Here is a 60,948-nt window from a genome sequence, read left to right on the forward strand (position 1 = left end):
CGCTCCAAGAGTCCTCTCTCCACCTTCCTATGTTTGGCCACGTCGCTCGTCGCTCGCCATTTTCAGACCTACCCCAGCTGCAGTACGGAACCGGGCCCTTTCATTGCCAGGTGTGCAGTCCGTCAGCGTTATTTCATCAGGGCCCCGGTCGCAGCAACCCCCTCAGCATGAACGTCTTCAGACTTACTGGAGATCTGTCTCACCTGGCGGCTATTATCATCCTTCTGCTCAAAATATGGAAGACCCGGTCTTGCGCAGGTAAGAGGGGCCAGCAGGTGCAGACAGTATTACTTCGCAGATCCATAGGACCTTCCCAACCTGCAGTGCCTGACAGTTCCAGGGAACTCCAGCGCTGCAGGATATTCCCTTCCAGGAACCTCATTACTCTACACTCCCTGCAGCATCCAGGAAATCTCCAACACTTAACAGTTTTGTGCAGCCCCAGACTGCACTGCCTGCTACGAAAAGTATAACCATGTCTTTTTCGTAGGGCATTTGGATGCCCCAGCCTGTTTTTTTCTGCTAAATTAAGGACACAGCAACTTGCTTTACCTGCCAGATACCTGAGCCACCCAGTCAGTGTCCGTTGTGTGCAAAATGTCTTGCCAACTTGGATTAAGAAGTAAGACACTATCTTTCAGACTGCTTGACTGTATGCCAAATACCATCTGGAGATTCCCACCAGTGCCTGTCAGGTTCTTAGATTCGATCCATCACTGCACAGCATCTTTTTGTTTCAGCGTAACCACCCGAGACGTGGGTGTGTTAAAATTCTGAGATCCCCCTTGCCTGTAGACTTCCAGGAATGTGTATCATGACCTACAACTTACATCACCTTAACTACCTTTTTTATTACACCCTGCTTTTACTCTACGTAGTCTGTCTGGTACTCCTGCCTCTCCCATTGCGGAAGTTTCCTACTTGTGACCGGTATCCAAAAGATTGCCTCTCTCTTGGAAATAATTGTGAGATTCAGAATGTACAAGATGAACTGATTCCTTTTGTGTGCATGCATCCGGCTCAGGCAGGATTGGGGTCACGCCTGGTTGAAGTGGGAACCACACCTATTTTAAGATGTCAGAGCCACTCCTATGCTGATTGTAGTGCTCCTGTTGTGTTAAGATATTGTGTGACTCCCGTTATTTAATCAGAACACAATAGCTGACCCTAGACAGTTCTGCGGGGCGCTGTTTAAAATTTCAAGTTTCCAGTTCTATGCAGGGGTTGCGCATTCATTCTATTTTTGCTTTGCATTCTGGGACTTGTAGTGCAAGTTTTACCATTGTGATCAACAAGACTAGAAGTCCCAGGATGTAAAGTAAAACCCTGAACTGTATGAATTACCTTTTTAATACTTCCCAAAGTGTGACACAGCACTCACCCTCAACCCCTCACCCTCACTCACCCTCACTCACCCTCAACCCCTCACCCTCAACCCCTCACCCTCAACCCCTCACCCTCACTCACCCTCACTCACCCTCAACCCCTCACCCTCACTCACCCTCACTCACCCTCACTCACCCTCACTCTCACTCATCCTCACTCACCCTCAACCCCCCACCCTCACCCTCACTCACCCTCAACCCCTCACCCTAACTCACCCTCACCCTCACTCACCCTCAACCCCTCACTCACCCTCACTCACCCTCACCCTCACTCACCCTCAACCCCTCACTCACCCTCACTCACCCTCACTCACCCTCACTCACCCTCAACCCCTCACTCACCCTCACTCACCCTCACCCTCACTCACCCTCACCCTCACTCACCCTCACTCACCCTCACCCTCACTCACCCTCACCCTCACTCACTCACCCTCACCCTCACTCACCCTCACCCACCCTCACCCTCACTCACCCTCACTCACCCTCAACCCCTCACCCTCACACAGTGCAATAGGTCTCGGAGCATTTGAGTTAGAGCTTTTAGAAATGTTTATGGCTTTTTTTTTAAATTCTTTAGCATTGGCTACAGGAAACAAAAATGCTAAAGATTTACAAAAAAACCCATAAACAATTCTAAAAGCACTAACTCTATTGCTGCGAGACCTATTGCATTTCCAATGCTTGTTTTAGTATGGGGAGGATTATAGCAGTCTTAAAAGGGGCAGGGACGAAGCCATGCGGGAGGCAATCATTAAGGAGGGTAAGGACAGGGGATGGGCATTCGAAAAAGATCTGACGGAGAATGCGTGCCGGACAGATGTCAGCTGGAGAGCCCGACTTGACACGACTAAGTAAGGGGGGCAGGGATTCTCTAGTAAGTGCGGGAATGGAGGTAAGGGACAAATTATTGCCAGGAGGTTGGGGGTGGGAGAAAGTGAGCGAGGGGGGGAATGTTGGCTTTAATGCAAGCTATTTTATCAATGAAAAATTTGTCAAGCGAGTCGCATAGGGCCTGAGAGGGGGGATCTTGGGCAGAGTTCTTTCCGAAGATGCCAGCTCGTGGACAGTGGCAAAGATCTCACGCGGCTGGCTTTCTGCAGCTAGAATACGCTCCGAGAAATATTCTGTCTTAGCTGCCAGGATGGCTTGTTTGTATTCGCTAAGAGTAGTAGTATAGTATTGTTTCCGGGTCGGGCAATATGCTCTTCTCGAAGCTCGTTCAGCCTGCCGTAACTCCAGTTTCTTGGCTTTGAGGCCAGGGCTGAACCACTTGTTGGCATTGTGGGTGCGGTTGATGGTAATCCGCTTCAGGGGGGCCACTGGGTCGCAGGCTTTGGTAAGCCAGCCATCTAGGATGGTAGCCTGGGAGTGTGGGGTCAGGCCCGATAGATCCGGGCATGTGGCAGCTAACGAGTTGCACAAAGATGGAATGTCGACTCGATTAAAATTCCTTGCCCGGGTGTTTTTAGGGCAGGAAGGTGTTGTTTGTTGGCTCAAATCCAAGGAAAAAGCGAGCATGGAGTGATCAGACCATGGACAGGGCGAAATAGTTGGAACGGAAGTCGGGATGTTTAATGTCCATATCTGATCAAGGATGTGGCCCCGGATATGGGTAGAAGAAGTGCTGCAGGCGTCCAGGAGAAGAGTGCCCGTATTGATCCAAGGGTGGATCGGAGATCTGAAGAACCTGAAAGCAGAGGGGACAGAGTCTGGGTCTCTAGCCAGTGACCAGGATGGTGACAAGAAGATGCCAGACGATGTCGGGTGCTTTAAGGTGAAGTAGGTGAAGCTTGACTCTTCAGCCACGTGGTCCAGGAGGCGTCGACGACAACCAGGAGCTGAATTCGAGCTGTCCCACGTCGGATGTCGAGTGCTGCAGTGTCGGTATCGGGATTGGACCCAACAACCCTTGGCAACAGCAACCCACGCAAGATGACAAGATTGGCTTTGGTGCAGACCAGTAAGGTCTGAGGGACTTACCCTTTGGAGGGGAGTCAGGGCAAGTCTGGAGCAACCAGGTAAGCCCTAGAAACAAAGTAGATTCCTTTGTGGGGACCTACTAGCCAACAGACTAGGGATCGCGAAGGCGCCTCGAGCAGAAATGCTGAAAGCCGGACCAACCAACACTCATGGAGTGTAGGCCCACAATCTTCGATGCAAAAGGTTCTCAGGGCTTGGACTACAAGTAGCCCATTGCACAACTTCGGGAAAGTTCGGGAAGTCGATGCACTAGCAAATGTGCAGGATGTCCAGGAGTTCTGGTCCCACGTCTCTCGTGATAGCTACAGGTCTCAGCTTCGCTGGGGACTCGTGTCAGCCTCAGAGATGTGTGGAGGTCTGTATCCTGGGTCACAGATTCTTCGGGATCCGGCGGGAGCCTCGTAAATGCAGACTGGCAAGATGCTTCTTTGGTGCCTGTTTAAACAGGGGAGTCACTCCTTGACCACAAGGCCTTAATTACATCCCGGCTTGACTACGGGAACATCTTGTACCTGGGGGCAAATAAGGCAGTTATAAAAAGATTACAGCTGGTACAAAATACGGCTGCCCGACTTCTCTGCCATATACCAAAAAACACCAGCGTGTCCCCCTATCTACGTGAACTGCATTGGTTGAAGGTAGAAAATCGCATTAGATTCAAGGCCTTAAACTACATGTTTAAAATCAAATCAGGTACTGCTCCTAAATATCTTCAGACACTAGCACACCCCTATATCCCTACAAGAAACCTACGGTCCCAATCAGCTGGAAAGTTCTGTATACCTAGATTCAAGCTCTCCAGGATGGTAGGAAGATCTTTTTCCCACCTTGGTCCCACTATATGGAATTTACTACCACTTCACATACGAAAGGAGGGAAGTCTCCCCAGGTTCCGTAAAGAGATAAAGACCTGGTTGTTCGATCAGTAACCGTGAACGACCCCTGCTATATTCTTCCATTTTGTGATGCTGTGTTCTTAGGCGCCGGGAAACCCTTCTTGGGTAGCTGTTTGCGCCATATAAGTTTAAAAATAAAATAAATAAAATAAGGGAGATTTTTTCTGTCTTCCAGTCGATATGGAATGTCAAAGGTCCAAGATTTCTGTTTCAGAGTTTTGTCCAGGGTAATCTAAAGTCCTAGTAACTGGGTTCCTATACTTATACCAAGTTTAGGGGTTGGACTAACTCTAGGGACCCACCTATGGGAGGAACTGGGAAGGGGGTGGTTGCACCCCTTCCCCTTTGTCCAGTTTCGCACCAGAGCTGGGGCTGAGTGCCCCAGCAACCGGTTTGAACTGGGAAATGCATGGGACACCTTGTGTGCCACATGCAGTGTCTGAAAAGCATTCACTGAATGCAACGCACCCTGTCCCAATACACTAAAACCTGTCTGGGGAGGTGCTGGCACCTCCCTGTACAGGAAACCTATTGTCCAGGCTTCCCCTGCCGGAGTTTCGTCCAGCAGCAGGAGGTCAGACTCGTGTATGTGGCAGCAGCATTCATTTTGTGAGGCTGAGGCTCTTTTTAACATTTACCGGCTAAGTAAGTGTGTACATGTCTTCTCCTTCTAGAAGGGTGGAATGCTACCCCTGCTGCCAGAACTGGCGGGGGTAGTATTCCAAAGTGTTTGACACCAAACACGACATGTTTTGATAAAGTAATTCCAAAGTTAGCATTAACCGCGAGGATTATAATGCACTTAAGAGTATATGGTATGGCTATATCATAGAACAGCTATAAGGAAGGGATTCCGAAAGCTGCGGAGGGGCTCAGCGCGTGCTAGGGCACCCTCTCACACAAAACCAAGCACTCTGCCTTCAGGATATCAAGGCCTGCCATTGGAGTGACTTATAGGTTAATATGTGTCTGTCTATATATATATATATATATATATATATATATATATATATATATATATATATTACCTACTGGCTATCGCCAGTAGGTATATATAGTTAGGATTAATTCCCTATGGGATTTTTGAAAATTCTATGTCTAATAACTTTGGCGTTTGTGGACGGAATCGGCTGAAATTTTCAGGAAAATGGCACATTTTGTTTCTGAGCAGCCCCTGAAAATTTGGTGGGGTTTCGTCAAGGGGGGACTGAGAAAAAAGGGGGGTCCCAAAACGCGTTTTTTACATTGAGTTTTCCATAGGGCGGTTGGACTCACTTTTAGCTCGAACGGCTGAATGGATTTGCACGAAACTTGGCAAAATTGTAGGGACTGTTAGCCCGATGTGCCTTTGCTAGGTCTCAATATATGTGCTTCAGTGGATTTTGAGAAATTAACGTTTAAATCAAGATATATATCTGTAACAGCGCTCCGGGCAGCGATCCGGTCCGCTTACTTTTCGCATTTCGGAACTTTGCGCGCAGAAAGCTGATTGGCTCTCCGGTGTCTGTCAACATTCTAAACAGTCCGGAGCGGCCGCCATCTTGTCTCTCGGTAGGATCGAGAGAGAAGAAGAGGTGAAAAACGAAGGGGGAATTTAATGAAAGGGGGCAAGGTATCCCCCTCTTGACCCCCTAGGAATGTTGTTGGGGTTATTAAAGGGTCCCGTGGGGAAAAGAAAAAAAAATGATTTTTCACGGTAGAAGCGCTTCACGGGCCGCGAACTGGGCCGCAAACTGGTAGCGAAACGGGAATTCGCCATTTTGTGCTTCGTTAATTAAATTACTAGGTATAAGGGGGTGCGGGAGACGTATCCTAATCCCCTATGTTTCCTGAGGGTGGCTGAGGAGGCTGATATATGTTGATACATCTCTTCCAGCGGCTGTGCGTGAGCTTTTTTTTTTTTTGCTGCGTGACAGTCCGGAGCGGCCGCCATCTTGTCTCTCGGTAGGATCGAGAGAGAAGAAGAGGTGAAAAACGAAGGGGGAATTTAATGAAAGGGGGCAAGGTATCCCCCTCTTGACCCCCTAGGAATGTTGTTGGGGTTATTAAAGGGTCCCGTGGGGAAAAGAAAAAAAAATGATTTTTCACGGTAGAAGCGCTTCACGGGCCGCGAACTGGGCCGCAAACTGGTAGCGAAACGGGAATTCGCCATTTTGTGCTTCGTTAATTAAATTACTAGGTATAAGGGGGTGCGGGAGACGTATCCTAATCCCCTATGTTTCCTGAGGGTGGCTGAGGAGGCTGATATATGTTGATACATCTCTTCCAGCGGCTGCGCCATCTTGCCTTTTTTCCAATGCCACAATTTTGTCGTGCACGGCAGCCATTTTAGATGCCAGGCTGGTCCCAGGCTATCACCTACCCCTGCGGATGTAGTTTATGGCCCCAGCTGTAGAGAATTCAGACATGCCAACCCTCCCGATTCAGGCGTGTGACTACTGATTTCAGTGCTAGTCTCCCGCCTCCCGATTTCTGCAAGCAAAAACCCGGGGGCATATTACGAACAACTAGCGATAATTTTTGTCTCTAACTTGTTTAGAGACAAAAATTATCGCCGCACATCGGCGATTTTTATCGCAGATAAACCTTGCTATTATCGCAGAAAAGTCAGCGATATTCATGTATTATCGAGCAAATGCTCTTAGCCATGTTATCCACCTCCCATTGGATAACATGGCTAAGAACTGCTCAGGGCAGGTGTTAGATTTTGGAGATATTCGCGCTTAGCGCGAATATCTCCAAAAGTTGGTAATAGGAGAAAGCGATGTTAGGGACTGTTTCCAGTCGCTAACATCTTGGCACGCCACTTTGCATGTTATTAGTGATAAGTATCACTGACATGCAAAGCGGGGCCCAAGATGGTCGCTATCTCCTTTTAGCTGTCACTAACTGGTGTTAGCGACAGCTTGGTAATAGGGAGATAATTTTATCTCCGCTTTCATGGCTTTTAAAGCCAAAAAAGCGGAGATAAACCCCCTTGATAATATGCCCCACGATTCCTTGGGGGTTTCAGCTGACAGGGCTTGGTATTGTGTTACATGGTAATTTTTCCAGGAAACGTCAGAGGGTCGATGCAGGGGTTCTAGAAGAGGTGATAAACCATTTAAGCCTCATGAACAAGCGCATGGTCTTTTAAAGATTTGTGAAGTACTCGGGGCGGCGGTGTGTGTGTGCCCTCTTTCAGGAGCGGGCGGGGGGGCACTGCCAGCAACTTGCCAGGCCAGGCAGTGTTCAACACGTGCATCACCCTTTCTCTGCCTGCTATTGCGCTCCATGCTTCGGAAAGGTAAGAAAAAGAACGTGCATTTGAGTTTGAAATGTCCGATCCTGCAGCAGCACACTTGCAAAGCCCACACATGACAATAACCCGATTCAAGGCCCTATTCACCCGTTTTTAAAAAAATAGATAACACTCCAACAAAGTAAGATTATAAAACTTTATTAACTTTTAACTATAATGAACGGAACAAAAACTAAAAACATTTAAACATTTTTCAACTCAAAAAGCAACAATGGTTAGAAGCTGTCTTTTGTGCGAATAGTCCCAAGGCAGCACAACGTGCAGAGTTCTGGACGGCACCCAGGTGATGTCGCCTGGGTGCCGCACTGGTTTTGGGATCCTACAATGCAGCACAGAAAAACAGCGTGGGGCGTCCCGGGTGGTGCGGGGGGAGGCCTCGTCAGTAGCGGTCTGTTGTGCGAATAGTCCCAAGGCAGCAGAACGCGTTGAGATGTTGATGGGACTGTGTCCAGTGTCCCATGGCTGACACAACATGTACGACAGGCACCCAGGTGATGTCCAGTAAACTGCCGCACTGGTTTTGGTATCCTACAATGCTGCTCCGAAAATTGGCGTGCGGCGGCCCGGGGGGGGGGGGGGGGCGTGGGGGAGGCGGCGTGAACGGGCCTCCCCAGGTGGCGGCCATCTAGCTGAGTTGCGCCCGCTCTTGCGGCTACAGCGTCTCGCTCACCATGTTGTTGAGTTGCTCCCACTCTTGCAGTGCAGCGATAGGCGGCTGCCACATGGCTCTTAAAATGGCGGACGGCTCCTCGGTTTTGGGCCTGGTCCACTGAAATGGCCCTGGGACACCTAGGAACTCGGACGCTTGCCTGTTAGGGCTTGGGCTCCATTCTCGAAAAGCGTCCCCTCAGCCGTGAAGATTCTACAAAAGTCTTGGGGGCCCCCGACTCCCGCAGGCTTCCGGCGGGGAGCGGCTGCCATGATTGCTCGCGGAATGACCACGACGGAGCCACGAGATGGTGGTGCTCTCATGCTGACGCCAGCTTCAGTCTGAATGATCCAGAAACAAGGTGGGGCTTTCATCGTTTGGGAAAAAAAAATGTTCTAAACCAATGAAAAGTGTTATTTTTAGGTCATATGACCAAGACTTCCATCTTTAGGAAACCAAAAGTAAAATGAACCAATGAAAAGTTTTATAAACAAGTCACATGACCTGTTATGCGGCATAGGGCTACAAAAAGCGTAGAAAATCCGTTGGCACGTGAGGCGGCGTCAGTAGCGGACCGATGTGCGAATAGGCCGAAGGCAGCACAACGCGCCGAGATCCGGATGGCACCGAGGTGGTGTCCAGCAAATTGCCGCACTGGTGTGGCCATCCTACAATGCTGCGCCGAAAGACGGCGTGTCCAGCTGAGTTGCGGTCACTGTTGCGGTACAGTGACTCGAACGCGCCGAGATCCGGATGGCACCGAGGTGGTGTCCAGCAAATTGCCGCACTGGTGTGGCCATCCTACAATGCTGCGCCGAAAGACGGCGTGTCCAGCTGAGTTGCGGTCACTGTTGCGGTACAGTGACTCGAACGCGCCGAGATCCGGATGGCACCGAGGTGGTGTCCAGCAAATTGCCGCACTGGTGTGGCCATCCTACAATGCTGCGCCGAAAGATGGCGTGTCCAGCTGAGTTGCGGTCACTCTTGCGGTACAGTGAGTCGAACGCGCCGAGATCTGGATGGCCCCGATGTTGTGTCCAGCAAGTTGCCGCACTGGTGTGGCCATCCTACAATGCTGCGCCGAAAGTCGGCGTGGGGTGCCCCGTTGGCTTATGAGGTGATGTCAGTAGTGGACCGATGTGTGAATAGGTCGGAACCAGCACAAGGCGCCAAGATCCGAATGGCAAGTCCTGGATGTTGAGTGCCTCCGTTGAGAGTTCTGAGCAGTGCTTGTAAGACTGTCTGAAGCTTATTTGCACCTGCTGCAGCTTCACTATTGCCCTGGTGTGGCCAAAGGTCGCACATGACATAGGCGGCCGGCTCCCGAGGTCCGGCGGAACTTTTTTCCTTTTCCTTTCTGCTTCTTTTCCTACAATCCGTTTCATCTGAAGACACGACCAGGTCCCTGAATGTGTGCAGGGGGACGCTATTGATTGAATGAAAATGGCGGCTTGACACAAAGCTGACTCAAGCGTTACTGTTGATGCTATACAGACAAAAATTGGTTTTCAGTTTGTACATTCTTCAGGTTTTTTTTTTCCATCCAAGTCTGATTGAGAGTTTGTAGAAAAATGGCTTCAGATTTTCCACATACTACTCTTCAACATTCTTCCTAAATGTAACAATGTGAAACTCACTAGGAGAACGGCTGTTTCTGTTTCCTTTCAAAATGCTGCCAACAATATTTTCTGAATGGAAGACACCATCTTGTAGCATAAAGGGCCGAAAGGGGTTCTGGTCTGGCCGATGGTTGGTGGAGACATTTTGACTATATCTTGGACCTGCCCGGCCTCGCCCAAAATGGCGCCGGTATAAATGGGACTCGTAACTCCTTGCCCGCAAATGTATATCTAGAAAATGTTATTGTAAGTGGCCCTGTCGTATTTTAATTACAAAATGTACGTCCACCGATTCCGCAACTGTTAGACACCTTTGTTCTTGCAACCTAATGGCCCGCTCGTTACGTTCTTCTACAGTGTAAATGTCTCCTCATCATATACGATTTCAGTTTGCTCCGTGGCCGGCCCACGTGGTTATAGGCCCGTATTTGTATACTGACATTTTCACAATAAAGGTTTTTAAAACAAAACACGGTAGTAGTATTTACATTGGTAAAGTTTTTACTTTTAGTCACTGTTTTCGAATCAGTAAAAGGCAAGTGAAATAAAGCAGTCCAATTACATGACGGATAAAAGGTATAATATGTAGGAACGCAGTAAAGATAAATGGTCAAGGGCAGTTGTGTTTTTCATGTCTGCAACATAAAGTGATCGATAAGAATCTGATAATCAGGCGTATCGGCGACTAAGACAGCAGGCCGAATCTCTTTTACTCAACGGCTCCGTCATGGAAGGAAGAAACGCCCTTTTTCTCGAAAAAGAAATATATTTTACTTGCAAGACAGTTGTAAATTTTCCGGGAAAGTACATTAGCCTGGAATATTATAACATATGTTTGAAAAAAAAATATTGTTCGAAAACAATAAAAAGCGTAATTTTTAGGTCATATGATCAAGCTTTTCATCATTAAATTAACAAAAGTAAAATGAACCAATGAAAAGTTTTATTAACAAGTCACATGACCTGTTATGCTTACGTTACGCGCTGCGCGCCGCGCCTCGGATCACTTCCGGGTGCGCTAACGCGGCGTGTCATATAACGCATTACGCGACAACGTAGGTCAAGAATATAGTCAAAATGTCTCCACCAACCAGCGTTCGGAACACAACCCCTTTCAGCAGTCCAAAAAGTTCTGTTAAATGACAACAGAGGGGACAGGCAACAAGAACCATCAGTCAAAGAGGGGAGGGCAAGTTCTTCTCTTCCGGGTCATGTTGGGGCGCTACCGGAACTGATCGAATTGGTAGTCTACAGTGTTTCTGGATGTTTCAGACTAAAGCTGGCGTCAGCATGAGACCACTACCATCTCGTAGCTCCGTCGTGGCCATTCCACGAGCAATCATGGCAGCCGCTCCCCACCAGAAGCCTGCGGGAGTCGGAGGCCCCCAAGACTTTTGTAGAATCTTCACGGCTGAGGGGACGCTTTTCGAGAATGGGACCCAAGCCCTATCAGGGAAGCGTCCGAGTTCAAAGGTGTCCCAGGGCCATTTTAGTGGACCAGGCCCAAAACCGAAGAGCCGGCCGCCATTTTGAGAGTCCTGTGGCAGCCGCCTATCGCTGCACCGCAAGAGCGGGAGCAACTCAACTACATGATGAGCGAGACGCTGTAGTCGCAAGAGCGGGCGGTAAACAGCTGAATGGCGGAAGAGGCACAGTGTAGCAAAAGCGGGCGGAATGGCAACTGAAACGGTAAAGGGGCGCCCCACTACAGCGTGTCTTCAGGTCAAACGGATTGTGGGACAAGGTTCAGAATTGAAGAGTCATCAAAAGGCAAAAAGTTCTGCCGGACCCCGGGAGCCGGCCGCCTATGTCGGGGGCGATCTCAGGCTACACCAGTGCTATAAGACTTGGGGAGGGTGTCGGAGCCAAGCGTCTTCTCCGAGTCCATGGCCATCACACCGCCCCTCAGGGGCCTCCGTCAAGCTGTTTAGGAAGGTAACATATCACATTGTTTTCTAATGCAGTCAGGTCCACAAACGACACTCACTTACTTTGAGAATAGTGAAGCTGCAGTAGGTGGAAATAAGCTTCAGACAGTGTTACAAGCACTGCTCAGAACTCTTAACTTTGGCACCCAACATCCAGAACTTATGCCATTTGAGAATGGCAGTGACATCGAAGCAACTCAGGGACCAAAACCATTAACGTACTTTCACGTATGAAAATCTTACTTGGGGAGGGGGCAGGAGCGAAGCGCCCCCTCCCAGTCAGCGCCACCACACCGTATGTTGAAAATTTGAAGCCATCGTTCTACAAAGTCAACCAAACTTGGATTGAAAAATCTAGAAAAATGTACAAACTGAAAACCAGTTTTGGTCTGCATAGCATCAGTAGCAACGCTTGAGTCAGCTTTGTGTCAAGCCGCCATTTTGATTCAACAAAGCACAGGCATTGAAAAAGGCTCAAACTCAGAACTCTGAACTATGGCACCCAACATCCAGGAGGTTGCCATCCGGATCTTGGAGCCTTGTGCTGCTTTCGACCTATTCACACATCGGTCCACTACTGACATCATCTTATAAACCAACGTTATGTAAATAGTTTTTTAATAAAATGTTTTACCCTGTTTCTTTGCTGGTGTGTTGTCTATATTTTTAATATTTGCATAGGGTTTGTCGTTATTTTGTGCGGGATGGGTGATGGAGCCGAGCTGTCTTGCAGCCCTCATGGTGTGGAGCTCAGTTCATCTCACTATTTTCGTATTTCTCATGAAGGGTTGTTCCTAATATTTCTATTTTAGCGAGGTCAAAAAGAGATCCAATTAGTGGCCTACTGATTTTGCTCGATTACTTTTATTTTTTTACACGATTTTTCACTATCTGCAAAGACTAAACAGAGTATTGCGACTTTGTGCTTGTTTGTAAATAGAGAATGATCCAAAGAGAACCAATTCTAAAACAGTAAATGCTTGGACAACAATCAATCAAATGGAGAGACAAGCAGGCACGACGGATTACAACGGGGGTAAAGGCCTGCGTTAACTACCCTTCAGTATCTGCAAAGAGAGAGTACTACTAAGACAAAAGAGGGAAGGGGGGGGGGGGTGCAGCGTTCAAAGCACATCAGCGTGCATAAATACGAAAATGTTTTTATCTATCACGTACTTGACATTTTAAAGCTTTTCATATTTGCTATTAAAAAACCAATGAAATTCACAGAAAAAAACATAGGTTATAGTGGATATATAGTTAGGAATTTGCATTTACAAAACCTTGAAAATTCAATGAAAAAACCATTGGTTTTAGGCCATATATAGTTAGGGATTTGCATTTACAAAACCTTATTTTACTCGCATAAAACCATTGAAATTCCATATATAGTTATAAGCGCTAACTATATATCGCGCACCCGCAATCCACTGCTGATGATGTCACATATTACATCATTCATGACATGGTTAGTGACATCACTGATGACATCACTGATGACATCTCAAATGACATCACTGATGACATCACTGAAAACATCTCATTTGACATGACTGATAACATCACTGATGATATCATTCATGTGATAATACGATGAACCTCTTCAGACTCTAATATAACCTTAGATACAATCAGTGTAAACAGACACTCACAGACTGTCACTCATCCATGGAGTTACTCACACACCTAGTCAGTCATGCAAAGAATCAATCACACCTCCATTTCCTCAACTATACAGTTATACAAACTTTACTTATTCAAACATATACTAACACATATTTACTCTATTATACAATCCCTGATACAAGTTCACAATGATCCATACAGCCACTCACACATTCACTGGCTCTTATGCACAGTTATTTATATATGTCAACTCTCACATGTACTGTGTTTTACATATGTACTTACTTTGACATGTAGCACTGAGATATCCATTCACTCACCAATACACTCATGCACACAGTCAACCGCCCATACAGCTGTTTCCACATGCACTTTTGAAACCATACATCTAGTGAATCAACTGCTCACACATCTATGCACAGAGTCACACACCTCCCAGCCACCCACACACACACTCAGTATCCCATACAAATACTTGGGCAACCAATCAATAACCCATATAGTTACTCATATAGCTACTTATCAACACATGCAACAGTTTACAGAACAACAGACATAATGATGCACAAATTAAGACAGTTTAGTCACTAACCCATGCACTCAGTGAGACACATTTAATCACTCACTCATACAGTCAGTCATGCACCTACTAAATCCTTCATCCAGACACTTATATATCCACTCATTCTTCAATATGTAAGAGATATTTTAACTTTACAGAAACATACAGTCACTGGATGTTGTCATCAGTGATGTCATCAGTGATGTCATTTGAGATGTCATCAGTGATGTCATCAGTGATGTCACTAACCATGTCATGAATGATGTAATATGTGACATCATCAGCAGTGGATTGCGGGTGCGCGATATATAGTTAGCGCTTATAACTATATATGGAATTTCAATGGTTTTATGCGAGTAAAATAAGGTTTTGTAAATGCAAATCCCTAACTATATATGGCCTAAAACTAATGGTTTTTTCATTGAATATATATATATATATCAAAGCTCAATAATCCTTTCTGTTAACGAAAAGAAGACTCAAGCACTCCGGGTAAGGCAGCAAGATATATTCACGCCTGCAGCAACAGTGAATAGACAAACGCGTTTCAGACAAAGTCCTTCCTCAGTGTCTGGTATACTATATCTAAGTAAGGAGTGCTTACACCACCTTAACCAGGCTGCAAGTGCAGACTTGTGGTGCAATTTTGGAAGGCTTTCCAGGGGTGGCATAATACATGCTTCAGCCCCTGGTAGGCCTCTGGGGTACCCATGCCCTTGGTACCTAAGGTACCATATACTAGGGAGTCACAAGGGTAACCCAGTAACCAACCTGGAGTGCACCTAATGTACAGGTAACCAATTTAGAGAGAGAACAGCTAGGCTGTGGTCCTGATTAGCAGGGTCACAGCTAGACTAAAGTCGATAAACCAGTGAAACACAGCAAAAAGTGGGGGTAACCATAGGAAGCAGATCCTACTCTCTTACAGCCATTACCTCAGCGAGGCGCTTGGGTGAACTGGGGGCTTTGTCCTGTAAGTATACCTTCTGCAAGGTCTTTTCGGACCAAGTGGCTTTGGTGCTGGTGCCTTCCTTTGTTCCCAGAATCAATTTGGCATTTCATCTCAGTCAGGAGGTGATTTTGCCGGAATTTTGTCCTATTCCTTCCTCGACTGAGGAGTCTCGGTTGCACTGTCTGGATGTCCTTAGGGCTTTGCTGTGGCACCTGCAGGATGTGGAGCCTTTCCGGAAGGGGACGCTTTGTCTGTTAACTTTGGTCTCGCTAAAAAGGGTGTGAAGCCTTCCACAGCTATGTTGAGTCATTGGATTCGGTCCACGGTCTTGCTGGCATACAAGCTTAGAGGGGTGGATCCTCTGGTTGGGGTGCAGGGGCGGTCTACTCGTAGTATGGCTGATAAGGTGGGTGAGTTGCAGGGTGCCTCTGTGGTGATTTGTAGGGCTATGACCTGGTCTTCCCCTTCTACGTTTGTCCGGCACTATCGGATTGCTGGCCTGGAACGTTTTGGTAATGTTCTAGGCCACAGGGTCTTGTCCTCTATGAGGGATAGGGATGTTGATCTGCTGTGGTTTGGGCATGTTATTAAAATTGGTGTTCTTTATCACTCAGTTGTCCGTCTCTGTTTTCTTATGCTTTTCTTATCCTCATTTGTGACGAAGGAAAGCGAGGGAGGGACGGGAGTTAATGCGTCCATTACTATTGATAATGGCATTACTCCTAGTCCTACTCCCTCGCCTTCCTTCTAGGACCCTGCCTCCCTCCCGGTGCGGTACATCCGAGTGCTAGCTCAGCTTGTTTACGTACAGATGGAGGTAGAGCAAGCAGAGTTTTTGAAGGCTGGGGGTGGGTCTAGAAGGAGGCGGGGGCCTCACTTGTCACAAAGGAGGCGAGGGAGTAGGACTAGGAGTAATGCCATTATCCATAGTAATGGACGCATTACTCCACACCCTGGGGAAAAAAACTCCCAGCGGGTCAGGTCCTTAGAAATTCGTTTTTAAAAAACAAACTCCCAGCGGGTCAGGTCATTAGAAATTCGTTTTTAAAAAACAAACTTCCACTTTGGGAGTTTGTTTCCAAAAAAACAAAGTTTGGCAAACAGCCTCCTGAAACAAGGGAGTTGCTCTCCAAACGTTAAGTGCCTTCACAGGAGCCAATAGACACACACAGATGCATATGGAGGGCAGCTGACTTAATGTACTTCGCCGCCCTAGCGGACGAATGGCCGGCCAACCAGCTAATCTTTGAATAAGACCCAAAGGATGTAAAGTAACAAGAGAGATCTGTTCTATTGGATTCCAGGCTGATATCCACGTGCCCTGGGGGATAGCACTGCTCCTGGAAGCTCAAAGCCAGGGCTGCACGTTTGGGAACCAGGGACTGGGGAACCAGGTCCAAGTCTCTGCGTCGGCTCAGCATCCTGTTATTCTGGGCAAATCACTTAATGGCCCTGTGCCAGCAAAATGTTGTGTAATGTAACTGGTGATATATACAGCGCTCCAATACCTGCAGGTGGAGCTCCCGCGCTATAGATTTCTGCTGCGCTTTTGCCCTTCTCTTCACGCGCCCCCTCCGTTTCTCAAGTCTTCTCTATCGCCTCTTTCCTATGCCTGAGCCATCAATTCAACACTCCCTGGCCCCTTCACCCCTCAGCTCTCTCCCATTCCTCCCTCCCACTACTTTCACATCCCTCTGCCTTTTTTCCTCCGACCTGTTTCCCTTCCTCCACTCCGACGCTCTCCCTCCGTCTCCCCTTCCCTCGCTCTACCGCACACCCTCCCTCCGCGCCTTCTCTCTCCTCCCCTCTATTCGCATTGCAGGGCTGTGATGGGAAAATCAATATTGCATTACTGGCAGCGTGACAGCAGCAGGGGCGGGGGAGCCGAGAGAGTCCAATGAACGCGGGGTAGGCCCAAGAACAGGAGGGGTCCTCTACACAGCCAGTGTGACCTCAATCATGAACTGCAGCCCCTACATGGGCCCGCGCGCGCGCGCGCGCGCCTCTTTCGTGGTGTCCGACCGTCTGCAATGCCCCTCCCCCAGCCACTCCAGTATTTGAAAACAGCTCCAGTACGGCACCATGCCATGGAGCCCGCGCGCCCTCTATTTGCGCATCTGTTCTTCCGGTGTTCAGACTCACGTGTACAGTGCACCATAACATAACCCTGTCATCTTCAAATCTTGACAACCCAACAATTCTAGCACTCGACACACACACAACCCTGTTAATGCCCACCAATCCCGACTCTCAGTGCTGGGAGCCACGCCGTTGTTTTTAAAAGTATTGGGCCTCATTTATTCAAAAAGTATCCCGTCGCAGGTGAATGACCCTGAACTTGATGAAAGGCGGCGTGGTGGAGGACGAGCTCGCGCTGCAGCAGGTGCAAATAGCCATATCCATCATCTGCACAATCTGCATGGGTCACAATTCTTTGATCATTTGAACTCAGATATGAAAACATCCGCTTTTCGTTCCTTCTTCAAAAATTACATTCACTTGCAGACAAGATAGCAAGTTAACAGACACCACTGACATCTAATGTGATGTGCAGGTCAAGAAATGGAATCCATGCCAGGCCAATTTAGTTATCCAACCTTCCCAGGCAGGTAAAATGATACACTAAATTGGTTGATTGTATCATCTGTTATTCACAGCGCTTCAAAATGGCAGAAGTGTTGCACAAAACGCTACAGGGTAACAGAATATTATAACAGTATGGATCAGTGCTGGATTAAACCCCCTTGAGGCCCCCTGGGCAGTCGCAATCCCGCTCCCTCCGACCCGCAAATTATCTCCTCATACCCAATGCAGCGTTTTTTTTTTAACAAACTGACAGTTGCCAGAAGATGAGCTTTTAAGAGACAACCCGTTATGTGAATCTGATGTCCCTGGTTTATGTACTTTTAGTTGATAATGGGTACATTGCATTAATATAGTATTTTCTCTATTGAGTTTTAAATGGACCGTTTTCGTTTCATTGAGTTGATTCGTTTTTTCTATCTTTTGGAAACAATATTTAAGAAACCTTAATTGTAATTTTCTTTCAAGATCAATTCAATATTATTTTGACCCGTTGTCACAGGCCCCTAAAAGGATTGGGGTCATAGGCCGGTGGCTACTTTGCCTATTTGGTAATCCGGAACTGGCTTGAATGCCCATTGCAGAGATATGATTCCAGTACAAGGCCAAATTTTTCTTTACAGAATGCACCACTCACAATTCTTTTCCGATTCCCAGCAGGAATTCCAATAAACAAGTGTGTATAAGACATATCGTAATACTCACATCACTTGTTTCACCAATGCTATACACTTGACAAAATATAGAGACATTTTAATTAATGCAAAGTTGCTTGCATTTTATTTAATTTGTGTTTTGTAACTAATTACTTCAGCACTTTACATGGGCAAGGGATTGTGTTTATGTTTTAGTGCTTTAAGGATTTACCGTTATTTAGTTTTATTGGCATTAAAAACAACGTTAAAGTGACTCATATTATGGATATGGCTGAAACAATAAACATACTGGACATGTCTCGTGAGCTGCACTTGGAGCTCAGCTTGTATCCCCATCAGAATATGCCTTGGGGCAGTTCTATTTACAGTGTCTCATGTATCAACTTCTAAAGAAAAATAACAGGTGTGTAATTTCGCAAGGTGGCATGGGAAACGAGTGACTACAAAAATATCGAAAAGCAACAATATTGACTGCACAAGATGATCAATGCAAGAATACACAGGGACGTATAGGTTTACTATTCTAACTTAACAGCATTGATGTCAATACAGAGACGCCGCTAATTCAAAAGAAAGCCCTCAAGAGTTTTATGGAAAATACTGAATCATGTATAAAGGGAGTAACTGTCCAGTGTCTGGAGAAGAGCAGGACATGGGATCTTTAGCACAATGTTTCACAAGGAGAATTCAGGCCAGGAAAATCAAGCTTTGTTCTCTCAACTTACACGAGTAGCAAAATACATCAAGGCAGAGGAGTGCATGTGATAGAACTGGACGTCAGTTGAGATGGGACAGGAAGCTGGAAGATGAGTTACAGGGCCGGCTTTAGTGATGGTGGCACCCGGTGCAACAACCACTTTTGGTGCCCCCACGTCCCATGACCGCCTCCTTGGATTCTCTCACTACCACCTTCAAAAGTGTCCCTCATCTCTCACATCATACTATATTGCTAAGCACAGCCCTCCCTAAGGTCACAGCGCACCCTCCACAGGCCAGCTCCCAGTGCAGCAGCAGCAGTTGCACTGCCTTTATGGGTTAATCAGCAGGACAGCTTTAATATCCAATGGGAGTTTGGCCAGTAAAAAGGGTTATAAACGGGGAGCTTTGTGCTGGAAAAAGAGGATCACAACTGGGGTGCCGCAGGGATAGGTTCTCGGTTCGGTGAGCAATTGAAGCCAGGCCAGACAGGTCTGAGTTCTTTAACTCAGGTGACTAGGCAAATGCATACATTCAAAAAAGTTGATATGCTCAGATATCAGTACAGTAGCCTTTGTCACTTTATATAAATCGTGTAACAGCACTTCACTCACTAACTTCTAATATTTCCTCAACTCAGGTATATAACTATTTATGATCAGTGTTTTGTCCATACTATGGGGGCCAATCTTCATTACACCACTGCATGGAAAACCAATTTCAGGAATGTATACAGAATCCTTGGTAAGATGCCTAGTTACTGTTTTGGGCCTATATAAGGAACATCTTTTCACTGAGTTAGTTCATGACATAACAAAATAGCAAGATAGTCTGTTATTCAAAGCTAATTTAAAAAAAGTAATTCCACTACAATTGCAATTTTCTCTTATTTGAGGTAGCCATTACGGTTCACCATGTTCACTTTAAAAGGCAGATGCCTTTTCAAGGAAAAACCTAGGAAACATGTAGGAAAATAGTGATTTCTCCATCTACTCCTGATCCACTACACTTTAAAAGTATTCACTCCCCAGCTATCCAAAAAACTTTACCAAAAACGTATAGTGTTCATATAAATGCACAGAAAAATATGATCTTTAGAAACACTGAAAATTATTTGATGTTTCAGTGAATTAATTCTTGAGTTGTAACACAACCGAACTCCCATCTTGGAAACAGGCTGGGATTTTCAGAATGGCATGAGTTACATGTTCACTATGGGATCTGAGGCGGCTCTGATAATATTAACCCAACTGAATAGACACTAACACAAAACTCAAATCAATTAGCCGAAGAATACGTACAAATCTGGCTCTTCATTAAACCCTTCTTTTACTGAATTAATGGTGCATGATCCAGTGCCTCTCATGTAATTTCAAGATACGGTTGGCACTAAACACGAGCAAGGTCTTTCGGTCCTTGACATTAAAACGGAAATCCATTACTGGATGTTGTGTACTGGCATAATGTTCTTCTTGGGATCGTGTATCTGTGTTGCTACAGTACGTCCTATTACCTGTCTTTGGCAACCATGTAGACGAGAAGCAAGATCATTACAAAGTACAACAAAAAAATTGTAGATAATTTGTCAATAAATATATTGAGTAAGATCCTTATAATTAGTGAAAATGTGCCAATTTGGTGTGTGTCACGAGTCCGATAACGGACTGCGGACTCTGTTGCCCTTCGATTCTGACAGAGTCGTTTCACCCTTTGTGCAGTAAAGACAAGAGCCCTTTAAGGGAATCTCTCAGGCGGAATCCCAAGGGCGTGGCACACAACGTCATACCCAAGCGGCCTATCGGAGGAGCAGCCGGCGCAAACAGGATGGCCGTCCTTCTTTCAGGAGACGGAATTCAGCTTCCCCGGAGCAGGAAAGGTAGTGGCGGGTACAGCGAGGAACAGCTGAGGCGGAGTAGCAGTGAGATGACGCGGAGCCGAAGAAGAGACCGAATCAAGTACTGCTGTTGCGTGTAGAGACGACAAACCGGGAGGCCAACAGGACCACGTTTCGCCCAGCCACGCCCCTGGAGGAGGGTGGCTTACTAAGGTACGGACGACGCAACAGGGGCTTACGGGACACAGGAGGGGGAAGGACGTTGTATAGAGGGAGGTCACGTTGGGGCTCATCGGTGCCGGTCGAAGGTGACTTCTCCCCTCACTCCCTTTCCCTGAGAGAGAAACGCCAGATTTTCCCCTGCAACTCACTCCGGTCTCTTTTGTTGTTTTATCACCATCCACCCACGCCATTTCCATCAACGCTGGTGAGGTGACGTACCGAACATCCAACCCCAAGTCCAGGGGAAGACCTGGTGAAGACGGAGTCTTTTCCAACCAGGAGTTCGGACCCCTGAAAGACCATAGACTTTGACTTTATTTTTGTGCTTCTTGACAGATTGATTTTTTTAATAAAACAAAAATTCCTGAACTTTATCCCTCTCTCTTGCAAACTTTCATTGGTTTGGCCAGCCTCCCTCTGGGAAAGATCCTGGGTTGTCACAGTGTGCTAATTCCCAAACATTCTATCGAAATCTGACTTTATAGAATGCTGAAACTCTTGTTTTACCTTCTAATCTAGTATGGATTGTATAGCAAAATATCATTTTGCAAACATATCATATGACAGAAATACCATCACCTAAATTTCATTGACAACAATATTTTCCCATTTAGCGTACATTATCTATTATTAACTTAAATGGGGTGCTATTCCTGTAAACAATATTTAGGACAGGATATTTTTATCAGATGATATTATTTTACAATTTTCTGGTACAATACCCTACCATAATTTATTTTATGTCTATTTTCTAAGTGCTTTGTGCTTAAAAGGCTTTGGCTAGAAGATCATTTATGAGACTACGTTTATGCTTAATTTGCATGAATTCTCGACTGGTCCCATTCGGTGGTTGGGAATGTATGAAGAACAGAATGTATCTCCGTAGGTCTACTTCACATTCTGGACTCAAGTTTAACCCGTATGCATAAAATTTGATGCCCAAACTATGTATTTTATTATTGCTGGTGTGTGTTGTAAATTTAACCTAACTATTATCGTTTAGATGGCTAATGTAATTGTTCTAAAGCTATTCTGGGTCTCTGAAACATAACCAATGGAGTCACCTACAGTATAGTAAACAAGTTAACCCGGTTTGTGAGGGAAACAGCAAATATCCCAGCCGCCGAACAACACATTGCTTGTGCGACGCAAGTAGGACAACAAATTTGTCTGAACCACGCATTCTATTTACAATGCAATGATTACAACAACATGCGTTGGGTGAATCTGCATTAGACTTTAAAGTCCAATGCTTTCCATACTGTTGTGGGGACTGGAGTTTGAATAGTAAATTATACTATTCCAAAGACCAGGGCCCCCTAAGGCAAGTCATTGTAACAACTTGCATTGTAAATGGAATGCGTAGTTCAGACGCATTTGTTCCGCCTGCGTTGTTAAGGAAGGCGTGGGAAAGGAAATCATGGTTGTGTCATACAACTGGTTTGTGATGGTGCCAGAGTAAAAGACAGTGTTCAGAATGGGTGATGGGCAGAGAAAAGGCCTGTCAAGCTAATCCATTTTGGGAAAGGTGGGAGAAAAGTTCCAGGAATCCATTTCCTGGTGGGCACTCTTATATGCTTTAATTATGGACACTGCAGAGTAGAAATTGGGCATCATTAATCTAATAAAGTTCTTCTACTTGGGTGATATCGGAATTCACTCCAGATGTGAGAACAGCAAGAGCTTCGCTGAGGAGGTAGCTGGGCTGTGTGGCTTGGATAAGAACTTGCTAATGGATGGCAGAATGTTGAGGTTTATGGAGACCCACCATGACTAAATCTTGTCCCGAGGTATAGTACCAGAATATCAAATCCTAAATATTGTGCTACAAATATATTGTAGGAAAAACATTAACATCAAAAACTTTTTGATGATAAGAATATATAGCGAAGCATACATTTTCTCCACGTATATGTAACTTGACATATATATCTACAAGGCATGTATGCAGATGTGGAGTTAAGAATAGTAAATCTCTAAATCCCTATTCATACTGACCTTCATGGTAGTTTTGGTGTCAGAGTTTTTCCTGTGTTATTTTTGCAGCACAATATTTTTTGAGATGATATTCTGACATACAACCCCTCCTCTTGCTCTTAGGTTTATTCATGGGTGGCATTTTAAAAAAAGCAGGCTAGTACAGTGCTTTCTTTGTAATAGAATAAATGTGGAGCGCAGTGCTTAATTTGGACCTGTGGTTTCCGGTACTTGGCACCAGCTCTTAATTTTCAACACCAGCACTTATGACAGCTGCCACATGGTGTCACTGTCTATTTAATTTAGAGCTGAGCAAAACAACAGTTGTTTTTTTCTCATTATATATTTTGGGGGCCTCGAACAGCCTAAATTGTCATACTTGTAGCATTGTGATGGTTTGTAGTTGTCTTTGGCAGTGCTGGCAATGGTTGGTGGTGACCTCACAAGGGCACTGGCACTTTTTTTTTTTTTTACAAATTAAATAAACTCTGAGTGAGGGACCAAAGTTTTACACTGAAACCTGCAGCTGGTGTTACTGAATGTCCTCATGGCTCTTTCCCCACACTCCCTGGTCCTTCATCTCACTACTGTATATTATTTTTCAAGCTTGATTTCTGCACTTGTTCCTGTTTTTCCGTCTTTCTCATTCTTCTTCTCTCTCCCTTTTGTGATTTTACCTCTCTTGCTCTGAGTCAAAGTCTTGTGAGGAAAAATACGCGCGGGCCTCTAAAAAAAACAGTGCCGGTGGGCCCCACCTTCAACCACCGGCTCAAATTAAGTTCTGGTGGGTATGGTATGACCATTTGCTGTTGATAAAATATCTATCATCAAGCTGATAGCTTAAAGGAAATCAGAAAAAAGTAGTCACAATTTAAAAAAAGCTGGCCATTTCTAGACAATACCCTATAACTCCTAGTATCCTCCCACCTTATTATATACCTTCCCTTTAAAACATTTTCCACCACCTTCCTATTCATGGATGCAGAGTCACAATGTGAGGTGAAAATAAAACAAGAAAACATTTTAAGTTGACAAAAACGAAAAGAACGAAAACAAAAAGAAGGATTATAAAGATATTGTGTAAGGAAACGCTCACTGGCAAAATACAAAAATATACAAAAATGCACAAGCGTGCCTGTGAGAAAGAAATAGGCAAGAATGGGAAAACTGGGTGAAAGTAAGCACGCAGGAAAAGGGTTAACGCGGGGAAAGAAGAGAGGGACAGATAATAAGTGGTGCAGAAGTGGACAAACTTATGAAGGGGGTAGACGCAGAGTGAGTGGAGATTTGTATCTGGAGAGAAGGAGGGAAGGGGTAGACCATGGTAAGAGAAGGTTAGAGGGTCGGAGAGGATGAGGAAACACGAAGAGACAAACAGAGTGAGATCTACAGAAGTAGCAGACGGAAAGGGTGAAAGAAGAATATATGAGAAAAATGCCGAGAAGGAAGAGGAATAGCAGGAACGAGTAAATAGAAAAGAGAGAAAACGCAAAATATATTGCAGCGATGGAGAAGAGAAAAGAGGCAGTGAGAGTGAGAGAAGAAAGAGATGAAGTCATTGGGAGAGAAAAAAAGAATGACAGAGAAAGAAAGGGAGCTGGAAAGCAAAAGGGGAAGATGTATATGAGAAAAAGAGACTGAGTAGTAAAAGAGGAAGAAAGTAGAATTAAATATTGGGTAGAACAAAGGGGGACAATAGAGATCAAGAGAAAAGGCGAATGACAATTCGATAATGAAGAGAAGAGTAGGAAGATAACAAGAGAGGAAATAGGCAGTGAGGAGAGAGAGATGGTAAAAGAGCAAGAGAACAAATGAGCGAGGTGCGAAATACAAATGAAGAAGAACGAGAGAAAGATGAAGAGGGAGATAGAGAAAAAAATCAGAAAGAAAAGCGATAGGCACTGAGGGAGAGACAAAGGCGAGGTGCGGAGGAATGAGGGGGCGAGCGATCGAGAGAAATAAAGAGAGTGGGATGACGGGTGAGAGGGAACGACAATAGCGAAAGGAGAAGAGGGGAGCTCCTCGGTGCCAGAGCCGACTGTCCGGGTCCAGCGCCGCCGCCTTCAGCGCTGCAGCAGGGCTCGGCTCGGATCGGCTGGGCGGTGTCTCCGGCGAAGACGGACCGCGAGAGGGAAGAGCGAGCGGGCGATGCCGCTGAGACCCCAGTTGGACGGATTAGCAGCGGTTCGGCCAGTGCACCGGGGGCCGGCCATCTTCCCAGCAGAGACACTAAACGGGAGCAAGCAGCGAGGGCAGGCGACTACCGGCGGAGCTGTCATTTCTGCCTCATCATCACTCCACCTGTCTCCTCTCAGCCGCCATCGCTAGGACAGGCACCAGCAGCTGCAGACCACCGGCATCACCAGTACAGCACCCCTCCTCATCGCCAGCATCACACCAACCTGTGGGCACTATGGCATTCAAGTCTCTGCAGATGTTTCCCTTGTGGAGTAAAATTAGCCTGGGAGTTTGACTAACCAGCCCAGCCGCTTGCACACTGCTGTAGGCGCCATCAAGCCTCGATAGTGTTGTTCAACAGGGTGTTAAAGCCTTTTGGACAGGGACCCAAGCAGAATTAAGCTTATTCAAGATTGGTCAGACCTGCATCTAGGTCTCTTTGGAGCTGCCTCAAAAGGTGTTAAGGCTTCTCCATCATTCGCCTGAAAAGAACGGAAGCCTCCACATTTTTCTCTAAAGAGGCCTGTGATACTGGAGCTAATGGCATCAAACCCACTCTAGCCTCAATCAGAAAGCGGTGGAAGACTGTGTTGGCCTAAGGTCGCTCAGACGCTCTTTAGACATGACCCACCTTATGCAAATGCTCGGGGACACTGGCCTGCATGGTATCAAAGCACCGGCGAGGTTGGCCAAAAGAGCTTTTTCCGTTGGACCAAGATACATTGAAGCCTTTTTAGTATCGATCAATTCACCAAAGTCTCCGTAGAGGTGGCCAGTGGGTTGAAATCTTGCTTACCATTGATTCAAAGTGAGTTAAAGCTGATGAGTGTTAGTATGAATTTGTAGAAGCTGCTGCAACGTTGGCCCCACTGTGTTCCAGCAGCTGTTGTGTTGCTACAGATACGTTGAAGATTGTGGCGTTTCCCCAAACAGGATTGACTTGAAACCAATGTAATATTGTGCTACATAGCGTAGGCCAAGGTATTGGCATCAGTGCTAGTCAGTACCCAACATCGGACTGGAAGAAGATGCTGCCTAGCCCGGGTGACTGGAACATAGGGAGCCCACTGGGTCTATTCTTATCACGTGTGCCATCTGTCCACTTGCCCAGTGAGCCAATCCTGGCAGTCTGTGGGCTTCTTGCTGCTCTCTTTGTTTGGTACTGCTACTGGGTCGGCCGGGAGCGACCACCAGACCCTATATCAGCTAATCGGGAGAGCCAGGAACAACCAGATGTGGGTGGTGGCTACTTGGCATGCCAGGGACCACCAGGTGTCCGTCGTCCTCAACGCTCAAGCAGACTTAACAGCAAGCTGTACCACAACTTGCAGGACTATGCAAAGCGCTACTCATGGTCCGGCATGACCAGGGTACACAAGGGGGTGCGCGACCAAGCCCGCTACTTAAGCGACCATCACAGGGCGATCCAGAAACCAAAGGTCTTCTTCTTGCCTGACCTACCATCAGCGCCATACTGCCAGCGCGACGCCCAACGCCATGATGTAGAGGTCTTGGAGCGAAACTTCCCAGCTGTGGTACGAGACTTTGAAGAAATACAATGGGACTTTGGAAATGGTGGCGTCCTGCCAAAGGGTTGGACAGCCCATCCAGCCTCAACTGGCGGCTGGCATACATTCTACCTCTACCGCAAGGGGCAGTGTGTGGCAAGCAATTGTCGCAGTTGCCCACGGACATATCGTCTTCTGGGCGCACTACGAACCTTTGTGAACAGTAACATCTTTGGCAATGCCTGCTTCTCAGTGCTGCAGCCAGGCACAGTGCTTCCGGGAAACTATGGACCTACCAACGCCAGGGTGAGGTGCCACCTAGGTGAGAGCAGGGTGCAAGGCCTTGGGGGGGGGGGGGGGAGTGGAGAGGGAAGCGTTAATCAAGGGAGCAGACTATAAAGAGGGCGAGTACTCCCTGCAAGCGTCACTCAGCCATACTCAACTGCCCACACAACCGTCTTCTGTGAGCAGCTTTGGCAGTGGGCATCCTCCCATAGTGTGATGATTCTCTCCCTTCATGGTGAGGAGTAGAGGACAGAGGCCAGACACTGTAAGGTTTTTCTAGCAGCCTGCCTGTCATAATATTCTACCAGGATATCGAGCTTTTAATACCGTCTTGACAAAAAATCATGGCCAAAATATCAACCACCACAATATTAAGCAGGTTAAGGATATTTGGTAAGAAAAGATTTGAGAATCTTAATGCATCCTATATGTCCCATGTGATATTTACCTTCAAGGGACAAACATGTGGCATTAGGAATAGCTAATCTATACTTATCTACATACAGTAACCCGACAATATTGTGTTAGTCAATATTTAGGCCACAATATTTTAGCAGCCAACAATTTTCTCCGCAGTATTCTGATATACAACTGCCGCAAATGCTGCTGGACAAAATACAGTTGCAGCAGGTCCATGGGGCTGAGAGGCCACACCGCCCACCTTTTGCCCCTCACTAACTGTGTCTGTCAGACTGAACAAAGGTCAGCCTGACGGACACTGTTCATTTTCAGGTCAGGCAGCCAGGAGCCAGACATGTGCTAAATGTGGAGGCTCCTGGCTGCCTGAGCTGAATTTAGCTGAACTGAGGAAGTCACACCTCATTGACGAGGAGTAGCGTCACTGATTGCCTCACACCAGGGCGCTTCAGTTTTAAGCCATGAAGCGCCTAGGGTCGAGTGTCAATCAGTGGCACTTCATCGCAATCTCACTGATCCCATCCCACTCTGTAATGACATTGGGACTGCCGTCTTCCTTATTGGTTGCCCTTAGGTCAGCCACCTTAGGTCAGCCAGTGAGGGAAGGTCCTCCGAGGAAGGGCTGCAGGTAATTGTGTTTTTTGTTTTTTTTTAAATGTTGGTACGTGCGTGAGTGTATGTATGAATGTTTGTTAATGAGTGTTGTAAATGGATGTGTTTGTGTGGGTGTGTGCGCGTGTGTGAATGCATGGCTGTCAGTGTGTATGCGTGTGTGTGGCGTCCACCCCCTCCTACCTAAACTTACCGGCCGCCACAGACAAACTATACACGCAGTGTGACATACCCCCAGCACCACGAGCTTCCTCTACAAGTGCTAGTCAGTCTGAGCATTTTGCTAGCAGTAGGGCAAGGGGGAAACCCATATCCACCCTTCATGTTCAAACCAGCCATTCTCCCTTCCTCCTCTGCCATCTTTCTCTCTCCTCACTCTCTGTCCTCTCTCTCACCTGAAACCACCCTCCCACCCCTGTGTCTGTTGTAATTACCCTGGGAAGCTGGACAAAGTGTCAAAGGCGACACCAGAGGCTCCCTGCCCTAAATCAGCCACCAAAGACTCCAGCCCACTGGGGAAATGCCTGATAAAAAATGGCAGTCCAGGCCTTGCTAGCAGTAATGTCAGCACCTTTTGACTCCAGTATTGTATTGCATTCATTATATTACTTTATACTGTATCATTTGTATGTGCCTCATACCACTGACAAGGCCCCAAATTGTTTCTGAGTTGGCCAGCAAGAGGTTACTCCATCTGTTTTGCTTGTTTGGTAGTGTTGCTCTGTTGTGTTGCCTATTTAAGAAGTTATGGTGCTGAGAGGCTCGCTCCAAGCTTCCTCCTGGCAGGGCCTTGGTAGTGTTTTAGGACCATCTGCAATGTATTCTCCTCAACAATGTCCTCTTGGTGCTATATGAACTTAGCAATGTGTCCCTCATCCAGAAGTGTCATGTTACAGAGGCATATTACCTTCTCAGTATGAGATAACCCCAGCCCTGTCAGTAATATAGAGGTTATATCATTCCAGAAATGCCATGACGGGGCTAGAAACATCCTAAGCGGTGCCCTCCTCAAGCAGTGTCATGTGAATGTGAGGTGTCTATCAGTGATGTCACTGCGACCGTGGGCAACAGTGCCCTCACTCTGAGCTGTCACCACAGGTGCCCTCCCTGAGCTCCATCATCGGTTCTGTCGGTAAGAGTTTGTTCACAGTTTGACCTTCCTTCAGCAGTGCCTGCTGTGTGAGATTCCACCAACGGTGCCCCTAGGTAACCTTCTTCTTACAATGCCCTCAGCGTAAGCTTCCTCCAAGCGGGCCCTCAGTGAACAACTTTTAAAAATGGCCTCCTTGTGAGTTTCCTCTAGCACTGTTAGTGTGCCTTGAAGTGTAATCCAAATCTGGTTGGGTAACTGACAGAACCTTTTACTGATAGCATTATGCAAACTGACGTCCTCGAAATGTGAGCTCAAGCTTGGTTATGTATATTACTGATTACGAGCACTTGTATCTTTTCTATATTTATTAGGAGAACGATTTTCAACTCTTATTTTTAGATTTAAGATGTTAGAATATCACAAATGCCTCTGGCAACAAACTTAATTGCACAGTAGTTTGACTGGATGTTGCATTGGTATTTTATTAATTCTTAAAGTCATGGTGTTTTTGGAGGTTTTCCGTGCAGGGATGGCCATCTTGGTTACCAATCAGTCAACAATTATCAGAGGAGGACGACCACACTTGCCAAACCTACTGAGAGAAGAGGAGATCTATAGATTGTTTGAATCATATGAGTAACAACATTACCTGGTAATGTTATTTCCCATGCTGCAACGCACACTTTTAATTAACCAGTAGTAATGCTACTTTTAATCTCTGCCCATTTAGGCCATGACTGCAGGGTTCACAGTGCAGGAATGCTGAAATTAGTACCCAGAATCCATACATGCTGACATTTTAGAAGGGGAAAGTGGGAGATAAAAAAAAAAATCTGGACAATGTATTCATCCCATTGATTTCTATTGAAGTTGGGGCAATTTCAGGAGGGAGACACCCAAAATAATGCCGTATTTAGATTGAAAAAATCGAGTCTCCTGCTTGAGTCATGTCTATTGACGTGTGTGAGAAACCCCGATTACAACTATTACTTTCATCCAAACACCGTACAATAGCAAGATTTTATCCGATAAACTAAGGAATAATGATGACCAGTTAGAAGCACTTGGTCCAAATCCGCATGGGCATCCCTGATTCCATGATTGTTGGGTCCTTGGCAGTCCAGGTTGTGTTAATGTACATGTTTGTGGGAAGGGGGATATAATTGCCTTACCAGTACACAAGCTCTGTGGCTGTGGAAGCTCATTCCTTTCCTAAATAAGAGTGCTAAGTGCAATTCTATATATCAGTCATCAATTGCTCTCAGGTAGATGATTCCAGCTCATGGTATCTGACAGTGGCGGTGCGTCCATTAGGGCGCTGGGGCATTGACCCACAAGCCGCCGCGCCCGCAGCACCCTCGGCGGCTCTGAACTGACAATGCATGTCAGTCAGCATGGTGCCGGACCGCCCACCCCCTTCGGGTGGGCGGTCCGGCATCATGCTGACTGACATGTATTGTCAGACCAAGGGGTGGCGCAGAGCGCACAGCAGGCAGCAGCACAAGTGCGCATGTTGGGTTTTGGTCGGAAAATGTTTCCAACCTGCCCAGTCATGAGCACAAGTGTTAGCTGTGGCTGGCGGCTGCGCATTAGGAGAGCGAGGGTTGCTCAATGTCACAACCCTCGGTCTCCTAATGGGCGGCAGGGTGGCGAGTATCCCTGCTAAGCCAATCCTGGTGCTGCTGGAACAGCGCCAGGATTGGCTGAGAGGGGTTGCCAGTGACACGGTTGTTCCTGTTAAAGAGCGCCAACGCTGGACCCCGGTGGCCCAGCCCAGGAGCAGAGGCGGTGGACCCGGTCAGGTAAGTTTTTATCCCTGGGGCCCCAACGCCGCGCGACCCCCTCCTCCCCCCCGCGAGTATTGCGAGCCGCGACTGAATGAGTTTACTAACCCTCATAGGGGTCATGCTGCTCCGAGCTCTTGGCAGTTCTTGCAAAGGAAAACGTCTACATCGGGAATGAAGGTATGTAACAACACCCAGGGAAAGGCAACTAGAGGAGCTGTACTAGTAGTTGCTTGGGTCTCTGAAGTGTGTGTGAGGCAGCACAGGGTGTTGATCGGATTTGTCGTTTGACTTTGCTCGCTGTTTCTTTAATCTCATTTTTGGCGGCACAATCCCACTGCCTTTTCTCTGTGCCTCCTGAACTGCCAGGGGTTACAGCGTTGTCTGTTTTTAGGTCTCGCTGAAGCAATGCGTAAGCATTGTTCGGCGAGATTCTAGTAAGGCTTCCGAAAAGTATCCCCAAGCTGCGGATTAGACACAGTTCAGGTGAGCCAGGCGCGTGCACATCAAAGACCATTGGCCTCGGCATCAGACTTCAAAGGAATGTGCTCTCCCGCCCCCCACCGCTTCAGACTTCAAAGGAATGCGCTCCCCCGCCCCCGCTTAAGACTTCAAAGGAATGCGCTCCCCCGCCCCCGCCACAGCAATGCCGAGAGCTAGTTGCTTTATTGCTCTCACTTGAGGCTTTGTTCTGGCAAGTTTAAAACGTCATTAAGAAAATACAATACATTTACTCCATTTGCGTCCCGTCCATGTTATAACTAAATGTTCTCCGCAGCCATATGCAAATCTGTACTGGTCCTGCTTCGGTATGAACAGCATAACATGAATTGTCAGGCCATGCCCACCCTGAGCTAGAAAACACCCATAGAAGGCTAATTTCACCCTCACTGGGCCACCTTAGTGAGTTAATGTAACATCTTAGTCACTCCTTCCTCTCTTCATGCTCTCTCATTTGTTCTCACATCCTTTCTCTCTCTCCCTCCCCTCCCCTTCCTCCCTCTCACCCTCACCCATCCTCTCACTCACCCACCCTCACCCTCACACCCCCTCACACCCTCACACACCCCCTCACCCTCACACCCCCTCACCATCACCCCCTCACACCCTCACAACCCCTCACCCCCACACCCCTCACCCTTACATCCCCCCACCCTCACACACCCTCACTCTCACACCCGCTCACTCTCACACCCCCTCTTCATCACACCCCCTCACCTTCACACACCCTCTCACCCTCACTCACCCTCACACACTCTCTCACCCTCACACACCCTCTCACCCTCACACCCCCTTACCCTCACAACCCCTCACCCTCACATCCTCTCACCCTCACATCCCCTCACACCCCCTCACCCTCACCCCCACACCCCCTCACCCTCATACACACGCTCACCCTCACACACACCCTCACCCACCCTCTCACCCTCACATACCCTCTCACCCTCACACACCCTTCACCCTCACACACCCTCTCACCCTCACACACCCTCTCACCCACCCTCACCCTCACACCCCCTTGCCCTCACACACTCTCACCCTCACGCCCCTCACACACCCTCACCCTCACACCCCCTCTCACCCTCACACACCCTCTCACCCTCACACACCCTCTCACCCACCCTCACCCTCACACCCCCTTGCCCTCACACACTCTCACCCTCACGCCCCTCACACACCCTCACCCTCACACCCCCTCTCACCCTCACACACCCTCTCACCCTCACACACCCTCTCACCCCACACCCCTTTACCATCACACCCCCTCACCCTCACATCCCCTCACCCTCACATCCCCTCACCCTCACATCCCCTCACCCTCCCTCACACCCTCACACTCCCTGACCCTCACACCCTCTCACCCTCACACCCCTCACCCTCACCATCACTCACTCTCTCACCCACCCTCTCACCCTCACACACCCTCTCACCCTCACACCCCCTCACCCTCACACCCACTCACCCCCTCACACACCCCTCACCCTCACACACCCTCTCACCCTCACACCCCCTCACACCCGCTCACCCTCACACACCCTCACCCTCACACACCCCCACTCTCATACCCCCTCACCCTCACACACCCTCACTCACCCTCACACACCCTCTCACACACCCTCACACCCCTCACCCTCACCCTCAGATACCCTCACCCTCACACACCCTCACCCTCACACCCCCTCACCCTCACACCCTCACACACCCTCACCCTCACCCCGTCACCCTCACCCCCGTCACTCTCACACACCCTCACCCTCACAACCCCACACCCTCATATCACCACACCCTCCCCGTCACCCACCCTCACACACCCTCACACCCCCTCACCCTCACACACCCACTCACCCTCACACCTCCTCACCCTCACATCCCTCTCATCCTCACACACCCTCACTCACCCTCACCCCCTCATCATCACACACCCTCACTCACCCTCACACCCTCTCACTCTCACTCACCCTCACACCATCACCCCCTCACCCTCACACACCCTCACACCCCCTCACCCTCCCTCACACCCTCTCACCCTTCACTCACCCTCACACCCTCTCACTCACCCTCACACCCTCACACACCTCACACACCTTCACTCACCCTCACAAACCCTCACCCTCACACCCTCTCACCCTCACACCCCTCACCCTCACACACCCTCACCCTCACACTCTCACACCCCCTCACCCTCACACCCTCCCACCCCCTCACCCTCACACCCCCTCACCCTCACACCCCCTCACCCTCACTCACCGTCACCAGCATAGCACAACAAAACATAGCATAACAAAACACAGCATAGCATAGCAAAACAAAACATAGCATAACAAAACATAGCATAGCAAAACAAAACAGCATCACAAAATAAAGCATAACAAAACATAGCATAGTATAACAAAACACAGCAAAACATAGCAGAACAAAACATAGCATAACATAACAAAACATAGCATAACATAACAAAACAAAGCATAGCATAGCATAACAAAACATAGCAAAACACAACAAAACATAGCATAGCATAACAAAACAAAGCATAGCATAGCATAACAAAACATAGCAAAACATAGCATAGCATAACAAAACACAACAAAACATAGCATATATATCAAAACATAGCATAGCAAAGCATAGCTAGAAAACACCCATAGAAGGCTAATTTCACCCTCACTGGGCCACCTTAGTGAGTTAATGTAACATCTTAGTCACTCCTCCCTCTCTTCATGCTCTCTCATTTGTTCTCACATCCTTTCTCTCTCTTCCTCCCCTCCCCTTCCTCCCTCTCACCCTCACCCATCCTCTCACTCACCCTCACCCACCCTCACCCTCAACCTCACACCCCCTCACACCCTCACACACCCCCTCACCCTCACACCCCCTCACCCTCACCCCCTCACACCCCCACAACCCCTCACCCCCACACCCCTCACCCTTACACCCCCCCACCCTCACTCTCACACCCCCTCACTCTCACACCCCCTCACTCTCACACCCCCTCTTCATCACACACCCTCACCTTCACACACCCTCTCACCCTCACTCACCCTCTCACCCTCACTCACCCTCACACACTCTCTCACCCTCACACACCCTCTCACCCTCACACCCCCTTACCCTCACACCCCCTCACCCTCACATCCTCTCACCCTCACATCCCTTCACACCCCCTCACCCTCACACCCCCTCACCCTCATACACACCCTCACCCTCACACCCCCCCTCACCCACCCTCTCACCCTCACATACCCTCTCACCCTCACACACCCCTTCACCCTCACACACCCTCTCACCCTCACACACCTAATTACCCACCCTCACCCTCACACCCCGTGCCCTCACACACTCTCACCCTCACGCCCCTCACACACCCTCACCCTCACACCCCCTCTCACCCTCACACACCCTCACACACCCTCTCACCCCCACACCCCTTTACCATCACACCCCTCACCCTCACATCCCCTCACCCTCACATCCCCTCACCCTCACATCCCCTCTCCCTCCCTCACACCCCCTGACCCTCACACCCTCTCACCCTCACACCCCTCACCCTCACCATCACTCACTCTCTCACCCACCCTCTCAACCTCACACACCCTCTCACCCTCACACACACTTTCACCCTCACACACCCTCTCACCCTCACACACCCTCTCACCCACCCTCACACCCCCTCACCCTCACACCCACTCACACACCCCTCACCCTCACACACCCTCTCACCCTCACACCCCCCTCACCCTCACACCCCCTCACCCTGACACCCTCTCACCCTCACACCACCTCATCCTCACCCCCCCCACTCTCACACCCCTCACCCTCACACACCCTCACACTCACTCACCCTCACACACCCTCTCACCCTCACACACCCTCTCACCCTCACACCCCTCACCCTCACACACCCTCACCCTCAGATACCCTCACCCTCACACACCCTCACACCCCCTCACCCTAACACCCTCACACCCCCTCACCCTCACCCCGTCACCCTCACCCCATCACCCTCACAACCCCTCACCCTCACAACCCCACACCCTCACAACACCACACCCTCACAACACCACCCCCCCCCCTCACACACCCTCACACCCCTCACACCCACTCACCCTCACACCTCCTCACCCTCACATCCCTCTCATCCTCACACACCCTCATTCACCCTCACCCCCTCATCATCACACACCCTCACTCACCCTCACACCCTCTCACTCACCCTCACACCATCACCCCCCTCACCCTCACACACCCTCACACCCCCTCACCCTCCCTCACACCCTCTCACCCTTCATTCACCCTCACACCCTCTCACTCACCCTCACACACCCTCACACACCTTCACTCACCCTCACAAACCCTCACCCTCACACCCCTCACCCTCACACACCCTCCCCCTCACACTCTCACACCCCCTCACCCTCACACCCTCCCACCCCCTCACCCTCACACCCCCTCACCCTCACACCCCCTCACCCACACTCACCCTCACCAGCATAGCACAACAAAACAAAGCATAACAAAACACAGCATAGCATAGCATAACAAAAAAGCATATGATAGCAAAACATAGCATTGCATAACAAAACAAAGCATAGGATAGCAAAGCAAAACATAGCATAACAAAACATAGCATGGCAAAACAAAACAGCATAACAAAACAAAGCATAACAAAACATAGCATAGTATAACAAAACACAGCAAAACATAGCAGAACAAAACATAGCATAACATAACAAAACATAGCAAAACAAAGCATAGCATAGCATAGCATAACAAAACATAGCAAAACACAACAAAACATAGCATAGCATAACAAAACACAACAAAACATAGCATACATATCAAAACATAGCATAGCAAAGCATATCAAAACATAGCATAACAAAACACTACATAGCATAGCATAACAAATCAAAGCTTAGCATAACATAACAAAACAAAGCTTAGCATAGCATAACAAAGCATGGCATAGCATAACAAAAGACAGCATAACAAAACATAGCATAACAAAACATAGCATAGCAAAACAAAGCATAGCATAATAAAACACAACAAAACAGCATAGCATAACAAAGCATAGCATAGCATAACAAAACATAGCATAGCAACACACAACAAAATATAGCATAACACAACAAAGCATAGGATAGAAAAACTAAACATAGCATAGCATAACAAAACAAAGCATAGGATACAAAACAAAACACAGCATAGCATAACAAAACATAGCATAACATAACAAAACATAGCATAAAAAACAGAACAACACATAGCATAACAAAACATAGCAAAACACAACAAAACATAGCATAGCTTAACAAAACAACAAAACAGAGCATAGCATAACAAAACATAGCATAGCAAAACAAAGAATAGCATAGCAAAACACAACAAAACATAGCATAGCATAACAACGCATAGCATAGCAAAATATAGCATAGCATAACAAAACATAGCATTGCATAACAAAACACAGCATAGCATAACATAACAAATCAAAGTACAGGATAGCAAAACATAGCATAACATACCAAAACACAGCATAGCATAACATAACAAATCAAATCATATAATAGCAAAACATAGCATAGCATAACAAAACAAACATAGGATAGCAAGACAAAACATAGCATAGCATACAGCATCATTCAGCACCACGCATCACAACATCACTATGAGCTACCACAGCATCACTGATTGCCACAGCATCACTCGTTCACCATTACAACATCACTCAGTGCCACCACAGCATCAATCTGTGCAACCATTCAACAACACCTGGTTCAAATATGTTCTCTCAATGTTTCAAGCTTTATTTCAAATGTAACAAAATGTTAAGTTAACATCCTCAGGATCGGTTTGTGGAATAGTATGCCCACCTCTAGATCGAGGCAACGCCTGAATAGCCGTAATGGCACAGAGCATTGAGGGGATCAAGCGAGGGGAAAAAGATGCAAGAATCAGGGAAGGAAAGGAAGGGGACATCAGGGAGGGAGATCTGTAAGACACAAGCAGATAACACGCATAAGACTATGTTTACAATAATCAGAACTAACAGTGGTATGCAACTACCTTATAATTGTATACCTGTAAAGGAAAATATAACTCTTCTAGATGTGTAGAGGTGTCTGGTAGCGTAGAAATTGTTGCGGTGTAACTATAACAATACAAAAGCAAGTAACAGTACTATAACAATGATTTCATACTTTTCCGCGTCTCTCTATACATATAGCACCTATATAAGAACCTACCTAAGTATACCTCTAACAGTGCATCACAGGGGAAGAGTGTAACCATACACCTCTAGAATACCCCTGTTAAGTGGAAGAGGTAAATACAATAGTTAGCACCTATACACAATGAAATACACGCTGCCACTTGTAGTAATATCCATTTCAATGCAAAAGAAACATGCGAAGACCCTTCGTAATTCAGTTCAATTACTAGCCCAAATGATGCCTCTTAAATGGGTTCAAGGGTATAATCCAAAGTATGGGAGGGGAAATGATCACCACAGTTTATGAGTGCCCTGCCCACCTAAAAACCCAGCTAGGGTAAACTCCGTTGGCCGATAATACCAACCGGGCCAATTCCAAAGTTACAAACGGACACAAAACCTACTCACGGTAACCGCCGTTACCGAGTAGGCTGAAACGAACACCCAACAAAGAACTCAGCGATCCCGCTGTATTGTGCTGTGGTGCCAGGCACCCTTACCGCACCAACTCTCAGAGGTCTCCAAAACGCCGTGACAAATACTCCGGAAGAATTCCCGACACCGCCATCAGCCGCCGACTGTCTTTCATACGTTCTCGCGCTATCGCGTAGTACCGCAAAGGATCATGGGAACGGTAGTTTCTGGCCCAGGGCATGCCGGGAATAGTAGTTCCGTCGGATCGCGATCGTGACAGAACATCCCCCCTTTCAACAGAGGAGATCAAGGACCAGGTTTAGAGGGGCATCTCCTATGGAAGACAGAGACCAAAACCGGGGCATGAATCCCCAGAGCAGGTTCCCACGAGTTTTCTTCGGGCCCATACCCCTTCCATGACACCAGATACCACAATTTACTCCTCCGAAGCTTGGAATCCAATATTCGTCTCACCTCGTATTCCAGTTCTCCCTGTACCAACAGAGGAGGTGGACGATGCTGGCCCTTCGAGCGTGAAGGTTTCAACAATGAGACATGAAACACCGGATGAATGCGTAAATGGGAAGGGAGCTTCAACTTCACCGCAACCGGGTTCACACGTTTCAACACAGTATAAGGCCCAATGTACCGAGGGTTGAAAACACTGTGTTTCCTGAAGCGTAGATTCCTCGTGGATAACCACACCTCATCACCCTTGCAGTACAACGGACCTTGTCTCCGATGCTTATCAGCAGCAGCCTTGTACCTGAGTTTCACTGCCTGCAACTGATCCTGCGCTTTAGACAACGTTTCCTTGATGTGTTCTACTCTTTGAGCCACCTCCGGAAGGAGAGACTCAGCTTTCAGGTGAGCAAAGGGAAGAAACCGAGGGTGTCTGCCGTACAAACAGTAAAAAGGTGTATTCTTGGTAGAGCTGTGAGTAGCATTGTTGTAAGCCACTTCTGCCAACCACAATTAGTCCACCCAGTTCTCCTTACTGTTATCCACATAGAACCTCAAATACTGCTTAAGAGTTTGATTCAACCGCTCAGTTTGGCCGTCTGTTTGCGGGTGAAAACTCGTGGAAAGGGCAGTGCCAATATGTAATGAAGAACACCATTTCTTCCAAAACTGGGCGGTGAACTGCGAGCCACGGTCTGAAACTATTACACTCGGCAATCCATGTAAGCGAACCACGTTGACCATGAGTAGAATAGCCAATTGACCCGCTGAAGGCACCTGCTTGCAGGCCACAAAATGCCCCATCTTAGACAGGTAGTCGACCACCACCATTATTGCCGTACATCCCCGGTCAGCAGGAAGACCCACAATGAAGTCCACCGAAATCTGATCCCAAGGAATCGAAGGAGTAGGGAGAGGCGGTAGGCGGACACCCATCGCCCTACATCAGGTCTCACAGAAGGCCACCAGAACTGTCACAGCACACATTCCAGGGTCTAGGCATACCCCAAGTGACCCGTACACGGTGACTCATGGCACCAAACGTAGACTTGTTTCCTCAAAGACAATGTAGGCACCAACAATCTGTCATTGAACATTGGCAGGCCCCCATGCAACTTCCATTCTGGGTGTCTACCAAGCCATGTCCTCCAAACGAAGGATTCCACACCCTTCTTGACATCCCTCAGGAATGTATCAGGCTGCATAGCACATACCACTCTGTCCGGTTCCACAATACTAGCCTTGTCCCTCTCCCCACACTGGGTGACCGTTGACTGGCGTGTTAAGGCGTCCGCCTTCCGATTGTCCGCACCTGGGTGGAACGTGATGACAAAATTAAAGCCAGAGAAAAAGATCATCCACCTGAGCTGTCTAGGCGTGAGATGACGAGCGGCAGACATAAACTGTAAATTCCGATGGTCAGAGTAGACCGTCACCACATGACGGGCTCCCATGAGGAAATGCCGCCATTCCTGAAACGAGTCCCGAATGGCCAGAAGCTCTTTCTCAGCAATGTGATAGTTTCTCTCGGCAGGATTCAGTTTACGTGACATATACGCCACCGGATGTAGCTGCCCCGTATCCGCATGGGGTTGAGACAGGATTGCCCCAATCGCCACATCCGAAGCATCCGCCTCCACAACATAAGGTCTATCGGATCCGGATGGGCCAATACCGGGGCTGACACAAAAGCATCTTTAAGAGCAGTAATAGCAGCTTGCTCGTCATCAGACCATACAAACACGCTCGCTTTCCTCAACAGCTGAGTGATAGGCGCCACCAACCGAGAGAATTGATTGATGAAACGCCTATAAAAATTGGCAAATCCAATGAAACATTGTACATCACGGACATTACATGGAACAGGCCAATTCCGAACAGCCGCAACCTTCCTTTCCGCCATCTCTTGGCCATCTGGACTCAGCATTACCCCCAGAAATTCTACAGTACGAACATGAAAGTCACATTTACTGAGTTTGCAGTAAAGATTGTTTGCCTGCAAAATGGTGAGCACGTTTGCCACATGCTGACGGTGCAGATCCTCCGAGTCCGAGTAGACCAGGATATCGTCTATGTAGACAATCACATACCGGTCCAATATTTCACAAAAAACATCATTAAGGAAGAATTGAAAGGCCGCTGGGGCGTTACAGAGTCCGAAGGGCATCACCCTATACTCGAATAGCCCATAGCGAGTCTTGAATGCGGTCTTCCATTCATCCCCGCTACGCATGCGAACCAAATGATAGGCCCCTTTTAGATCAAGTTTTGTGAACACTGTAGCTTTTTTTACTTGCTCAAACAAAACACTGATCAAGGGTACAGGATACCTATTTTTCACAGTGATGGCATTTAATGCCCTATAGTCCACACATGCGCGTAGCTCGCCATTAGCTTTCGGGATGAAGAAAAGTGGCGAGGCTGCTGGAGATTTCGATGGACGTATGAAACCCAGCCCCAATAGTTTGTCCAAATACTCACGAAGGTGTAAGTTCTCAAGCTCCGTGAGAGCATAAATCCGCCCACAAGTTACTGCAGCTCCCGGGACCAGATCGATCTGGCAGTCATACTGCCTATAGGGGGGGAGCTCCTCAGCCTGTGCCTCATTAACCGCATGCGCGCTAGCGGGTTTTCCCGCTGTGCGCTGAGATTTGAAAATCGCGCGGTTTGTGACAAAGCCAGCTCGTCATCCGCGTAGCGCAGGTAACGCCCATGACGAGCTGGATTTGTCATCCGCAGCGAAGGGGTTAAACACTTTGCCAAAGAACTGATACACCGCAGAAAGTTGAACACATTTTTCAGCTGCCGTGGCAATACAAGACCCACCAGACAAGGCTTGAGCGGGTTTCATAGCTCCCTTATGACAATGATTCAAGCAATACTCTGAACCCATATGAACGGTTCTGGTGTCCCAATTTATACTCGGGTTGTGTTTTTCCAGTCAAGGTAAGCCAAAGATTATACCATATTGAGGAGCCCTGATAACACTAAATGCAAGAAACTCCGAGTGCGTGTCCCCCAATAACACCTCAATTTCTTCTGTGTCATAGCTAATGGGACCCATACTAAGCTTCCCCCCATCCACAGCATACACGTCTTCAGGCCTCTCTTTCTGCACTAGAGTTACTCCCATGCGTTGGGCTTCCTGTATATCAGTGAACATACCAGTTGCCCCTGAGTCCACCATAGCTGAAGTGACTACAGATTCACTGGCCAGCAGTAACATAATGGACACAAACAGATGATTTGTTACCCTATTCATTCCACCACTTAAAGAAGGGACATGCATAGGACTCCAAGAAACCCCTTCCTGTTTCCCAGAGTCAATCAGTTTTCCGTCACCTTTTCTGTATCAGCGGAAGCCACTTGGTTACCTCGAAAACGGTTGGCTTTTGGCTTTGATGGGCACTCTCTCACAAAAATGGCCCTTTTTGCCACAATATAAACAAAGGCCTTGTTTTCTCCTAGATTCTCTCTCAGCCGGTGTCAAAGCAGTCCTCACTGCTCCTATCTCCATAGGTTCAGAAGAGGAGGCTGATTCCCTTCCTTGGTAACATGTGTCTCAACCACTGGTTTCTTACGGGTTTCGCCTTTCCTCTCGCCCAGACGATGATCTAACCTTAAGGCTAAGTTGATCAAACCATCACAAGTAGTGGGTTGAGGATCTATTTGCGCTATGACATCCTTAAGTTCGTCATTCAACCCTTGATGAAACAATGACGCCTGTTTGTTCTCTGGCCAGGTGGTTTCTGCCACTAAACGCCAAAAGGCGTTCAAGTATACAACGAGGTCCCCTTTACCCTGTCGTAACCCCAACAATTCCCTATCTGCTGTGTAGGAATCAGCCCTTCTATCAAATACTCTAAGAAATTCAGTTTGGAAGGCTTCCCAATCGTGCAATAAAGGATTATTGCGATGAACCAACGGGACAGCCCATTGTGCAGCGTTGCCCGCTAAATATGAGATCAGAAAGGCCACCTTAGCCTGATTGGTAGGGAATGCTTTAGGTTTGCAGGAAAAATGTAGAGCTATCTGAGTGAGGAACACTTGAACCTTGTCTGATTCCCCATGACATCGTTCTGGTGACGCCAATGGAATAGACACAGACATCTCTAGTACCACCGGCTGCGGTGGAGGAGCAGCCCCCGCATCAAATGGATTGCGCTGAATGCCATCCAATCGGGCCCTCAGGTCCGCAGTCTCCAACCGAGACACGGAGACTTCCAACTGTAAGCTACCCAGAGCCTCTATCACATCTTCTAATGTGGCCATACTTGCACAACCTGACCAGGAGGACTATTATTTGTAGGTCGGGAATTCTGTTAAGTTAACGTCCTCAGGATCGGTTTGTGGAATAGTATGCCCACCTCTAGATCGAGTCAACGCCTGAATAGCCGTAATGGCACAGAGCATTGAGAGAATCAAGCGAGGGGAAAAAGATGCAAGAATCAGGGAAGGAAAGGAAGGGGACAGCAGGGAGGGAGATCTGTAAGACACAAGCAGATAACACGCATAAGACTATGTTTACAATAATCAGAACTGACAGTGGTATGCAACTACCTTATAATTGTATACCTGTAAAGGAAAATATAACTCTTCTAGATGTGTAGAGGTGTCTGGTAGCGTAGAAATTGTTGCGGTGTAACTATAACAATACAAAAGCAAGTAACAGTACTATAACAATGATTTCATACTTTTCAGCGTCTCTCTATACATATAGCACCTGTAGAAGAACCTACCTAAGTATACCTCTAACAGTGCATCACAGGGGAAGAGTGTAACCATACACCTCTAGAATACCCCTGTTAAGTGGAAGAGGTAAATACAATAGTTAGCACCTATACACAATGAAATACACGCTGCCACTTGTAGTAATATCCATTTCAATGCAAAAGAAACATGCGAAGACCCTTCGTAATTCAGTTCAATTACTAGCCCAAATAATGCCTCTTAAATGGGTTCAAGGGCATAATCCAAAGTATGGGAGGGGAAATGATCACCACAGTTTATGTGCGCCCTGCACACCTAAAAACCCAGCTAGGGTAAACTCCGTTGGCCGACAATACCAACCGGGCCAATTACAAAGTTACAAACGGACACAAAACCTACTCACGGTAACCGCCGTTACCGAGTAGGCTGAAACAAACACCCAACAAAGAACTCAGCGATCCCGCTGGATTGCGCTGTGGTGCCAGGCACTCTTACCGCACCAACTCTCAAAAGTCTGCAAAACGCCGTGACAAATACTCCGGAAGAATTCCCGACACCACCATCAGCCGCCGACTGTCTTTCATACGTTCTCGCGCTATCGCGTAGTACCGCGAAGGATCATGGGAACGGTAGTTTCCGGCCCAGGGCATGCCGGGAATAGTAGTTCCGTCGGATCGCCATCGTGACACAAAAAGATGTTAATATTTCACTTCTGTTCTTGGAATTTCGTCACAATAAAATACACTGAACATAATGTTCACAAAAGTTATTTACAAAAGTTTAAGCTATTGCCATTATAAATTACAATAACTTTTATTTAAGTATTAAATATTTTGAAAAAATTAAAAGCCATTGTTATTTGTAATATCAATACATGTAAGTCACGTGAATACAACACATATTGCATTCCAAATGCTATAGGTGTCACATTTGCAAAAGTTATAACTATTGGCATTATAAATGACAAAGCTATTAATTTAGCTATTTTTAAAAACAAAACATAAATAAACAATTTGTCATTTACAATACCAATAGCTCAAACTTTCCTAATGCGAGACCTATTGCATTGCAAATGCTTGTTTAATAAGTGGCAATGGGTGTTTCTTTAGGTGTAATCCCTCAAGTGGTTTTCAGGTGTTTGGGCAGGGCTGTTGCACATTGAACCTGCTGGCTACTTCTAATATGGGGTGTGCTGCTGCAGCCATTCCTGTGTTATGTGCAGTGGTTGAACTAAGTTCTTGTCTCTTGAAAATGTACTAGTGACTTGAAGTAGAGCTTGCACTGCACTTGCCGCTGTTAGGATGCATGCCAGAGGGAGAAAGCAAGGGAGAGATTTAAATCAGAGACTAGGAGATAGAGAATCAAAGGGAACAGTCGGCAGGCTGTCTCTCTGGCTCAGGCCGCAGCATTCGTTGCTAGTACGTCATGCATTGATTTGAAAAGAGCTTCCTGGTCGGCTGTTCCCAAACAGATAACTTTCATAATTAGTGAGTTTGGTGACTGGCCCCTTGGCGATGCGCAGGTTTTGCGCCCCTCCTTACCAGACGATGCACCTTTCTTACTCCCATGGGACAGTCCTTACTCAGTGGGCTACATTAGCAGCTGACAATAAGCTCCGGGACCTAGCTAAGGACCATCCACTTGGTTTGCAGCTGATCCTGCATACTTCCCTCTCACAAGTTAGAATCCGAGGTTAATTAAATACAAGGTACACTAACCTCACAGTGGTTTTTCATGAAGACTTTCAGCTTTAGCTGCCAGATGAAGTGCAGAGACAACCCTATGTACTTGTAAGATGATTGAATACCTTGCTTGTTGCACACTACAGTAACTGTTGAACAATTTCAATTCTAACACATGGGGCAATTTTTCATGTTTAATATTTCAAGTCTGCACTTTCACACTGCTTTATAAATGCTCTTGCTTTCTCAAATTTACATTAAAAGGCACTATTTGTGCCCTCTTTTAAAAAATGTTCCTGTGGTGAGAGCCCCTCCGAACTCTGCTTATGCTCCTCGCGCAGGACACCAACAAGCTGGCGAGCAGGAAGTACCGTAGGGCAGGGAGGGGCTTTATGGGGAATCATAAAAACTAAGAAAGAACTTGTGTCCGTTCTCTTGCAAGGCTGCTGGCGGGATGGCAATGACTGGTGTAGTGTTGGTGTGTGGCTGGCCAATACAGGCCTGGCTAACGCCCAGTCGCGTGCGCAGGGGCAGGACGTGCAGCAAGCAGCGACTCAGGCTCACACACAATGCCAGTCGGAAGTGACGTGCACGAGCACACGCTTCCCTTTTATTTAGCCCCGCAGGCCACGCCTGGCCTGCGGATGTGGGGATGCATGTACGTGCATAAACTAGAATGTCTACAGCATTACATCCCTATCCAACTATGTAAACTTTGCACCATGTCCCAACTTTTGGCACAACAGGGTCTCTAGTTCAAAATATGACACTCTGTACTTGCGGGTCCCTTGGTGGTCGCTTCAGGGCCTCAGCTGACAGGCGTAGTCTTTTGATTTCTGGCTTGGAGGTGGATTGGGCGCAGGTTGTACTTTGGGGCGTTGCCTCGGCCCCGCTCCGAGGCGCGGGGCAGATTCCTGATAGGAGTTGACGTAGCTGGGGATCCGCACCCCGGCTCAGGCATCGCCTCCTGTGTCCCTGCCGGTGAATTGTTCTCGCTCTCCTGTGTCATAGCTGTAGACAGCTCGCTATCTCCACCGGTGGCCTCCAGATTTTGCCTTGGGCTAGGGGATATCACCTTGAACCAGGACGTGTTCCTCGATACTTCCTCTCCCTCTTTTCTTGCAGTCACCATGGTACCTTTCGTGGCTGTCACGGTCCACGGACCCGGTTCATAGTAGGTCTGAAACTTTCCCTCAGGGCGTCTGTTTCGTATGACCACTTGTGCTCCTGGGCACACACGCCGTGGTGTGGCTCTCCGACGCCGGCTCGCTCGCTGGTTGTTTTGTTGCCTCCGTTCCTGGGCGTCGTCCATGTTGCTCGCGCCCGGTACCGCTCCTGATACGGCGGGAAGGAGGTCTCTGCGTTGGCCTTGGAACATGAAAGCCCACGGGCTCCGCCGGGTGGTGCAATGAGGGGTTCCACGGTACTCCCGTAGGAAGTCATGTAGTCTCTGTTCAGGGTCGGCTTGCTCGACCACCGCTATCCGGAACATCTTATTGAGTGTTCGCATAAATCGTTCTGCCTCCCCGTTGGCTTGTGGCCATTGAGGTGTGATGCGGAGGTGGGTGATGCCCCGGGCTTTTAAGAAAGTGGCAAACTCCGCTCCCTGGAACGGTGGTCCGTTATCGCTCCGTATTTCTTCGGGGTACCCGAACATAGAGAACATCTTTTCTAGCGCCGGCCCCCCGTGCGTGAAGGCCGTGGAGGTGACTATCTCGACTAGCGGGTACTTGGAATATGAATCGACGGCCACCAGCATGTGTCCTTCTCCCGGGAAGCTCCCGAAGTCTATACTGACTTTTGCCCACGGGGTCGTACAGGCCTCCTCTGTTATTATCGGGGCCGGTCGCTCGGGGTCACTCGTTAGCTGGCAGGACATGCAGTTCTTCAAATAATCCATCACCATTGTTTCGAGTTCAGGGAACTACACCTTCTCCCGCATGCGCGCTTTCATTTTCGTGGCTCCTTGGTGGCCACCATGAGCAAGTTGGGTGGCGCGGTATTTGAGGCTCTGTGGTATCACCAGGCGTGACCCCCTCAACAGCACACCTTCCTCCGTGGCGCTGAGTTCGTGTCGGACGTGCCAGATCTTCGTGAGTGCCTCTTTGTCTGCTGCATTCCAAGTGTTTGGTGGGTGTAAGTAGTTGGTCCAGGACCCTTCCTGGACGGCCTGTAGTGACCTCGTGTAGATGTTGTCCTCGGCGGCTGCTTCCTTGATTTCGTCAATCGTCATGCATTGAGGACAGGAGGTCAGGGCTACCCATTGGGCGTATTCCTCGCAGTCGTCATCCGTGGATACCGGTTCTTGTGGTAGTGGGTGACGCGACAAGTAGTCGGCCGGGTTTTTGGCCCCCGGTCTATATACCACCTTCATTCCGTACGACTGGAGTTGAATCACCCATCTTTCAATGCGTGGTGGTGGGTGCGGGGCTGTCCCTTTGAAGAGGGGTACCAACGGCTGGTGGTCTGTGACCATTACGAATGAGTGGCCATGTAGGTATAGGTGGAAGTGGCTGCAGGCCCATTTAATTGCTAGAGCTTCCCGCTCAATTTGGGCGTATCTGGTCTCAGTTGGGGTGAGGGCCTTGCTGGCAAAGGCTAGTGCTGTCCATTGGCCGGGCCCGTGCTCCTGGGTCAGGACCGCTCCCAAGCCCACCGGGCTGGCGTCCACGATCACCTCGGTGCGTTTTGCAGGGTCAAAGTATGACAGTGTTGCATTTTCCAGAAGAGCGTCCTTGATGCCCTGGAAAGCTTCATTCTCTTTTGGGCCCCATTGCCACGTGGCGTCGGTTTTGGTTAGTGCTCGGAGAGGTTCGCTTTGGGTGGCTAGGCCTGGTATGAACCGGCCACAGTAGGTCGCCATCACGAGGAAGCTTCTCACCTCTGTTGGTGACTTTGGCGCTGGGGCGTCTTTTATGGATCTGGACTTCCTCGGGTCAATCTGAATTCCTTCCTGGTTGAAAACATAACCAAAAAATTCAATGGAGGATTGAAAGAATTGGCATTTGTCCTTGTGGAGTGTCGCTCCATATGTGCTTAGTCTTTTCAGGATATCTCTGAGGTGTTTGTAGTGCTCCGACGCGGTGGCAGAGTGAATCAAAATGTCGTCACTGACATTAAGTACGCCCGGTAATCCAGATAGGAGTTCTCTGATCGTATTTTGGAATACCTCCGCCGTGGAGGAAATGCCAAAGTTAAGGCGTTTGTAGCGCCGGAGGCCAAGATGAGTGCTGAACGTAGTGATAAAAACGGCTTTCCTCGGCCAGGGGTAATTGATGATATCCAGCATTGAGATCGATTTTTGAGAACCATTTCGATCCGTTTACGTCGGCCACTATGTCGTCCATTGTGGGCGTTAGATGTCTTTCCCTCCTGATGGCCGTGTTTGGCAGCCGCATGTCAATACATAGGCGAACTTCGCCCGGTTGCTTGGGCTTTTCCACGATGACCATGGGTGAGACCCACGGGGTGGGTCCCGTCACCTTTTCGATAACACCAAGGTTCTCAAGTTTTTCAAGTTCCTTCTCCACCAGCGGGCGGAGGTGAAAAGGAATCCTGCGATGACGCAGTGCTGTGGGGGAAACAGATTTGTCGATGTGAAGTTTGATGGGTTCACACTTTATGCACCCTAATCCTCTGAATAAGTCAGGAAACCGCTCCAGCAATTCATCCACTTGGTGGGCACGTATGCGATTAGCAAATGCTATCAGTTTTAAGTCCTCTATGCCGTGTGGCTGCTTAGTAGGGTGTCAGTTTCCCGGTCGATGATGTGAACGGTTGCCATGATTTCCGACTCATCCACCCTGATAGGTATTACAATTTTCCCCTTGAGAGGTAGCGGAGTGTCTGCCCCATAAGCAAAGATTCTAGTTTTGGATCGAAGAACCTCGGGCCGCGGGCGTAGCTTGTTGAACTGTTGCAGTCCCATGACGTTAACGGTGGCGCCCGTATCAATGATAGCCTTCACTTCGTTTTGCCCCATTTGTACCACACACGTTGGTTGTGGTCGTCGTCTTTGCTTAAGTTCTCGGGCGAAAGAGATGACGTATGCCTCCTCATCTTCCGAGTCCGAATCATCGTAGATTGTGGGTAGGTGTCTTTCCGTTTTCTCCGGGGGTGGATCAGTCAGTGATAGCTGGCGGACAGCTTTGGTGGGTGTCCACGCCTTCTTAGTGTTCTTGGGCTGGTTCTTCCTGCGGCACACGGAAGCAAAATGGTTCGGGATCCCACAGTTCGCACATGTCTGTCCCTGGGCCGGGCAGTCCTTGGCCGCATGTGGTTCATGGCCACAGTACCCACACCGGGCTTGAGGTGAGTTTCTCCGGTATCCTTTCTGTGCCTGGCCACGTGGTCGGGGTTTCACGGTGTCTGCGCGTTCCACTTTGATGGCTTCCGTTTTGACGGGGGCTTTATGTAACGCCTGTTCCATGGCCGTCGCTCTGACGTCTGAGAGCTTGTGGTTTCTGGCCAGGATGAGGATGTCTTCTAGAGAAATTCCAGGTTTACGTAGGATATGTCCTCTTAGCGTCTTGTCCCGACATCCCTGAATCAGTTGTCTTCTTATGGCCCTCGGTTGGTCCTCATCGGTGGAGCTGGCTAGCTCCCGGACGCGGGTGTGGAACTGGTCCATTGACTCTCCATCGCGTTGGCGTGCTTGCCCCAACTTGAACACCTCAAAGTCTACATTCAACTGTGGATCGAAATGTCCGTTGAGGGCGGCAACAGCCGCCGTGTAGCTGTCGGCCGCTCCTGTGTTAGGAAGGTGCTTAAACAGTTTAAAGATCTCATCCCCTGCGTAGTGGAGTAGTAACAACCTTTTCACAGCTTCATCCATTTCCCTCGTAACCACGAAGTAGTTCTCCAATCTCTCTAGCCAAATTTTCCAGCGTGGTGAGGCCATGGACGGGTCAATGGCCTCGCTGAAGGGTGGTAGCACTCCAGTTGCGGCGTGTTGGAATGGGATGTTAATGACGGGCGCTGGTGCATCGACGTCCCCCATTGCGCAAACCCTCTAGAGTGTGGAGAGAGTAGCGTAGTTCAATTGGTCCCTTCCCAGGCAGTGGTACCACGTGTGCCGTGGTTTGTGGGCTTTACCCTTCCTCCTTCCTTATGCAGCACCCTCGTGGCAGTAGCGCGATGTCTCTCACCTGCACCTCTTGACTTTTGGCCGGCCAATAGCAGGGGAGAATAGTGGCCCCTCCTGAACCACCTGTTAGTCAGCTCGTGCCCCAGCAGATGCCACTCCAGCAGTGGGTGAAAGCCTCCCAGGCCTCAGCAGGCCAAAATGCGCGTTGCACGCGAGATGCGTGACACTTGGCAGGGTGATTTTCCCGCCGCACACGCGAGATGCGTGTAAAATGGCCGGGTGCGGCAGGAACGCTGGCCACGCGGGATGCGTGGTAAACGGCACCTCGTTGCCGTTTTCGGGAAGGTGGTGCGGCAATGCCCAGCAGTGGTGTTCACGCTCACCACGGATCATCAGGCAGGAAGAGAGCGAGGCCCCAGCAGAGGGGCAGCAGAGAGGAGCGCGCTGGCTCCGACGAAGCAGAAGCAGCACCTAGGACATGCGCGGTAGGCACCGCGGGTGAGAGCAGATCGCTCCAATGGGTCTCAGGTGCGCGGGCGAGGGTTGGGCCCCCTCCGCTCGTCGCCAATGTAGTGTTGGTGTGTGGCTGGCCAAGTACAGGCCTGGCTAACGCCCAGTCGCGTGCGCAGGGGCAGGACGCGCAGCAAGCAGCGACTCAGTCTCACACACAATGCCAGTCGGAAGTGACGTGCACGAGCACACGCCTCCCTTTTATTTAGCCCCGCAGGCCACGCCTGGCCTGCGGATGTGGGGATGCGTGTATGTGCATAAACTAGAATGTCTACAGCATTACAACTGGGACGAAGGGCAATAAAGAGGTGTAAGATTACTTACTGCTGGCAATCTTCATTACCCGGAACCATAGTGTTCCTCTTGACAGTGCTAACCATATAAGGGAAAGGGGCTGTGACGAAAGACAGGTGAAGGGGCAATTTAGCAGATGACGCTTTCAACAATCTCCCAGGAAAGTAGACCTAATTAAAAGAAAGGGTCTCTCCATAATTTCAACTTACTCTCCTGCTGTCACCAGTGCTGTCGCTGTCAGAGTGTAAAACCTTGACTCTCACGGGTTGGAGGTTGAACAGCAGGGTTTGCAGGGTTAAGGTTGTTCAAAGGAGGTCACTCTTGTTATTTAAGCTTGTAAGAAACCATCAACTCTTTAGTTATTTGCTAGGCATTGAAAAAAATGGTAAATGGTGCAAGGATAAGGGTGTTGATCCAAGCTCTTGTGACCAGTTTCTTATTTCGGATTTTTTGCGTGATGGCTTTGTGCTGGGATTGTCAGCTCAGTGGTCGGCGATTAGAGGCTGTAGAGAGCCAGCTGGTACTGTTAAAATAAATAGCACTTTTCCTTTAGTTTTTAATCTCTTGAAGAGTTTTAGGTTAAAAAAAACCAGTGGTTCATTGTCCCTCAGTTACATGGGATTTGTCCATAGTGCGTAAGGGGTTACAGGAGAAACCGTTTGGCCCTTGAAGTCTGCAGATATGGCCTGGGTCTCTGCAAAGGTAGCTTTTCTTTTGGCAGTCACTTCTGCACAGAGGTTGGGGGACCTAGTGGCACGTGTTATCAGTTTTCCATACTTGAAGTTCTTTGTTGATAAAACCATTTTGACACCAGTCCCCACGTTCAACTTAAAGATACAGAAGCAGTTTCATTATTCACAAGAGATTGTGTTGTCAGTGGTACCAGATAATGTAGAAGGGGGCTTGCCTGGGTCCTTGGATGTCAAAAGCGCTTTAGTGGTTTATCTAACAAGAACAAGGCATTTCTACTTATCTCATACCATGGGGCAGCAAATACGGGTAAAAAGGTAGCCATGGCGACCTTGAGTAGAAGGATGAAGCAAGCCATGTCCCAGGCATACGTCTCTGCTGAGTGTAAGGTTCCTGAGGATCTCCGAGGGCAGGCTCCAAAGGCAGGGTCCCCGTCTCTGTAAGAAATTGGTCCACTCCCAATAGATGTGTGCCACATTATACATTGAATGTAAATGATGCTGACTGCTTACGTTTCTGCCACAGAAGTCGTCAGGCCTCAGTGAAGTAACCATGTTGTGTTTCTTTTCTGTATGAACTGTGTTCTGTTCATGGTCTAATAAAGACTTTTCTGAAAGCTTACCAGGGGTTTGGGGGGTTATGTGTATTCTGAATAGTTAAGAGAGGGCCAAGGAGCAAAGACGAGGAGGTAAGGAATCCATTACTTACTGGTAATCAGTTGTGCCTTCACCAACAAGGCTATGGAACCAATAAATGCAAAAACAGCAGTTGATGGACAGAATGCAGAACAATGTCATACATTCACCCCAGTACAGAGAACTGGGCCTAAATCCATAGTTTTTTTGCTCACCATGCCATTCCAGTTTGGACCCAGCCGTATGCAGATCAGTCTTGACCCTGTGCCTCATGGGAACAGTCCAGCCTGAACTGCCAAGCCAGGTCCTCCCTGGACTGTAAACAAGCATCCTAGAACCGGTTTCGTGGTTTCATCCCTCATCAGCCAGGACAGCTTAATTCCAGTGGCATGGGGCGCATGAGACCCACGTCTGGGCATAACCATCACACTCGGGGTAAAAAATGCAATGTCATACATTAACCCCAGGACAGAGATCTGGGCCTAAACCCATTGTTTTTTTGCTCACCATGCCGTTCCAGTTTGAACCCAGCCATATGCAAATCCCTTGCTCACTTTGCCACTGGATTCAAGCTAGTCTGGCTGATGAAAGTTGTTACCCAGAACCCGGTCCCAGGATGCTTGTTTCCGGTTCAGGGAAGACCTGGCTTGGCAGTTCGGGCTGGACTGTTCCCATAAAGCACAGGATCAAGGCTGGTTTGCATTTAGCTGGGTGGGAACTTAGGTGGCAAAGTGAGCTAAAGAATGATGATGGATTCAACCCAGATCTGTGACTGGGTGTGTGTCTGAAAAGTTTCAGCACTCCGTCCATCATCTCCTTGTGTTTGCTTTGGAACCAATAAACACACGCTAAACAAATATAATTCGAGAACTAGAGCAAGCTGTAAAAGATCTCGGTGTTACCTGCAGCCTCATGATCAACGATGACTCTGCTTTCCTGCATTCTGACGTGAATACGAGGATATAGTTAATTATACGTGAGTGGTGACGTCAAAATACTGTGCTGCCAGAACCAGCAAACCATGGGAAAGGCAGGGCATTGAGCAGAGCCCCCTCTGCTGCAGCAGCAATTACAAGAGTAGCATCTTTTGAGCTTTTCTAACCTCTGGTTCACCAGCACATTCACCTTCACTTGGTGGTGAGGAGCCGTTTGTAGTAGCAGGGTTATTCTCTGCACTGCTGGTGTTCACTGAAAGCGGCCATGCTTCTTTCTGAAGCTGAACACTCATTTAAACCCGCAGTGACTTTCAATAACCCGCTTAATATGCGGTATTAGCTTAGCGCTGTTCATTCATGCAGTCCTGAGTACATCTTTCTTCTCCATACCTGCAACAAGAGGAAGTAGCAGGAAACCAATGCTTTTAGTGCAAGGGTGATGGTTTGTATATGACCGTGTAGTATTATAAAGGATAAAATACTACCTATGGTAAGTTATAAGTATGTTGAATATCACCTTGAAGTTCTCTGACTTTATAAAGAAACTCTGCCTACAAAGTCATTCCTCTTTGCAGGGGCGGCTCCTCCGTTTGAGCGGAGGAGCGTCGCCCCTCTGGTTAAAATGCCCCAGAATTGAAAAATAGAATGGTAATACAATTGGTTTATTACCATTTTATTTTTCAATATAACCCTGTCCGGAGGGGGGGAGGGGCCGGCTGCTGAGTGACCGCAGCAGGGAGGAGGGTGGGCTGCCTCTGCACTTTTCAAAGTAAGCATGCCTTTTTAGCCGTCCGTCTGGCTACAGTCAGCCAGAGATGCACACTTTGAAATCTGGAACCCAGCTGTCTTAAGAGTACATGCAGGGCTCTGGTGTCCTTAGGAGCGGCGAGTGAGGCTGCTCCCTCCAATCCTGGCGCTGCTCTCATAGCATGAGAGAAGCGCCAGAATTGGTTAAGGCACTTCTCAAGGGCTCACACTGCAGGAGGAAGACATGCAGCAAGGAAGAGCTCGTAGTCGCACGTGTCGCAGGTAAGTGTTTTTTCTTTTTACCCACCACCCATTTTGCCACCCTACCACTCCCCATAGATGCCAGCCGTCACTTCCTCTTTCTAGTCACAGAGCTCTTTGGTGACTTGTAATGACCCCATAACCTATGGTTAGGGGTATGTTATGCAATATAGCGTAAATATTACTTTCACTGTAAGTACAAGTGTCAGCATTAGCTTAATATCTAGCTGCGCCGTCTCTCAGCATTTGAAGTTTCTGTTATTGTACCGAGTTTGTTATGTGTTCTCACAGCGCCAAGATTCTCTGCACACGTGCCCTAAATGTGTACAAATAACATTGTATCTGTATCCTTGTTCTTGTTGGTGTTATTATTGTTTGCATTTTCCTGTTGAAGGTGTGAAGGTCCCGGCAGGGTGTGAGCTGGTGGTCGGAGGGGAGCCGCAGTGCTGGTCGGAGGGACATTGCCTCTTGGTGGACGATTCGTTTCTGCACACAACATCCCATAACGGTACAGGAGACGGGCGCAAGCGGGGGCTGGCTGCGGAGCACCAGTAAGGATAGCACGGGTTACTGGGAAAACAGCAAGGAGAAGCAAAAGAGAGTGGGCAGCGGAAGGGGAGGGACCACTGGAGGAAGTAGCAGGAGAGTCACAACTTTGACGTCATAACAGGGGGAGCGTGAAACCAACCCAGCAGATAAACAGTGAGTGCAGCCGCTGCTTTTGGAAACTGTAGGGGCGCAAGAACCGCTATGGGAGTAAGCGAGAAGGGCAGGAATGTAAAACAAGCACTGGCGTTGCCAATAGGTCTCGCAGTAGGAAAGTTGGAGCTATTACAATTGCAAATAACAATGCCTTTTATTTTTATTTTGCATGTTAAAAACATAAAGGGCTTTGTCATTTACAAAAACCAATATCTCCAACTTTCCTACTGCGAGACCTATTGTGCACTGCACAGTGTGTGTGAAAGTGGCACTGCGTGGGTGTGAGTGGCTTTGAGTGAGTGTCGTTGCGTGGGTGAGTGGCGTTGCATGTGTGAGTGTTGTTGCATGGGTGAGTGGCGTTGCGTGTGTGAGTGGCGTTGCGTGTGTGATTGGCATTGCATGGGTGAGTGTGGCATTGCGTGTGTGAGAGTGGGCTTGCGTGGGTGTGAGTGGCGTTGTGTGTCTGAAAGTGGTGCTGTGTGGGTAAAAGTGGCACTGCGTGGGTGTGAGTGGCGTTGCGTGTGTGAGTGGTGTTGCATGTGTGAGTGGTGTTGCGTGTGTGAGTGGCGTTGCGTGTGTGAGTGGCGTTGCGTGCGTGATTGGCGTTGCGTGTGTGAGTGGCGTTGCGTGTGTGAGTGGCGTTGCATGTGTGAGTGGCGTTGCATGTGTGAGTGGCGTTGCATGTGTGAGTGGCGTTGCGTGGTTGAGTGGCGTTGTGTGGTTGAGTGGCGTTGCATGTGTGAGTGGCGTTGCATGTGTGAGTGGCGTTGCATGTGTGAGTGGCGTTGCGTGGTTGAGTGGCATTGCATGTGTGAGTGGCGTTGCATGTGTGAGTGGCGTTGCATGTGTGACTGGCGTTGATTGTGTGAGTGGTGTTGCGTGGTTGAGTGGCGTTGCGTTGTTGAGTGGCGTTGCGTGTTAGAGTGGCGTTGCGTGTGTGAGTGGCGTTGCGTGTGTGAGTGGCATTGCGTGTGTGAGTGGCATTGCGTGTGTGAGTGGCATTGCGTGTGTGAGTGGCATTGCGTGTGTGAGTGGCGTTGCATGTGTGAGTGGCGTTGCATGTGTGAGTGGCGTTGCATGTGTGAGTGGCGTTGCGTGGTTGAGTGGAGTTGCATGTGTGAGTTGCGTTGCGTGGTTGAGTGGCGTTGCATGGTTGAGTGATGCTGCATGTGTGAGTGGCATTGCATGTGTGAGTGGCGTTGCATGTGTGAGTGGCGTTGCATGTGTGAGTGGCGTTGCATGTGTGAGTGGTGTTGCGTGGTTGAGTGGCGTTGCGTTGTTGAGTGGCGTTGCGTGTTAGAGTGGCGTTGCGTGTGTGAGTGGCATTGCGTGTGTGATTTGCGTTGCATGTGTGAGTGGCGTTGCATGTGTGAGTGGCGTTGCGTGGTTGAGTGGAGTTGCATGTGTGAGTTGCGTTGCGTGGTTGAGTGGCGTTGCGTGGTTGAGTGGCGTTGGGTTGTTGAGTGGCGTTGCATTGTTGAGTGGCGTTGCATGGTTGAGTGGCGTTGCATGTGTGATTGGCGTTGCATGTGTGAGTGGCGTTGCATGTGTGAGTGGCGTTGCGTAGTTGAGTGGCGTTGCATGTGTGAGTGGCGTTGCATGTGTGAGTGGCGTTGCATGTGTGAGTGGCGTTGCGTGGTTGAGTGGCGTTGCATGTGTGAGTGGTGTTGCATGTGTGAGTGGCGTTGCATGTGTGAGTGGCGTTGCATGTGTGAGTGGCGTTGCATGTGTGAGTGGCGTTGCGTGGTTGAGTGGCGTTGCGTGGTTGCGTGGCGTTGCGTGGTTGAGTGGCGTTGCATGTGTCAGAGGCTAAATGTAGCACAGGGAGACCTCCAGCGGTAAGACAATCAAAACAACTTAGAAAACATTTCACAGTATGAAAAGATCAAACTCATGAACGAGCGTGATACACCTCAGCTAAAAATCATGATAAATAACAACACACATTAGAAGTGAAACTGCAAGTACAGAAGGACCAGCTTTGCTTGTTTAAAACTCAGAGGCAAAAGAAGAGGACATATGTACTTATGACATATGCTCTCCCACTTCAGGCAGATGAGTGTAATGTGTAAAGCGTCTTGTGGAGCAACCATGTCACATGAGCAGATCGTGGAGTCTGAGAATGGCAGCCGAAGCAAATACAAACAAGCAGCAATTGGCAAAAGAAGAGGACATATGTACTTATGACATATGCTCTCCCACTTCAGGCAGATGAGTGTAATGTGTAAAGCGTCTTGTGGAGCAACCATGTCACATGAGCAGATCGTGGAGTCTGAGAATGGCAGCCGGAGCAAATACAAACAAGCAGCAATTGGCAAAAGAAGAGGACATATGTACTTATGACATATGCTCTCCCACTTCAGGCAGATGAGTGTAATGTGTAAAGCGTCTTGTGGAGCAACCATGTCACATGAGCAGATCGTGGAGTCTGAGAATGGCAGCCGAAGCAAATACAAACAAGCAGCAATTGGCCACGGCCTGCCTGCGAGGCTCAAAGTGTTAGAAGGCAGGTCTTGGGCAGAGGCAGAGTACTGACTTAGGAATGACTGTGAGGCGCATTGGTGTGAAGCACATCAAAGGGCTTCTCCTCCCCTAATTAGGTGAGGAGAAGCCGTTTCGGGAAACTGAAAGTACGGCCGGTAGGGGAGGAGAAGCCCTTTGATGTGCTGGGCTGGCCCTGAATGCGCGTGCATGTTAATCACGTGGTTCACGTGAACTGCATGAAAACCGCGGGGCTGAAAGCCCTTTGGTTTGACGATGTTTTCGCCACTTGAATTCTCGCTCCGCTCGATGCGCTTGCGCACATCGATAGGTCGCGAGACCTAAAAAATCAGGAAGAGCTGGAACTGCTGAGGGGTGAGGCGGGACAATGAGGGAAAGTGGAAACTACTGATGGAAAGCAGCGGTCAGTGAAGCAAAAACTGCTGAGAAGAGAGGGAAACAGAGGGAACGCAGGAACTGCTGTGGTGAGACCTGGAGAACTGGAACTGTTGAAGGGGAGGGGGGGGGGGGGGCAGATGTGAAGTGAGTGTCTAGTGGACCTGCTGAAGAAAGAATTAACAGGAAAACCAGGGATTGCTGAGATAGAGTATGAACTTCTGAAGTGAATTGGCATGAGCGGGAACATGAGGGCAACAAGAGGAACTGTAATGGTACAAAAAACAGGGCTTGGAGTGCTAAAAAATAGGCGACAGATAGTCGGCAGAGATTGCAGCAGAGAAGAGGCAGCAGCATGGGTAAAATGAGCCAATGAGGGCTTGTACAACAGAAAAGAAAGTCTGGTGTGTGCACAGTACCTATTGACTCCTCTGTCTTCTTTTCAGGCGTTGCTGAGGACGGCCCGCGGGTGGTGTTCATAGTGGACCTATGGCATCCTAATGTGGCAGGCCCGGAGCGACAGGCTCTGGATTTCATCTTTGCACCAGGACGGTGAGCAGTTCCACAAGTTGACATTCATTAGTCACCGTCAACACCAGGACTATAAACCACCTATCCGGAGCCTGGAGGAACCACCAGATCCAAGACACAGACAAAGTTTGGATAATTTGCAGAGTGTATCTACTCCAGAGGGACACTTCCCCAAGCGGTACTCATAAGTATCTTTTTGGTGCATTGTGAAACCTCACCCTTCTGAAATATGGGTAGTGTCACTTGTATTTGAAAAGACCGCTTGTTAGCATCACTCATTCGGAACAATCCCATCCGTCATTAAGGCAATGAATGCCAATCACATACAGAAATAATGGCACTAATTGGGACCAACGAGTCACTCACTTGGACCAGAAACATCTCTCATTTGGGCTACAGTGGTACTACCTTCCTCTATGTGGCCTCTGCTAAACTTCTTTGGAAAACTGTGAGGGTTTTTTCTGGAAAGTATTTATTGTGTGATAACAATGTTCTAAAATAGGTTTTGTTTTGGATGAGTACATAAAATGGGAAGTTTAAAGTGGAAGGTAAAGTTCCGGAGAAACCTGAAATTTTGTTTGGGGTTCTCTGATAGCACTTCATGAGTACCGCCCAGGACCATGCTTAATTTGTGCTGTAGATTTCAGGTGCTGAACACCAGCATTCATTCTTGGCAACCGAGAGTTATTTGTAATAATCAGACTTCTACCCAGGGCGTAGGAAATGCAAGGTGGGAGGCAAAAGAGGTAGACAGGGGCAGGGTGACAAAGGAAGAACGCTGGAATGAAATAGAACTTTCAAGTGTAAGCTATGGAGACAGGAAATGCATGGTGGTGTCAGAAAGAGGCTGGAGGGGTATTAAGGCTAAGCAGTTTTGATATTCTATTATCCGGGCATATAGCACCGCTGGCAGTCAACGTCGAAAACTTTTGGCCCCCCTAGTACTTATTATTTTTTGCACATTTGGGTATTTGCCGTGGACATGCTCCCTGGCCTCTCTTTAGCTCAATTTTGTTCCCTAAAGAAATGCTAAAAAACTCTGGACTATCTTTGTGGTCCTTGCAGAATTTTACCAGCTCACATTGTGTAGACAATGATAGTGGATTCCCGACTCTATTGTAGAACCTTTCTATTTAGTTTGTTTTCCTTCCAGGCACCATGAAAAATCCTCTGAGCTCAAAAAATATAGAGCCCGATTTATATGTTGGCGGTATGTATACTCCATCACAACCAGAGAACACAGAACAGTGGCAGACCCGCCACAATTTAAATGAGGTCCATATTCTTAGCATCGCAAAAGCATGCAGATTGCACCCATTAAAACATACTCTGTGACACATTTCAAAGTGGATATATATATATATATATATATATATATATATATATATATATATATATGTGTGTATATATATATATATATATATATATATATATATATATATATATATATATATATATATTGCCAACACCTCGTCACAAAATGTATCACGCTCTCAGATACTCAATAAACGCCAGAAATCAGCAAGGTCCAAGGGTGTTTATTGACCCCTTACGACATGTTTCGGCTTACACGAAGCCTTGTTCACAAACATGTCGGAAGGGGTCAATAAACACCCTTGGACCTTGCTGATTTCTGGCGTTTATTGAGTATCTGAGAGCGTGATACATTTTGTGACGAGGTGTTGGCAATTGAATTTACCGGCGTGCTCTGCCGGCGCTCACGCCACTTCCCGCGGGGCCGACCGCAACCCTTTGGAGCAACCGAGGAGTTTGAATATATATATATATATATATATATATATATATATATATATATATATATATATATATATATATCTCCGCAGCTATCCTTCTCAGTAGAAAAGAATCGGGGAACACCGCAGGGCTTCACAGGAATTCTTTGGTATTGGCATGACGCGTTTCGGTGGTTGCCTCATCAGATGCCTCCGTTGTTGCAATCTCAGGGTATTCTGTTTCTTTCTCTTTATAAATTATGCCCCTCCTTCTAAAGTAGCGCGGGGCTCACCTGCTCCACATCTCGTTTTAAGGATCACTCGGCCAGTTCATGTGTGCGTACTACAGATCCCATCATGCAGTTAGTTCTCCGCACGGATGAGTGCTCCCACACAGCCAAGTGTTTTCCTAACTCACAGTGAGTGGCTGAGTTTAGAGATTGGACGTCTTGAGTTGTAATTCTGTGATGGGTGATATGTGCGTACTACAGATCCCATCATGCAGTTAGTTCTCCGCACGGACGAGTGCTCCCACATAGCCAAGTGTTTTCCTAACTCACAGTGAGTGGCTGAGTTTAGAGATTGGACGTCTTGAGTTGTAATTCTGTGATGGGTGATAATTGATTCCCGCCCAAGCACTTCCAACCCCACACTGCCTCAGTTGGTGAGGCTTGGAACCGTTGTTGAAGTAACTCTGTTTTCTCCGTGTGTGTATATATATCCGTCCTTGCCTAGATCAGTGATATTAAACACTACTGGTTAATTGTGAGGTCGGAGCAGTCGTATGCTTTAGAAGTTGTACAGGTCCCACGTATCATGACTTTCAATGCAAGTGAGGCATTCTGGAACTCTGTAAATGCACTATGTTACCCATTTTAAAAAAATATTATGTATTAAAAAAGCATAGGTTTTCAAATCACTGGCGTTTGTGCAATATTAATCAATATTCAAACACATATTAGATTTTTGTGCCTGCGCGTGTCTATATTTTAAAGTATCATTCAACCAATGTGTGAAGCACAGACAACAGAACGGTGTTACGTTGTGTGCAGGAGGATTTTCACATTCCTCTTTGAATGTGTATGGGGGAATGTTAGCTTAAGAAAGAGAAAAACACAATTTTACATGGTTCCGGATTCATATGAGCTTGGGATTCTGAGGCCAGCATACTACAAGGAACACAGTGTGAGAAAGAATATGGCTATTATCCTGAAACGATGTGTA

The 60,948-nt window shown here is 47.9% G+C and overlaps 1 protein-coding gene across 1 annotated transcript; it reads left to right on the forward strand.

The window, feature by feature from the left end:
• The first annotated feature begins 24,914 nt into the window (after nt 1–24,914).
• ASPHD1 (aspartate beta-hydroxylase domain containing 1) lies at nt 24,915–59,328 on the forward strand. Its single transcript, XM_086928969.1, has 3 exons — nt 24,915–26,874; nt 54,276–54,389; nt 57,907–59,328. The coding sequence occupies exons 1-3, from the start codon at nt 26,073–26,075 to the stop codon at nt 58,014–58,016; spliced, it is 1,026 nt and encodes a 341-aa protein (XP_086785095.1). The 5' UTR covers nt 24,915–26,072; the 3' UTR covers nt 58,017–59,328.
• Nucleotides 59,329–60,948: the final 1,620 nt, after the last annotated feature.

This window comes from Lissotriton vulgaris, chromosome 7 (genome assembly GCF_964263255.1).
Source record: "Lissotriton vulgaris chromosome 7, aLisVul1.2, whole genome shotgun sequence".
Taxonomy (NCBI): domain Eukaryota; kingdom Metazoa; phylum Chordata; class Amphibia; order Caudata; family Salamandridae; genus Lissotriton; species Lissotriton vulgaris.

Bases quoted from the DNA above. Each gene is read 5' to 3' on its own strand.
- ASPHD1 (XM_086928969.1), top strand. From the start codon at position 26,073: ATGCTGCCTAGCCCGGGTGACTGGAACATAGGGAGCCCACTGGGTCTA. The intron at 26,875-54,275 runs GTGAGAGCAGGG...TTCCTGTTGAAG, and splicing joins CAGGGTGAGGTGCCACCTAG to GTGTGAAGGTCCCGGCAGGG. The intron at 54,390-57,906 runs GTACAGGAGACG...TCTTCTTTTCAG, and splicing joins GCACACAACATCCCATAACG to GCGTTGCTGAGGACGGCCCG.